This window comes from Patiria miniata, unplaced genomic scaffold, assembly GCF_015706575.1.
Source record: "Patiria miniata isolate m_02_andy unplaced genomic scaffold, ASM1570657v1 HiC_scaffold_1, whole genome shotgun sequence".
Lineage (NCBI taxonomy): Eukaryota > Metazoa > Echinodermata > Asteroidea > Valvatida > Asterinidae > Patiria > Patiria miniata.
This window is the reverse complement of record NW_024037047.1, coordinates 35,797,991-35,853,391: the sequence shown is the minus strand read 5'-3', so window position 1 is coordinate 35,853,391 and position 55,401 is coordinate 35,797,991. Positions and strand designations below refer to the sequence as shown.

At 41.9% G+C, this 55,401-nt stretch overlaps 2 protein-coding genes and 2 long non-coding RNA genes across 4 annotated transcripts; 2 read left to right on the top strand and 2 right to left on the bottom strand.

Annotated features, from left to right (window-relative positions):
* Nucleotides 1-8,082: 8,082 nt before the first annotated feature.
* On the top strand, nt 8,083-10,175 carry LOC119729292. Its single transcript, XM_038201908.1, has 2 exons — nt 8,083-8,136; nt 8,426-10,175. Exon 2 carries the CDS (start codon nt 8,991-8,993, stop codon nt 10,113-10,115), a length of 1,125 nt encoding a protein of 374 aa, XP_038057836.1. The 5' UTR covers nt 8,083-8,136; nt 8,426-8,990; the 3' UTR covers nt 10,116-10,175.
* Nucleotides 10,176-15,819: 5,644 nt separating this feature from the next.
* Nucleotides 15,820-16,363, top strand: LOC119729299. Its single transcript, XR_005271214.1, has 2 exons — nt 15,820-15,996; nt 16,286-16,363. It is a non-coding gene; the product is annotated as an uncharacterized LOC119729299 (long non-coding RNA).
* Nucleotides 16,364-22,984: 6,621 nt separating this feature from the next.
* LOC119733220 lies at nt 22,985-54,165 on the bottom strand. The gene is made up of 21 exons (XM_038206809.1): nt 54,126-54,165; nt 52,815-52,919; nt 49,781-49,918; nt 48,724-48,828; nt 46,701-46,958; nt 44,730-44,886; nt 43,050-43,263; nt 40,727-40,907; nt 39,646-39,939; nt 38,960-39,326; nt 38,470-38,593; nt 38,159-38,329; nt 37,862-38,068; nt 37,403-37,677; nt 36,997-37,141; nt 35,800-36,021; nt 35,300-35,450; nt 24,692-24,975; nt 23,929-24,129; nt 23,604-23,742; nt 22,985-23,079 (listed from the first exon to the last, which is right to left on the bottom strand). Exons 1-21 carry the CDS (start codon nt 54,163-54,165, stop codon nt 22,985-22,987), a joined length of 3,873 nt encoding a protein of 1,290 aa, XP_038062737.1.
* LOC119729285 lies at nt 27,377-30,492 on the bottom strand. Its single transcript, XR_005271213.1, has 3 exons — nt 30,131-30,492; nt 29,012-29,125; nt 27,377-28,251 (listed from the first exon to the last, which is right to left on the bottom strand). It is a non-coding gene; the product is annotated as an uncharacterized LOC119729285 (long non-coding RNA).
* Nucleotides 54,166-55,401: the final 1,236 nt, after the last annotated feature.

The following is a 55,401-nucleotide window of genomic DNA, read 5'->3' as shown; positions in this document are numbered from 1 at the left end:
AGATTTAGCGTGTCAAGATGAAATAATATCGTGTAAACGATTATGTTGCGCATGCAAATGGCGTGTGTAATATTACTGTGCATATCGGCGGCTGAAAATGTGATCGGCAATTTGTTTTCTGTGTACGGTGAGTCATTATACTGACACTGTGACAGCTTGGTTACTTCTCCCACGCGGTCTGGGTAAATTTCCCGTGTCGAAAGTCCAAGTGCGGACAGTGGTCACATTTGACCATTTCTCATTTTACCTTCGTCTCGGTAAAACCTTCCCAAAAAAAAGTCCAGTACGGACACGGCTTAAGGAATGTCCACAGTAGATATGTAAGGTAAGGCTTGGGGGGTGTGTGTACGTGAGAGAATGAGTTGTTCACGGTCACAGTTGACTCCCTGCAATACAGGCAACAGGTGGCAAAGTCGAGACAAATCTCGTCAATCTTAATTTGACAAATATTCTTTGAAACTTACCAGTGTCCAATCCCACATGCTGCTCAGTCACAACATTGCTACACCCTGGACACATCCCAGCTCTCCAGGAATAACCAACAATAGCGCTGTGCGGGTCATGAATCCCTTCCCAGAATGCCCTGATCACTCTGCGATCCTCCTGGAAGTCTCGGTCTCTGTGATTGGCCGGGGCATCCGCTGGGTTCCCATCAAAGACATGGCCAGCCAATGGCGGGCTTGCATCCACTGTAAATGCTCCATAACTCTTCAGTGTGATCAGGTCTGCAGTATTGATGGCCTAAAAAAAAAGAACAATCACATAAACCACGGACTTCGAAAAACCACTTTAGTTGTGATCATGAATATACATTGCAAATCTAGATCTGTTATCACCCTTGTATTAGACCAACACAAACAATAAAATCTCTGACAGTTTACCTTCACAGAAATGAAGTATGAGTGACCTTCATGAAGGTGCAAAGGTCGTGAAGGGTCACTGACTCCTATCTCTGTATTCTCTCTAGTAAATGGCATGACGTCTGCATGACCTGGATGTGAACCCACAGCCCACTCATAATATGCTACACCACTCTCCTTGTCTGAGAAGACATTCTTCCAACTGAAAGAAATAAAAGAAGTAAACTGGTGTGAAAATTCAACTTATGTGAAGAAATAATTTAATAAATAAACATCGGTGGATTTTCTTCATTGAACATATCATTCAAAAGTAACAGATACTAGAAAATTGTAATCGAACAAACAAATCTATTTTTCGAGGTGAAACTCGAAACGAGCACACAGGGAATGCATCCTTTACTACTTCATTTTGGCTTAGTGCCACTGGGTTTATGATAATTGCTAGGGTCACAAAGGGTATACCTCTCAGCGAATCATGTGATGGGTTTTCACTGCCTTATTATTATTCTAAGATTTTAGGCTTTGCACGGTGGAGTATCGATATTGCTTCGGTAACACCATGTAGTTGTGTGTACATTCGCTCAGTAGAATAGTTCCGATAAGAATTGTCCTGCTAGTTGCCTAGTTCAAAAGGAACTTGTCCTGCTTATTTGTCACCGTCACCACGGAGTGACTTTAACCCCGCAAAGTGGAAAATGTGTGTTTTGAGATACAAGTGACTTAAGTTGATTATGTTTTGAAATGGTGCTCTGAATATCGCTTAAGCCTGAAAATTAATATTTTCTATTAGTGTATTAGCTATGGGCTTAGTGTTACTTTGTGAAAATTCCAGAAGTGGGTCGCACATATCACATGACATTTGTGTTACTTCGTAAAAACGCAAAATCCGTTTTGGACGCGCAGTGCGCAGGCTGCTTACAGGCGAAAGAATGGTATAGTGCACGTCTTGAAAACGCATTTTCCGGTTTCGACCCATTAAGTTACAAATGTTAATTAATGTTAATTAATATTTTGACAAAACTAATTTACTCTGTGAATAGTAGCTTCTTGAGGTGACAGATTATGTGTAAATAATCACCAATTAGGAAACAAAAAATTGAAATCGCAAAATATAGATTTTCGATGTTAGTTTCACTTCGTTGTGACGGTGACGAATTATCTACTTTCGCTAAGAGCAGGCCGGTTGAAACGTTGAGACCAAACTTATCTCACTCAGACTCAGTGATTTTGCGAGAAGTCCCACCACCTTCCAATGTACTTAGCGAAAGTAGATAATAAGCAGGACAAGTTCCTTTTGAACTAGCACGACAATTCTTATCGGAACTTTTCTTCTCAGTGAAACTATACACACAACTACATGGTGTTACCGCAAACTGAAGCTATATCCCTTATTATTGTAATGTACTTTTCACATTTTTAAACTAAGAAGAACTTGTCCTGCAATATTCTTCAATTTTTTTTCTCCATAATTGACATGCCTGTCTCTTAAGAAGGGTGACGGAATGAAAATGTGTTACTCTACCTTGCTGAGATGGAAGTTGTAGACCGGATGAAGCTGCCTCCAATGTCCAGTGAGTAATCAGCACTGAAGACAGGAGGTGACATATCAATGGTGATTGAGTCTGACATGGCGTGTGATGACAGACCAACAAAATCAGTCGCTGATTGGAAAATTAAACATCAGTCAAAAGAAACGAATAAAGGAAAGAACAATTGGTCAAAAGGAATAATGTATGTGACATGTCAGTGTACAAAAACGTATTTGTTACAAAAGTGCAAAACCTTACCAGATAGATTTAATTTTTGTTTGGTTGTGACCATGATCATGTTACCACAGATATATAACACTTCACCAGAAAGATTTAGATCTTATGATGCCTGACCTGAAAGATCTGAAATTGACTTGAACCTCACACAACATAAACAAAACATTAAAATCAAAGCACCTATGCCCATCTTTCCTCCTTTGGAGAAGACGTGTATTGAATGTTTACCTCTAACAGTGGCATAGTATGTGTGTCCATTCTGCAATCTCAAGTTGTGTACGATAACGCTGTTAGTGATTCCAACACGAGTGAATTCTACCACATCACTGCCACCTCGCATCGAACCTGCAACATATAACAATTGTATAAGTTAGGCCAAAAAAAAAAAAAATATTCGGTCTCTGGTCAGACCAAAGTTCCGGAATTGACGCGGCCACTCGGCTTTTTTTTTTTTTTTAGCTTTTTTTTTTTTTTCTTCAAGCTTGGATTGTACAGACAAGGTGGGGTACTATTTTGCTTTTTTGGTGTCCTCATGTACATTGGTGTCCTCCATAATTTGCCTTGGTGCTTTCGATCATTTGCCTTGGTGCAATTTCCCATTCCTTGGTGCTTTTTGGTAAAAAAAATTGAGGAGGTGCAGAAATAGAGGGCGCTGTTGGAGCTACCGCGGAACATTTTGGAGAAAAAAAAAGATCGACGCGCATGATTAAAATCGACGCGCGCGCTGACCAGAGACCGACTTATATTTTTTTTGGCCTTACAAAGAAAGAATTAAAAGTAATTTTCACATGGATAAACTAAAATCTAAGATGAAAGTGACTTTTGGAAATAAAAAATAGGACGGAGGGTCCAGAGCTGCCATGAAAATATCACAATTGGCCTAAGAGCATTTATCGCAGTGATATCCCCACTGTCACGTGCAAAGACCACAAAATACAGAAACGAAACGATTGTGGATGTATGCTCCTACCAATGGCATATTCATAGTACTTGACCCCTGAGTGATGACTAGCCAAACCATGTTCCTCAATGTCAGTGAAGGACTCCCATTGTAGGACTAACTCTGAGCTGGAACTCTGTCGAAAATACAAACATGGAAAGGCAAGGTTCAAACTAAAGTTATGACTACCACATCTTCCTGAACAATTTATTTCAAAACAATGGACCCATGCTAAAAAATATCCTGCATTTATACCTAAAACTTTGTCAAATATTTGATGATAATGTCAGTAGCGAGAAAACATTAGTTTTCTAAAAGGTTACCCAGTAAAAAAGTTGGATTTCTCTGACATATACTGGTGGGAAGGTGGATTTCCTGGATTGTGTAAAGAACAAAGAGGAAAAAATGATTACAGAAATTACTTGATAGGTTTGATGCTGGTTCCATCCAATCCATACAGAGCCAGGGGTCGGTGGGGTCGTATCTATGACAACACCATCGCTACAGCTGGACACAGCAGGCAACAGTTCATTCCAAAGCTCATGCTCTAATGTCACTTCATCAGCATGGATGCAAATGCGATAACGCTTGCCATGATGCAGGACTAAACCAGGAACGTTGACAAACTCTTTATCTACAAGATATAAAGGTGTAACAAAACTATCACTTTTCGCATCAACGAAAATTGTCACATTGCACCAAAGATGACTTTTTTATTTGACAATATGTCTTGTGTTTCACTTTTAAAAACAGATGTTTTGTGGTATTTTATTTATTTTTTTCCTGGGGACACTTTTATAAGAATCCACAGCTTCACTGATTTCATTTTCAATCTTTCCTACCTGTATTCCCACAGGTGATGCTCCTCGGGTGATCACAAGGAAACTGCAGACCATCATCCAAGTTTCCAAACGATCCAGTGTCTTCAATGGCTGCCCAGACGTAGTCCCTGTGACGTAATGTGGGCCAGACTGCGGATAATGAGGACGTAGATGAGATGTAGTTCTTGTCTGGTTCCGGCCACATGGCATTCTGCTCCATGCTGACTTCATCTGTTTAAAAGTTACAAAGCAAGAAGTTGTTGTTAGGTAACAAAAGTCTTCAGGTCTTCCTTTTGTTTTGCAATATCCACACTTTGGCCTGGTGTTATTGTTAGGTGCAATCGGTGCTATCACTCTATCACACAGAATTGCATTTGCACAATTGGTCAATCCCGTAGGAAATCGCAGACTTTACTTCTCTTTCTAAAAATAATCCTCCAGAGTCACGAATAAGATACAGTGATCGACCGATGGCACAATATAAATGGCACAGATCCACAGAGTGCCCAAATTGTTATCAAACCTGGATAACTTTTGTGATAAATAACGACAGACAATGCACTGGAAAGAAAAACATATCAATCACATTAAAGCTACAGTCCATCATTAGCACCTATTCAAAAAGTAACGGACGAAATTATTGTTGAAAAGCATACTTAGTTTAAACATAGTTGTGGGACTAAACTCCCTGTGAAATTACTCGTTCTGGCAATCTGTCATTTTGAAGAAAACAATGAAAGAAGGCCAAGACGCATCGTTGGAAATTTCCATAAGTAGTTTGATTTTAATTCAGCGAATTTCCAAGATTGTTTTCAAGTGCACCACATTAGGGAACACTCGGCTCATTTTGCTCCCAATTTCCGGCTCCTAACGTTTTTAATATTTCAGACTTAATTTAAGGACACGAAAATTGTTTACAATGGTTCAACAGCAACTATTATTAGGGTAATAGTACCAGTATTTAACTGAATGAATTTGAAGTTTGTCAACTAAGAGGTTTGGCAACACTGCCTGAGGAAAGTCAAGGGAAACATCAAAGTGCGCCACGTTAATTAGGGGACTCAATTATACTGTGGATTTCATGGATGTTCAAATTTCCTAACCATTTTCAGCAGTAAATTAGTCTACAAATATTGAGTGGCTCAGAGTGGAATGGGAGGAATATTATGGCAAGGTAAAATCTGGACTTTTTTTCACGATGCAAAGTCAAATGAAATGGAAAAGTCCAGATTTTACCCAAGGATAAAACCGGCATGCATTTGCACACAAACACCGCGCCATGGAACAAGGATGATCCTAACTGTTGAATAGTAAATCCCATTTACCATGTGTGAATGGGACTTTTTGAGCCCCAGCGTGAATGGGAGCAGTAATGAATGTCACGTGATGCGAGTTACACCAATCAGAGGACAAGGACCTGTATGTCAGTTATATAATAATATATCAACTGCTGCAATTTATGTACTTTTATAATACTTAAAAAAAACACAATAAAGACAGCTTTGGGTTTTGCCCACCCAATCTCTTCTTTTCAGACCAATAGAAAGCCCTGGGGGAAGTCAACGTGCACTTACGATCAGCATCAATGACAGTATGGGGGACAATCAGCTTCACGTTATCACAGTCCACAATCTCAGTGCTAGCGATGGATGACAGACCAGCCTTATTGTAGCCTCTCACTGATAACTGCAGACAGACATCTAGGTCTAAGGATCCACTGTGAGATGCTGTAAAGCGTGCCTGTTCAGCAAAACATGCAAGACTTAAGGTTGGGCAGTGAAACATGTTGCGATAATGAAGAAAAAAGTTCATTTTATTTTAATAAATACCTAAGACACTTTACCCATTCCTGTTGGTCGAGAACCTGTCACGTGGTCGGTTTTAAATGGTTGATAAAGACATGGCTGGCTGGTCTTAAACACTTTTCTAGTGTCACATGAACTTTTGACTCCTATGAAATCCAGTGCCAGCACGGTTTTATTGGTTTAACCTTCACAATCCTCACGTAGGCATGCGCAATACTACCAGTGAGAGTATTAATAGTCCTAAATTCACACTACACCAGTACATCTGCGTTTTGCACGACATCACACAGTACGCACGACGTACTTGCCAATCTCCATATCAGGATTGTTTACCAGGGGGCTATACCATTGTATAGCTAGAAGGGTGTTTTGTTGAACAAAATCATTGGAAATTTATAATTTTGACCTTTTTTTTTTTTACTCTTGTGGACCGAAAAGTTTTGATTTTTTTTTATCAAAAAGGTTTTTGTGAATGGGAATAAATATGTGCTTGGTCGGTATCAAATGGATGCTGATAATTACCCTTGCTGAACCTGCTGAACCTCCCAATCACACATTAATTCACTTATTAAGCTCATGAACTATTACTTATACTTTGAGTTTAAAGCATTGTCGACCATTGGAAAGTGCTGAACTTGGAACAGACCTTTCAATAATAATTGATTTATAATTCCAGAACAATAATTCCGCGTGAACAAAAATGAACTATCTGGTCATAAAACAGAGGCACTTTAAAGTCACAAAGAACTACACCTAATCACCCATTAACTGGACCCGGCCTTCAGCTGATGAATGTCAACCTAATTCCATTTTGTGACCATGCACCATGCATGGTCTCCTTTAACAGATTCATCTAGGATTGCTGCATCAGTTATAATACAGTATGTCCCAAAAAAGCTGGCTGACCATAATGAAATGCTCAACAAACTCGAACGCTTCAGCAGACGTAACAATGTCAGAGTTATCGGCTTTCCACAAGAAAAAGATGAAGACTGCCTAAGCCTGACCAAGAATCTTCTTCGAGACAAGTTTGATGTGACTGATGCTAAGATCGAACGAGCCCATCGTGATGGCCCCAAGATTCCTGGTAAGCCCCAACATCTTCTCTTCAAATTGAACTGCTACCAGGATAAGCTTGCAATCTTGCGGCACCAGCGACAGGCCCTATCAGAGGAGACCTACTTCTGCGTAGAGGACCTGACTAGACAAGATCTGCAGGAGAAGCGTAGGTGGAAGGCTGAAGTAAGCAAGGCATACCGGGAAGGTAAAAAGTACCGTTTCTATGCTGGTAAATGGCGTGGTCACGGAGGTGCTCCAGCAGTCTTTTCCCGACAATAACTGCCCCTTCTCAGGCCATTGTATGATTAAACACCATGCAATTTTCTCACTGGTCTGCTTTTGAAGATATATACAATGTATGCATGTTACCGCTCCTGTCACACAATGCATGTTTGTATCTTTAATAACACATTTCGCACATAATGTAGTGATTAGAAATTATTTATTTGCTTTGCCCGTTAGGTCAAATGAGGGCGCTGTTTAAGTTAACTGGTCAAACTTCCGCGAATTTGTTGAGGGGTTATGAGGATATAGAAATAGTACGTTCATCAGCCAAGTAAGGGGATATTTTGACGATAATAGATAACTAAGGGGTTCTATCTCTCATGAAGTGCTGTATTCTCAGAAGTAAATTTCTGTTATTGTAAAATATGTGAATGTAGGATAGAGCAGATGATGTTTTTATCGTGTGCGCCTTAATACTAAACAACTGTTTACGTAAGCGGGTTTGGCGGGCACTGTCTCCGAGGTCTGCGTTTCTGACAGCTGCAGAAAGCTTGCTTTAGCAACTATTATCAGACCAATTTAGCCTGACAGCCGATGGCTGGAATGTGTTACTAGACACCAGAGGAAGGAGAGACAGCCCTGGAGCCCGTGCACTGGCTGGTATGGGACAAATTGAATTATTTTCATGTTATTTTGGGGGTTTTACTATCAACGAAAGTGTAACTTCCAAGACGCCGACCGGGTCAGAGGTCACATGTCATACATGTATGTTAATGTGGGAAGGCTGTTGTATTTGCAATGGAGTTCTTTGTATGGGTTGGACTATGTAATTTTCTAGGGTTAATTTATTACTTGTACTCATATGTATTGTGATTAATGGGATACATTCACATGTATGTGAAGTTATGTGAGTTTATATTGATTTATTTTTAATGTATTTGATTACTAGGTTTTTTGTGATGAATGGGAGCAGAAACGACTAATAAATTTGATGTGATTGAATCATCACCCCTGAACCTCGACTCCACACCGAGTTTCACTACAAAATTGGTAACACGGATGGGGTGCTGAGTGCTGACTTAATGACCTGACTGACTGAACGGGTGGACGGTGACCTGAGCCTAGCGTAGGAGAACTGCGGGGAATTACATGCGTTTGCTGGGGAGGCAACGTGGACGGATGCCGTAACAGTACCACTACCAGGGAGTCTGCAAGGGAACTACAGACAGTGGTTGCGGTAGGCAGTTTGGAGTCATACGCATGGACTGTGTCATGTTTACTCGTACAGTTTAAATGTAAATCAGTAGTTACATTGTAGATTAGGTTGCCAGCAGTAAGTGGTCGTGATAACTGAAGAAACAAAAACAAAAGCCAGCCAGTGCATTATCGGTTGAAAATATTGGGTAATCTGCCAGTTAATTGGACCTAGTTAATTTAGCCGTGTTGATTGTAGAAATATTTTAGGCTGACCTTGGATTTTCGCGTGGGGTTTTGTGTACCGCGTTTCTTGTGCTATGGCTGAGGCGGAGGCTGGCCTGGTTGAGCGCCTTGTTGCAGGCCTGACTGAGGCCATCAAGTCAAATCATAAGCCAACCACACAACGAGCGATTAAATTAGCTAGGTTTAATGGCCGTCCAAGTAGGGCAGGGGATCCTACCATTCTTGAGTGGATTGATGAGGTTGATATATATTGTCAACAATGCCATATCCCTGACAAAGAAAAAGCGCAGGTTGTCTATAATCACTTAGGGGGGTTGGCCCGGGATGAGGTTAAGTGTAACCCGTCAGTGAAAGGCGATTATAAGGCCTTGATGAGGCTACTTAACAGACAATTTGGGGCAGATGAAACTGTACAATCGTTGCAAAAGTCACTGTATGAGCGTCATCAACTGGAAGATGAGTCCCTCATGGACTATTCACGGTCTCTTATTAGGCTTTATGATCGTATAATCGAGGCTGGGAGTGAGGGAGAAAAAGAAGGATTGAAGGGACTTAAGGATAAAGTCCTCATTAATCAGTTTGTAGCTGGGGCCAAGAACCAAAGCATGCGCTTAGAGCTACGACGTCTTGAGTTGGCCACACCAGGGCAAAGTTTCAGTGCGCTGCGAGATGCTGCTTTAGACCTATTCAGGGATATCGATAGGCCAAAGGTCAAACGAAGCCAGGTACGCCAAGTGGGCGTGGCACCGTTTGATGATCCTGATGAGGAAAATCAGGGGGGTTTGAATTGTGCTAATGATGTAGTTGAGGTATCAGTGGAGGGCGTGGCCGTTCGTACTCCTAGTGGGGGGCAGTTTCAAAAAGTGATGCAACAGCAAACAGAAATGATGAAGTGCATTAGGGATCAACAGGAACAGATTCTAAAACAACAAGAACAGCTCACAACCTTGATGGAACATGTGATCAAAGGGTCAGATCCAAAACCATTTAATGTTGGTCAAGGGGGACGGCGCGTGGTGTGTTTCAGATGCAAGCGCCCTGGGCATATCAAGGCTAATTGTAGATTCGGTGGTAGTGGCCAAAGTTTGACAGCTAGCAGTAAGTCCTCTGGGGGACAGGGGCAATCGGATGGTGTGGGGTCACCATGTAATAAATCCACGGTTAGTGGTGAGTTAAACACAAGTCCTCCATCACTGTAGGCCAAGTGATGGAGGGAGTCTCTGAAATGGCCTCACCTGGGGACAATGTGCATTGTGAAAGGGGGGTATTGTCTGAGCATTCGGTAAATGAACTTCTTACTCGCCTGGTACATAAAAGCCCTTCAGTTAATGTGACTTTGGCTGGAGTTCCGGTAACTTGTATACTAGATACAGGAGCTGAAACCTCCCTTATGAGCTCATCTTTTTTTAGCAAACATTTGTCGGATAAGATGAGTGGGCCCGAACCAGTGGGCCGGTACCTGCGGGTATATGGGGTAGGTCACTTAGAGCTGCCTGTAGAGGGATATGTGGAGGTCCCAATGGTGGTGCATAACCACACAGTGATGGCACATTTCCTAGTTGTGAGAGACCCATCACAGTGCGGGGTGGGGGGCCGGAAGAGCCTGGTACTAATCGGTTGTAATGTACTAGAACTGTTGAAGGGCATAGCGATTGACTCAAAAGTGCAAGATGCAGAAGCTTTGAGTGTTGCTCTGCAGTGGTACCGTCTCGCAAGAGAACCACATGATCAAGATCGACACAAATTTAATAAGGGATCAAAGAATCCGGTGTCTGTGCGCACTCGTGGGCAACCAATGACTGTCCCTCCCAGGCAGGTGCAAACCATTAAATGCCAGATTAGAGCCCCAGTTGAGGATTTCAGAGACAAAATGATTCTTGTGGATAGTCATTTGACAGAGAGTGGAGAAATAAATGAGGGGAGCGAAGGAACAACAAACGTTTCCCCAACCCTTAGGGTATACAATTCTTGTGGGATTACTGATGGTCGCTTTGTAAATATTCTAGTTGCTAATCTTGGGACCCAGGCATTGGTTATTCCTCCCCACACAAAGTTGGCACAAGCTACTGTGGTATCCTCTGAACAAATTGGGCTGGAGGAAGAGATAAGTGCATTACAGGTATCTGTGCATGAAGTTTTGGTTGAAGACGTAGGTAGTGGCCATGTTGAGGTTGGGCCAACGCCCAAGTCTGATGTGTCAGTGGACACATCAGAACCTTCCTCACAAGAGACTTTTGTGTTTAGGGATGGAACCCAATACCAGTTACCCCCAGGATTAACCTTTGCTTCTTGTAGTTTGGATGAAAATCAGAAAGAGCAGTTGGTGCGGCTAGTGCAGAAACATGACACAAAATTCTCTAAACACCAGTATGATGTAGGCTGTTGTGATACGATACCTCATGTAATTCGTACTGTAGACAACATACCCATTGGCCAGCCTTACCGTAGGATTCCACCCAGGGATTTGCAGGAAGTGAGGGAACTCCTGCAACGACTACTAGATCAGGGCATCATAAAGCGCAGTGCGAGCCCATATGCGAGCCCGATTGTACTTGTTCGAAAAAAAGATGGGAGCCTGCGATTATGCATTGATTACAGGCGCTTAAATGCAAAAACGGTGCGCGATTCGTTCCCCCTCCCCCGCATAGAAGAGTCCCTGGAGGCACTCCAAGGTGCCAAGTATTTCTCCTCCATGGATTTGGCTCATGGCTACCACCAGGTAGTTATGGATTCCAGGTCCGTGGAGAAGACTGCATTCAGGGTGCCTTTCGGACTGTTCGAGTTTACCCGTATGCCATTCGGGCTAGTCAATGCCCCTGGAACGTTCCAACGAGTGATGGAGATGTGTCTTGGGGACATGAACTTGTCAGAGCTCCTCATTTACTTGGATGATATACTTGTGTACTCGTCCACTTTTGAAGAGCACCTTCAAAGGTTGGACAAGGTGTTCACATGCATTGGGGAGTTTGGGTTGAAAATAAAGGGCAAGAAATGTCAGTTTCTCCAGGATCATGTTTCATTTTTGGGCCATGTGGTAAACAGCCAGGGAATATTGGTGGACAATGACAAAATCCAAAAGATTAGGGACTGGCCTGTGCCACAGAATGCAGAGCAGTTGCGATCCTTTTTGGGGCTTGCAGGGTACTATAGGAGATTCGTCCTAAACTTCTCCCGTTTGGCAGCACCGCTACATGCAATAATACCTCCAGTTCAGTGTAAAGGGAAAGTGCGGAAAAGTGTCCGAAAGTTTGAGTGGAGCACTGAAGCACAGGGAGCCTTTGACTCGCTCAAGTTGGCCCTCACTCAGGCCCCAGTGCTTGCATATCCAGATTTCTCACGTGCATTTGTTCTCGAAGTTGATGCTTCTCTACAGGGTTTGGGTGCATGTTTGGCACAAGACGATTTAGAAGGAAAAAGACACCCTGTTGCATATGCCAGCCGTGGTCTGAGGGGGGCGGAGGCTAATTACCCAGACTATAGCTCATTCAAATTAGAATTACTGGCTCTAAAGTGGGCTGTCGTGGATAAGTTTAGGGACCATCTCTTGGGGGTGCCCTTTACCATACTCACAGACAATAATCCACTCGCACATCTGCAAACCGCCAAGTTAGGGGCAAGTGAATTGCGCTGGGTGGCGCAATTAGCTGCATTCAATTTCGATGTGAAGTTTCGCTCGGGTCATAGTAACCGGTGCGCGGACGCGCTTAGTCGCTATCCTAGTCAGAGCACTGCAGAGGTAGAGACAATCATGCAGAGCAAGGTCCACTCTTGTGCAGTTCCAATCCATGTTGCTGCAAATGCAGCCACTGTTACGCAGTCTGGTGGAGACGCTCCTCCAGGAACTGCTGGTCCCCCAGGGTTGTTTCCGTCGTGGTCATCGGAACAAATGGCATCCCTCCAAAGGGATGACCCAGAGCTGGGGTTGGTGTGGGAACTGTGGGACAAAAGGTGGACCCCGGGAGAGGTAATGCCTTGTGAGTTTACTACTTCACCAGAGTTGAAACTGTGGCTTGGACAGTGGCCTAGGTTTGTTGAAAGGAATGGTGTTCTGTGCCGGAGGGTGATGGACCCTGTACTTGGGGAGATTTTCCAAATTCTCCTACCCAAATGTCTGCAGCTTAGGATAATGAAAGGTTGTCATGATGGCTGGGGTCACCAAGGGGTGACCCGTACCTGCTCTTTACTGAGGAGGAGAGTGTACTGGCCTCGAATGACGGCGGATGTCCGTCGTCATGTAAACCGCTGCAAACTGTGTATAATTGCTAAGGCTTCACAGCCACAACCTAGAGTCCCAATGAGGCATCTAATGGCATTCCGACCACTCGAAATATTGGCGGTGGATTTTGTCAAAGTGGACAGGGGCCGTGGGGGTTACGAAGACATCCTCATCATGACGGATGTTTATACCAAGTTTTCACAGGCTGCACCCTGTAGGGACCAGTTGGCTGTTACTGTAGCGAAAGTCCTTAGGGACCAGTGGTTCACCAAATTTGGGATACCCAGTAGACTTCACAGCGATCAGGGACGCAATTTTGAGGGAGAAATCGTGAGGGAATTATGTTCATTGTACGGGATTAGAAAATCCCGTACCACACCCTATCATCCGGAGGGAAACGCGCAAGCAGAGCGTTTTAATCGTACACTGTTCGGATTGATTAAATCCCTCGATGAGCAAGACAGGCACAAATGGCCTGACCTTGTTTCCCATTTAGTTTTTGTATATAATGCTACCCCCCATACAGCAACTGGCATTGAACCGTATACCCTGATGTTCGGAAGAGAACCACTGATCCCTCTGGATCAAATGTTGGGCAGAACTGACTCAGATTGGGGACAAGAATTTGTTAGGGAGCAATCTCAGATGTTGAACCGTGCCTTGGAAATTGTGAGGGATAAAGTTGCTAAGAGGGCAAGTCAAAACAAGGCAGCATACGATGCTAGGGGGCGCACAGCAGTGAAACCAGTTGTACCAGGCTCGCAGGTACTCATGCGCAGATGTGCATTTGGGGGCCGTCACAAAATTCAAAATAAATACGAGAGCGATCCGTATATCGTGGTATGGGTAAATCAGCAAGGGGATGTGTGTTCCATTCGACCGGCTAAGGGAGGCGAACAGAAGACAGTAAATAGGAAATATTTACTACTAGACCCTTTAGCAGAACCGGAGTCTGACAGTGGGGAAGAGTCCGAGGAGGATTCATTATGTGATGTTGTCGTGTCTGACACGGGTTGCTTGCCAGGCCGGCCTCCAGCTAATGGCTCTAGGGAAGTAGGGAGTGGAAAAGTAGGGGAGCCAGCTCAAGTCACTGGCTCAAGCTCTTCTGTTCCACTAAGAAGATCCGAAAGGGTGACAAAGGGGGTACACCGAAACCCATGTCGACTTCCCCGGTCAGCATTGCTTTGAATTTGATAGAATCTTGTGTTTACTGTGAGGTGACGACATCAGTTGGTGGATGGGTGTCGCTGGGGGTCTGGAACGTTTTGGGAGAAGGCTGGGGTATCCGGTTCTCTTAAGACCGACCAGATCCAGCGCTGCTCATTCGTACGATGTCGTCGCAGCTTAATTTTCACAATGTCAGATGACAGAGTCAAGTTAGGTAACTGGTATATTTCCTATATGTAGGGGCCCAGGTTGGCTCTCCTTTTTATTCATGTTGTATTTACTATGAGTTTTGTGCTATTTGGACATAGTTTTGTTAAACGCCTTAATAAAAGGAGAGGATCTTTTTATGTAGCTTTGTCAGGTGGAACGTACGAGATTAAGTGTCTGGGGGAAGGGGGTCTCACTATAGACCGAATAGAGAAAAACCCTCGACGGTATTTGAGACCACTTGGTATGATATCACCAAAGGTGCTGGTCCTCGACTTAGGAACTAATGATCTCTGTACAAGAGAAAATCAACCTGGGATGGTGCATGCCTCCTTATGCAATCTTATTAACGAATTTCCTAGGTGGAATATCAAACCTGAGGCTATTGTATTTTTGCCTGTGCTGGCCCGCACTGGGGCCATGCGAAGCTCACAAGTCTCACTTGATGAATTTAATGCAAGGGTTGAAGCATTTAACAGGTTGTTGGAGGGTTCCACATTTGTAGAAGATAGATGGTGGGTGTGGAAACACCGGGCCTTAAAGAACCCTGAGTACATCCTGGATGGTGTGCATCTGAACCCTGCAGGCATGGCTCACTATGAGAGAACCCTCAGACAGTTGATCAAGTTTTTTGAATTCAGGATTCTGTGATTATAGTAACTTGTTTAACGTTGCTAGGAGTGACGATGTGTTTGTCCTAACTCAAAGTTTGAGTATTGCTATAAAAGTTCAGTTAAGATTTTGGAAAGAAGGGTATATTTATATTGTATATGAGACCCGTCACGACGGAGGGCCGTTTAAGTTATACCCTGCCAAAATTAACATTTTTGTGCTTTAATGAAAGAAAATGTAATGAGCGTTAAAATGATGGGTCAGACAGCTCAACAGATAGTATGGTTTTAGAGTTATAACAATGTATGTAAACAGAGCCAGATTGGTCGCATTATGTTTTCTTGTTAACTGATCCCATTTTATTGCTGTTTTTAAAAAAGTGTTTTCCTAAATTGATCTCCAGGAGTAGATCACCAAAAGAAGGGGAGAGATGTAGTGATTAGAAATTATTTATTTGCTTTGCCCGTTAGGTCAAATGAGGGCGCTGTTTAAGTTAACTGGTCAAACTTCCGCGAATTTGTTGAGGGGTTATGAGGATATAGAAATAGTACGTTCATCAGCCAAGTAAGGGGATATTTTGACGATAATAGATAACTAAGGGGTTCTATCTCTCATGAAGTGCTGTATTCTCAGAAGTAAATTTCTGTTATTGTAAAATATGTGAATGTAGGATAGAGCAGATGATGTTTTTATCGTAAACAACTGTTTACGTAAGCGGGTTTGGCGGGCACTGTCTCCGAGGTCTGCGTTTCTGACAGCTGCAGAAAGCTTGCTTTAGCAACTATTATCAGACCAATTTAGCCTGACAGCCGATGGCTGGAATGTATTACTAGACACCAGAGGAAGGAGAGACAGCCCTGGAGCCCGTGCACTGGCTGGTATGGGACAAATTGAATTATTTTCATGTTATTTTGGGGGTTTTACTATCAACGAAAGTGTAACTTCCAAGACGCCGACCGGGTCAGAGGTCACATGTCATACATGTATGTTAATGTGGGAAGGCTGTTGTATTTGCAATGGAGTTCTTTGTATGGGTTGGACTATGTAATTTTCTAGGGTTAATTTATTACTTGTACTCATATGTATTGTGATTAATGGGATACATTCACATGTATGTGAAGTTATGTGAGTTTATATTGATTTATTTTTAATGTATTTGATTACTAGGTTTTTTGTGATGAATGGGAGCAGAAACGACTAATAAATTTGATGTGATTGAATCATCACCCCTGAACCTCGACTCCACACCGAGTTTCACTACAATAATTTTGGTTATTTGTTTTCCATGCAGAGTATAGTCGCTTACGTTTTCATTGATCTGTCTATATTTTCATCAGTCTTTTTTTTTTTTTAATTATGTCCTTTTTGCTTGTGACTCATCGGTAATTTGATTTGGTGTTTGATTGTTGTTGTTTTTTTTTACCTTGAGGCCTGTGCAGCTGTTTCACACTTACCTGTTCCATTTATCCTGTGGCCTTCGAGTTTACTTTCGTTTACCTTAAGGTTGATTTTAAATATGCTGTTTACTTTTGAGCTTATTGTTTTCGTTGTTTCGTTCATGGCTGGCTTAATTTGTTTCTTTTTCTTTTTGTTCACTTTTACTTAGTTTGGCGCATACTGAGTTTTTTTTTCCAGCTTATGAGCTTGATTCATTTGCCCACGTTTCCTTATACTACAAAGTGCTTTTCTTTTGTGTTTTCTTGCTATTGCAATCCCTTGTACATTAATGTAATTGTTTCTGTTGTCTATGTGATTCGTTTGTGTATTTTGCTTGAATGTTTAACCAAAATAGTGCTGATGATTTGATTAATGTTAATGAAGATGGTATTTTGTCAGATAATGACAATTGCTCGTATTATGATACTCATGGTTTTAATCAGTTAAGAAACACACCGGGTGATTTTTCTATTTTCTACTTAAACACCAGGAGTCTCTGTAAACATTTTTTTGATGTCCAGGATTACCTTTGCTCCCTTACCTCTTCTTTCTCTGTATATGGCTTCACTGAAACATGGTTTAAAGAAACTCCTCCTGCCTATATTCACATGAACAACTTCCATCTTGTTCACTCCTCACGGTGTAACCGAGTAGGGGGAGGAGTTGCCCTTTTTGTCAGTGACTGCCTGAACTTCATCAAAAGAGACGATCTCATGTCCTCTTGTGAGGACTTTGAATGTGTGTTTATTGAGATCCAGCGTGATGGTGCTTGTAATCTTGTCATTGGTAATGTTTACAGAGCTCCTGGCACATCCATAGACAATTTTTTCCATTCATTTGATATTTGCCTCAACAAGATCACGAATGAAAAGAAGCTGTGTTATATAATGGGTGACTTCAATCTTGACTTGACGAATTATTCCACTCATCAGCCTACAGAGGATTTTGTGAATACTCTTTATGCCTACGGTCTTCGTCCATTGATAGATAAACCTACTCGTATCACACCCCACAGCTCCACTCTTATCTACAATTTCCTTACTAACAATAACACCAATATTTCTGCCTCAGGTATACTTTATGCTGATTTCTCTGATCACCTTCCCCTTTTCCAGATTACTGCTGACTGTTTCCAAGGCCATCATCCTTCCCCAAGTACTTACATCGCAAGGGACATCTGTAGCGCTACACTCTCAGCTTTTAAAGCTGACATTGAGCACACAGACTGGAGTGAAGTCTACGATTGCACCAGTGCGGAGACCGCATATGACGCCTTTCTCAATCGATTTACTGTTCTATACAATCACCATTTCCCACTTGTAACAAAAGTTGTTGGTAAAAGCAAGAAGAATCAGCCATGGATGTCCCGGGGAATACTGAAGTCCTGTAAATTTAAACACAAGCTGTATAAACGCTTCTTGCGTAATCCTACAATGGCAAACGAACAGAGATACAAAAGGTTCCGTAATCGTCTCACTCAAGTTATTAGAATGGCAAAGAAAAACCACTACGCCAGCAGGTTCGCCAATGCAAAGAAGGATGTCAAAAGCACATGGCGTGAGATCAATAACATCTTGGGCAAGAAAAAGAAGGATGATCTTCCTGATAATTTCCTCCATGCTAATCAGTCTATTTCTAATCCTTCTACTATTGCTGACACCTTCAATTCTTACTTTTCTTGTATCGGATCAACGCTGGCTAGCAGGATTCCTTCCACCGATGCTCACTTCACAAATTATCTGCAGGATAGAAATACCTCTTCTTTATTTCTTTCTCCCACCGATCCTTCTGAAATTTCACAAGTTGTTCATGAACTTAAAAATGCCAGTTGTGGGTTTGATGATATCCATTCATCAGTAGTTAAATCATGCATTCCCTTCATCTCTCAGCCTCTTGCGCACATTTTCAACCTGTCTATCCTTACTGGTGTCGTTCCTTCTAATCTAAAGATAGCGAAGGTAACTCCTGTTTTTAAAACTGGTGACCGCCGTGACTTTTCCAATTATCGGCCTATCTCCGTCCTTCCATGCTTCTCAAAAATACTTGAAAAGCTGATCTATAAGCGACTTTCGAACTTTCTCTCCAAACACCAGCTTCTTTATGATCATCAATTCGGCTTTCGGAATAAGTATTCCACTGATATGGCGCTTATCCATCTTGTTGATCACCTCTCTAGCTCTCTCTCTGATAAACTACACTCTGTTGGTTTATTAATTGATCTTTCTAAGGCTTTCGATACGATTGACCATTCCATTCTCCTATCAAAGCTTGAGTATTACGGAGTTAGAGGCGTCGCTCTTCAGTGGTTTGTTGATTGCCTATCAAATAGGAGACAGTATACTACAGTAAAAAACTGCGATTCTTCTCCCATGACAATCCACTATGGCGTGCCGCAAGGCTCTATCCTTGGCCCTTTGCTGTTTCTTCTATACGTTAATGATCTTCACTGTAGTTCTCCTCTCTTGTCTTTTATCCTTTTTGCCGATGACACTACTATTCTCTTCTCACATTCAAACCTTGCTTCTCTGATCAACATCTTGAATTTTGAGCTTGTTAAAATTTCATCGTGGTTCCAAGCGAACAAGCTCTCCCTTAATTCCTCTAAGACTAAGTATATGATCTTCAGTAGGTCATCCAACTCCAGTCAACATGAAGCTGTGAAGATAGATGGTACTGCCATCTGTAAAGTTCATTCCACGAAATTCCTTGGTGTCATTATCGATGATAAACTCTCCTGGTCTCATCACATAGCCTCCGTCTCTAATGTAATAAGCCGCAACACAGGTGTACTCTCCAAGCTCCGCTCATTTTTGCCTTCCACCACTTTATTCACGCTATATAACACACTGATCCTTCCCTATCTGAACTACTGTAACATCGTTTGGGCACGCACATCAACAAATAAACTCCATTCCTTAATCAAAGTCCAGAAAAGAGCAATTTGCATATGCACCCTATCTCTCCCCCGTGACCACACCGCACCTTTGTTCGCCAAATTACGCACACTAACACTCATCGATATTAATAAACTTCAAACAGGTATCCTAATGTATAAATTTACCAATAATCTCTTGCCCTTCACATTCTCATCGTACTTTACCTCTGTTAATAATATCCACCAATATCACACCAGATCTCACAATAACCTGTATGTACCATTCACTCGCACTTCCTACTCGATGAATACCCTACGCTTCTATGGACCACGTCTCTGGAATGGACTTGACCCACTTATCAAATCTCAATCCTCTGTAGGCAGATTTAAAAATCATTATAAGACGCATCTGCTCGCCCATTATATTACATAGCTTCTCCGCTTCTTTGTTTCTCTCAGTTTAATTTGCCTGCTTTTTACCTCTTGCTTTGCTTTTTATTTATCTTGTCATCTCTGCCGCTGCTCCTCTATTGTTCTATACGCTTCCGTTATTATTATTGCACTTTTGTAATGTTTGTCACATTTGTTTGTCCTTTTTTCTAATTGTTTGTTTGTGCTTCTTTTTTTTATTCTAAACGTTCGTCTATCGTGTGAGTTGTTATGTATGTGTACAGGCATGTTATATGTTATAAGCTTCGGCTTTTTTTAGCATGCCTCCATCAGTATAATTTTTCATTATTTTGTATTATAATCAAATGTTGTGAAAAGATGGAAATAAATGTTCTTGAAATTGAAATTCTTGAAATTGAAAAGGTGTCCGTCTGACTATTTTTGAAAAAAAACCTACAAAACCATGAGGTCAATTTTGAATTGTTTTGGTTGTACAGATACTTGGCCTCAACCCCTATGAGTTTCATTTATTTTCAGTCATGCATCACTGCACAATTGTCAAGTGATCACAACAACATTTTGGGACACTGTGACCAGGTTTCTTTCCTTATTCAATTTCAGTAGTGTGTTTAGTAAACTGTGTAAAATCCTTCATGCTGTGAGAAGGGCTGCAGTGCAGTTGGGATTGGAATAATTTGCCTGGCTACCAGTCATGACGGCAAGACCTCAGTTTAATGCTCAAGGGCAAATGATTCCAATCCCATACCACACCAGCCTATTCTTCTCAACATGCAGGATTTTACACAGCTTACATAAAACAGCACTGTAATTGACTAAGATATGGAACTTAGTCACAGTGAGCATAAATGTTGTTTTGCTCAATGGACAATTGTGCAGTGATGCCTGACTGAAATTAAATGAAACTCATAGGGGTTGAGGCCAAGTCTTAGGAGTATTTGCACAGCCAAACATTTTCAAAATTGACCTCATGGTTTTGTAGTTATTTTAAAAACAGTCAGACGGACACTTTTTAGGGGACATACTGTAGATATTTCCTTCTGCATGTTCAGTAAATCTCTGCCACTCCCTTCTGCTACAAGAACTTACCACATCCCCAGTAACCACCAAATCTTGGATTCTTGTCCACTGACTCAGCAAGGCTCCATCGCTACCATCCTCAGCAATGCTCCACTCATAGAAATCCATCAGTTCCCGCGGGTCGTCGTGACGGACGTAACCGTGGGCAAAAGGCTGGAAGACCACACGGATCTCCGTCCCGCCTGGCGTAGCTTCAACGTTGCTGACTGTGACCTGACCGACCTCAGGAGGTTGGGATAATACCCAGAATCCATCAGTGACGACGGGTTTGAAGCAAACGTTAACGTGGCAAAACTGAACCTGCCAAATAAATTACCAGAATAAAACCAAATGTATTACAATATTTATATTTTTTTCCAACTAAATTTCACACTTCACCTAAATAAAGTTTGTCTTGCCCAACCATATTGTGAAATTTTAAACAACCCTACATATTGCAATGATGTTGCACCAAGGGGGCGTAATATCCCCTATTTTTTTGCAAAGGGGGTGGTGGGCCATTGGATCATCGCCCCATATCTTAGTGGTGAAACCGGCACCCCCTAGTGTCATGTGGTGTCTAGCGCCACCCCCCCCCCTTCTTCAAATTTCCACGGCTGGGCAATTGCAGATTTATACTCATCGTATACTCATCTCCCGTCCCCCTATCACCGACACGGATTCAAGCCAGTGTGTTTCATCATGACAATTTTTAATTCTTACCTTTGATCTGTAATGACCTCCACCATGCAACCCAACCCCAGCTCCAACATGTTGGAATGACATGCCAAGATCTTGATCGTCAATCACTGGGATCCATTCCATCATAGTGTTCTCATCATCTGTGGGAAATGAAATATACTTCATTCTGAAAAGGTAACATAACTTACAAAATCAGTGACTATACGTGAAGACACCAAGTAAAAACAGTAGCTTGTAGTGGTTCCTTTGCCCAAATAATAACTAGATAAAAATTCTCGATTTTTTTTTACAATTTGATTCTTTTAAAACATTACAAACTAAATTACCAATACTATCAATTCAAGCAGTAAGGATTACACGTCTGTAGTAAAACTCAGAGGCATATGATTTCAGGTTTACCAAGGTATATTTCGATTTCTTGTTCAACTGCCCAGAAGACACCAGTCACAAAGGGTTGCAGCACCTCAGGGATTGTCCAACGAGCTGAGATGTCTGAGGTAGAAGACTGGTAGGTGATGTCATCCTCACAGGGTTGATGAGCAGCAGATGAGTGATGGGATAATCCTGGTGGCGTAGACGCTGCAAGGGACGTTGAGGGATGGTCTGCGCTCAGATAAGTAGGGTAAAACTGGTAATTAAGTGATGTCATCCTGACAGGGTGATCAGCAACAGATGAGTAATGAAATATGCTGACGGCACAGACACTACAAGAAGGAGGCAAGAAACTGTGAGTAAAGAGGGATGTTGGAGGATGGTATAATGAGCTGAGATGAGTGAGGTAAGACTGGCAAGTGACGTCATCCTGACAGGATGGCTCAGCAACAGATAAGTAATGAGGTAATCCTGATGGCACAGACACTGCAAGAAGGAGGCCAGAAACTGTGAGTAAAGAGGGATGTGGAGGGATGGTCTAATCCCCCGAGATAAATGGGGTAAGACTGGTAGGTAATGTCATCCTGACAGGATTGATGAGCAACAGATAATGGGATAATCCTGATGGCACAGACACTGCAAGAAGGAGGCCAAAAAACTGTGAGTAAAGAGGGATGTTGAGGGATGATCTAACGAGCTGTGATAAGTGACGTAGAAGACTAGTGGGTGATGTCATTGTCATCCTGACAGAATGGATCAGCAACAGATGAGTGATGGGATTATCGTGGTTGCACAGACACTTCAAGAAGGAGGCAAGAAACCGTGAGTAAAGAGAGATGTTGAGGTATGGTATAATGAGCTGAGATGAGTGAGGTAAGAATGGCAAGTGACGTCATCCTGACAGGATGGCTCAGCAACAGATGAGTGATGGGACAATCCTGATGGCACAGACACTGCAAGAAGGAGGCAAGAATCTGTGAGTAAAAAGGGATGTTGAGGGATGCATGGTCAGCTCAGATGAGTGACGTAGAAGATTTGTAGGTGCTGTCATTCTGACAGAATGGATCAGCAACTGATGAGTGATGGCATAATCCTGGTGGCACAGACACTGCAAGAAAGAGGCAAGAATCTGTGAAAGAGGGATGTTGAGTGATAATCTAACGAGCTGAGATAAGTGACATAGAAGACTAGTAGGCCTAGGTGATGTTATCGTCATCCTGACAGAATCAATCAGCAACAGATGAGTGATGGGATAATCTTGGTGGCACATACACTGCAAGGAGGCAAGAAACCGTGAGTAAAGAGAGATGTTGAGAAATGGTCTAATGAGCTGAGATGTCTGAGGAAGAAAACTGGTAGGTGATGTCATCCTGACAGGGTTGAACAGCAACAGATGAGTGATAGATAATCCTTGAGGCAAAGACACTGGAAGAAGGAGGCAAGACACTGTCTACAGAGGGATTTATCACATTTAGATGGTTAATTAACATCAGGGACGTTTAGCAATGGGAAAGGATCAGAGAAAGATGTCCTATCAAGATAAAAGGCCTGAGTAAATATTAGCCAATGCAAGATACTTGATTCCCTTCAGCGAGAATGTCACACCACAGAAATATAAGCCATGGGTCTTACTTTCATCTTGATCGCAGCCCAGTCCATCTTTGATCCCAGCTTCCTCCAGAACCTGACCCTCCTGAATGACTTTGACACCGTCTGAGGTAACATTGACACTACCAGCTTCAGAGTTAGCACGGATGGTCACATAATAGGTCTAGCAGTAATACAAAACAAATTTCCTCAATTAATACGGAAAACAGAAACAAACACAAAAGGCATAAGGAGATGTCAGTGGCTCTTGCGAAGGTAAATAAACAGAGAGCCCGAAATTTCAAGCTCCATTGTTTCATGAAAATACAATTTAACATTTTCCACTATTTTGAATTCATGTCCCAATTACCATAAGTGGAATGAGATCTAGTCCATCCAGTTGATAGAAGGTTGCATTGCCAACATCAATGAAACCAACGCTGACATCAGAAGCACCTCCTTCTGATCCGATGGCAATCTCATAGTTGATATCAAGATGAGGATGCTCAAAACCAAACCAACGAGCTGAGATGCTTGCGGTGCTCATCTGAACATCAATGTCTTTGGGCACCTGTTAGGGAGACATTTGTGTAACTGAGACAATAGGCTGGCAGTCAGTAACAGGAAATTAATTTAAAATTCTTAACTTTTTTTCTTTTCAGGTTGCTATTCATCAATGTGAAATCATTTCACTTGATGCTTTAACTCCATTAATTGGTTTTCAACAACTATTCATTGGAAATTAATTTTAAATTCCTAACATTTTTCTTCTCAGTTTGCTATTCATCAATACGAAATCATTTCATTTGATGCCTTAACTCCACTAACTGGTTTTCAGCAATTATTACAAAAACACACCAGACATATTTTTCAATGGACCCCACCATTTTTCTTACAAAAACCATTTTGGCTTATTTGTTGTTGCTCAACTAATGCTTAATAATTTTCAAAGTACGGAGGAACATATACTTTTTATATCCATTCTTTGAAGATATGATCCAATTACTCAACATAAAATTATTGAAGTGGCTGTAAGCATTCTTTCAGCATTTACTAATGGCAGTTACAAAAGATTTCAAACTAATGGAACAAAAAAGTGAAAACAATATTTACTGTGAATTTGTCATAATTACCCCCAAATCCACATGCACCTTTTCGCCAGGGGGTGCAACATCCAATACAACACCCAGAGATGGTAACTGCACGATGTGTCTATAAACGGATGAGGTCCCCACTGTAGCGAACCCAGCACCATTCTGAGCTCTGACTGACACGTAGTAGTCACGATCTCCATGGAGATGCCAGTCTAGGTCAGCCAATGAGAATGCAGCACATGATGTTTGGGACAAACAAGGACCAATTCTGTAGGCTTTCTCCTTCTGGAAATCAAGAGTTTTAGTGCCACCTGGGCTACCCCCTAGAAGAAAAAACAAAACAAAAAGAATTTATCAAAGAATGTTTTTGAAAAATTCTGAACACAATTCTTTTTTTAATGAAAATGAATAAAACTGCAGTAAACTGCTTAACATGCTTAATGAAAGGCAAAATTACAGTACAGAAAAACCTTCCGTTAATAGGCAATATTCTGTTAAGGTGGTGACCACTGGTCGGCAAGCATAATAGTGTAATGCCATAGAGTGTGCAATGTTCAGGTGTCATCAGCAATGCGTTCGAATGTCCCTTCCAATGATCTCCCACATGTCAATTTTGTTAACCTATACACAAAATATAACCTGGGTACCAGACAAAACCGACCAATACGGGCGATTCCCAATAGTACGCCTCCAAGAGTTTGCAACGCGTTGGCCAATCACAATGCGCAAAATCTGTCGACCCAACGCCCGTTTGGAAAAGGTCGACTGATTTCGCGCATTGTGATTGGCCAACGCGCTGCAAACTCTTGGAGGCGCACTATATGGAATCGCCCGTATTGACAAATAGTCGCTGCCCGGAGGTGGCGTTTTGGTTTAGCCTGGCAACTTGGAGGTCAACGATTGGAGGTCAACTATTCCATCTTACACAAATCAGATGACACGACGAAAAAGATTTTGTGCACTCAAGGAGTTGCACTATAAAAAAGAAACGTTTTTGGGTTCAGCTTGATCAAATTGTCATTTTGAGAGGATCTTTTGTTCCATAAAGGACTATAGGCTGTGATAGGTGAGTTGTTGCTTGTAATTTTAACGGAAATGGAAAATATCAGCACAAAAAAACATGACAATAATCACATAATCTGCATTCTAACTCATGTAAGTATGGTTATTATTTCCAACTTTCCTGGCAAATCTTCCCATACGTCATGAGCCTAGAAAGCTGGAAATTTCAAGGTAGGGCTGAGTCAATTCCAATCACCGGCGGCGGAACCGGGGGGCAGAGGGGGCAGTTGCCCCCCCCCCCCCCCACTTTTTAATAGGTAGCTATTTTGCCCCCCCACTTTTTACCAAGGAGCGATTTTAAAAAACGAGGTTAATTAAAATGATACAGGAGGTAAAAAAGATTTTTGAACACATCCCTTATGAAAATTCCCCCCAGTCACCACAGTGTGGAACTTCTGTGTGAACACAGTGTGTTCACATAGTGTCCATACGGTGTATACACTGTATGGTCACACTGTGATCACACCGTGTTCTCTGTGTGTGACACTGTGAATTTGGAACAAATTCATAGTGTCATGACTGTGTGAACACAGTGTGTTCACATAGTGTACATATGGTGTATACCACTCAGTGGTCACACTGTGATCACACTGTGTTCTCTGTGTGCGACACTGTGAATTTGGAACAAATTCATAGTGTCATGACAGTGTGAACACAGAGTTTTCACAGTGTGCGCATATAGAGATCACAGTGTTCACAATGTGTGCACACTATGTGAACATATAGAGTTCATAGTGTTCACACTGTGTGCACACTATGTGAACATATAGAGATCACAGTGTCCACACTGTGTGACAATTTAGAGATCACAGTGCCTGCACAGTGTGACCATATAGTGATCACAGCGTCCGCACAGTGTGACCATATAGAGATCATAGTGTACACACAGTGTGACCATATAGTGATCACAGTGTCTGCACAGTGTGACCATATAGTGATCACAGTGTCCACACAGAGTGACCATATAGTGATCACAGTGTCCGCACAGTGTGACCATATAGAGATCACAGTGTCCACACAGAGTGACCATATAGTGATCACAGTGTCTGCACAGTGTGACCATATAGAGATCATAGTGTACACACAGTGTGACCATATAGTGATCACAGTGTCTGCACAGTGTGACCATATAGTGTTCACAGTGTCCACACAGTGTGACCATATAGTGATCACAGTGTCCACACAGTGTGACCATATAGTGATCACAGTGTCCGCACAGTGTGACCATATAGTAATCATAGTGTCCGCACAGGGTGACCATGTAGTGATCACAGTGTCCACACAGTGCGACCATATAGTGATCACAGTGTGCGCACAGTGTGACCATATAGTGATCACAGTGTCCACACAGTGTGACCATATAGTAATAATAGTGTCCGCACAGTGTGACCATATAGAGATCACAGTGTCCACACAGTGTGACCATAGAGTGATCACAGTGTGCGCACAGTGTGACCATATAGTGATCACAGTGTCCACACAGTGTGACCATATAGAGATCACAGTGTCCACACAGTGTGACCACATAGAGATCACAGTGTCCACACAGTGTGACCATATAGTGATCACAGTGTGCGCACAGTGTGACCATATAGTGATCACAGTGTCCGCACAGGGTGACCATAATAGAGATCACAATTAAATACAGTTCACAACAGAAAGTTTCCATTATGCATGTTTCAAAGAAATATTTATTGCGTAAAATTTTGAACTTGGTTTAAATACATGTATAAATAATTGTAACGAACCATAAGGTACAGTGAATACTAACAGCACACGATAGACTATAAACCACAGTTTGTTGTACCCAGCACAAAGACTCTGCAATAAAATGACTGAACCGTGCGAATATCCGAACTGTTTCTGGGTTTTTCCCCCAATTATTTTGGCTTTGTACAATAACTGACCTGAAAATCGCAAATGCAAAACCAACACCGACCCTACTGAAATGAACAACCTGACCCGACCCAAACTTGTTTTGGGGTTGCATTTGCAAAACATTAGTTTCGTTGCCATTAGTCATCAGTTTGGTGGCTGAGCGAGAATTAGGCACTCATGCATTAACAAACTTTGACTAAATCAAGATCAAGAAAATGTGTTCTCCCCTAAATAAAGCATTCACTGAACTAAAACTTTATGAGATTGATTTTCAGTTCCAATCTTTAGATTCGTAAGCACTTCTGTTGCTTCAAATGAAACATTTCAAACATGTAAAGGAAAATGGTCCATTCTACCTTAAAGACAGTAGTTGAGTTTCCATAACTTGAGAACTTTTCCCTGTTGAACACTTATGGAAAAATAACAGTCACCCTAGAAGAGAACATTGATCAATTATTCAGATACGTGTATTAAAATATTTGATACTGTTGTATTTTAAGTAATGACCGTACAATGGTAAGACTTAAGATGAAGGTGAATGGGTCCCAGGCATGTCCCTCCATCACGTCTCCTTTCTGGCGCAAACTTGGCAGGAGATGCAACAATCAGCAACCAGCAACATCCATCACCTTGCCATTCTGAAGTTTCTTGGATACTCGCTATAAAAGACAAATCAAACATACTTATAATTTATTTTGTATTAATTCAAAACAATCCCCAGTCGGGGGCCTGGAAGAAGGTCGTAAGGGCAAGAAATGGGTCAAAGGTCAAATTCAGATGTTTCGGATAATCAATAGAGCTTGGGAATATGTGTCATTTGATATATATATTGTCTTGAGGAGCTACGTCATTTGACGTAATTAACAGTAAACAAAGGATGGAAGGAGGATTTTTAATATTACTGCCTGGCAAAAGGATGTTTATGTAATACTGATGTACGCAAGGCCAATTTTGTTCCCGTCAAAAGGACGTAAGGATTTCACATGCAGCTGAAGCGCACGTTTAAGGAATGGGAAGTTCCCGGTAAAAAGACTTTAGCATTAACTTTGAAATGTCTTTACAAATAAGTAATATTTTGACCTAAAAATGTCCAAAATTATTCTAATTATCGACAAATGTCATCCTTCAAAATTTCAATTACAAGTGATTTTTAATCAAAAAATGGCAGCACAAAACTTTCAACTCGATTGTCTCCAAAAGTGCTTTTAGCGTGCCGTGCCTGGCCTGCTAATGTCCTTTTCCTTTTCACACGAAACATAGGGGCAGATCCTGTGTGTGCCACAGCAACAATTTATTTTACAGGCGAACATTACACCAGTATATTTTTTTTGAGGGGGTTCAGAATTTACATTAAAACCAGAACAATCTGCAAAAATGTTTAAATCTGACAGACTTAAATACATGTACATGTATATGTACCTGTTTTAATTGAAAAGACATATTTGTCCCGTCACCTGCTGTCTTCAGGTTCCACTCTGACTCTGGCCATCATTGATGAACTGTCTTCAATCACTTGGTCATGAGCCCATTGGTCTTGGATGAGAAAAAAAAATCTCTTATTCTCAAGATCAAACATGACAAGAAGGATGTAAACATGGTGGTACAAGTTTAAACAAATCCACAACAGATAAAGATCAAGGCATCAGGAAAAAAAGATAAAGGCAGACTGTAAGCATGGGTAAACCAAACAAAACAAACGTAAACGCAAGTTGTTATAATATTATCAAAGTGGCTATCGTTACGACAGCTGTAACGCCATTTTCAAATACTTCATGTATTATTTGTAATCATTACTACTGTTACGGCCTTGTAAAAAACAATGCAAACGAATATCAGATTTACAGATGCCCAATATTCTTCAAGATCGGACGTTGAATGCTATTATGCAGAGAACCAGTCAGTTCTGTAACGGTAGCACTTAGCAGTCATGCTAGTTGAAAGTCACGTCACAGCTGCCGTAACGATAGCCACAACGTAAATAATTATACTTCTACAGCAGTACTTAGAAATGTCCATACGTTTGGGTCATGTTTGGATGTAGGGCTAGTCAGGATAGTGTCGAGGAAAAGTTAACATGTGCTTGCGTATAGCCCTGCCGCAACTGTTTTGCCACATACTGGACTCTAACATGTCTAAGCTTCCAGAATTAAAAAACAAGAACTTTAGTCTTTACTTACTATTAAACTTTAGGCACAATATAGTGCTACATGCAGTAGGCTACTTGCAGAAAAAATGACGAGAAATACATGTACATGTATGATGTACTATGTCCGCACTGTACCCAGACTCCACAGCATTTCAAATGACGCGAACCCTTTCGAGGCACCCGTCTGTTGTGTATTGTGCATACATGTATAGCCTACTGCGTGCGTGATTCTGTGTGTGTACATGTACAGTACGTGTACATGTGTCAATATTTTGTCTATCGTTTAGCGGAGAAATCGAATGAAATTAATCAGAAAAATGCTGCGAATTAAATCCAGGTTTGTCTAAGACACATCATAACAATAACAACGAAGTTTCATGGCAAAATCTTACCTGATATTTCAGTAAAACGACGGCGATTGCACGTTGCTGGAACACACATGACACATGCAGCAGTACTGTCATGGCGGTTGGCGAAGCAAGGTCAACGGTCGTCAGGCCTGGCGCGCGATTGTAAATTCAAAGAGCGTACTCTGATTGGCCAGCGCGTTACAACCTAGGATGCTGTTGCAAATTACGCGTCATATGATTGGTTGGCGTCACTGTTTTGGCATGCATGCACACAAACTCGCGGCTTTTGATATATGTTTCTGTAAAAAGGCAACAAGTTATTATTTTTCCTGACACGATGTTTGCACTTCGAAATATAACATGTATGTATGTCGATACAACATTCCACAACTGACAAAAATTAACCGTGAGGGTAACGCAATTTCAAGATGCATAAAAAAAAGAATGTTTTTAAATAAATATAAACATTTTTCAAAAAAATATCGAAAGATTCTGGTGGGACAGCAGCAATTCTCAACATAGAATTTTGTTTCAATGTAATTTAAAGTCACGGCGAGTCCACCGTGTGTTCGCACAGTGGCGGTTTACAATGTGAAAATGTCAGTGTTTTCACAGTGTTCTCAGTGGACCAGCACTGTGAAATTATCACGGTGAGTTCACAGTGTTATCACACAGTGACGGTTCACAGTCTGAACCTGTCACAGTGTGTTCACAGTGTGCTCTAAATGTGGACCAACACTGTGACAAAATCACAAAGAGTCCACAGTGTGTTCACACAGTGGCCGTTCACAGTGTGAACCTGTCACAGTGTGTAGACCAATTATGTTCAAATCACACATCATTCACACAGTTTTCATAGTCTGGGAATGGTCACAATGTGAAATGGTCACCATGTGAACACAGTGTGATCTCAGTGTGTTTTCTGTGTGGACCAACTATGTTCAAATCACACACCATTCACACAGTTCTCATAGTCTGGAAATGGTCACAATGTGAAATGGTCACCGTGTGAACACAGTGTGATCTCAGTGTGTTTTCTATGTGGACCAATCACACATCATTCACACAGTTTTCATAGTCTGGGAGATGTCACAATGTGAAATGGTCACCGTGTGAACACAGTGTGATCTCACTGTGTTTTCTGTGTGGTCAAATACTCCACGATTTCGCAGTGTGTTCACAGAGTGGCAATTCACACTGTGGAATGACCACAGTGTGTTCACAGTGTGTTCTCGGTGTGAACAGACACTGTGGACAATCCACGGTGAATTCACAGTGTGTTCACAGAGTGGCAATTCACACTGTGGAATGACCACAGTGTGTTCACAGTGTGTTCTCGGTGTGAACAGACACTGTGGACAATCCACGGTGAATTCACAGTGTGTTCACAGAGTGGCAATTCACACTGTGGAATGACCACAGTGTGTTCACAGTGTGTTCTCGGTGTGAACAGACACTGTGGCCAATCCACGGTGATTTCACAGTGTGTTCACTGTGTGGCAATTCACAGTGTGCAATTTTCACTGTGTGTTCACAGTGTGGTTTCGGTGTGATCATAGTGTGCACACTATGACCACACAGATAACACACTGTGGTGACTAGGGGGAATTTTCATAAGGGATGTCTCATTTATCGGGCCCAATTAATAGTATTATGTACTACAATGTATCTTTTGCTCAAAAAATATTGGTTAAAGTGGTCACTTTTGCCTCAGATCGCACCACAGAGCATCTAGAATCCAATTTTTCTCCGGGGCCCTTAAGCGGGCCCTGAACCCCACGCCTCAAGAGCTTCGCGCTTCATGCTCGCATCAGTTCTGATCAAGGTATGTCCCCCCCCCCCCACTTTTGAAAAGCGATTTACACCCCTGGTTGGTAGTGCAATTTGACAACAGGACTTATACCTAAGTGAGTATGGCGAAACAAAATTAGAAAAATGATACGAAAAATAGGGATATACCGGTAGGAATAGTCCACATGCATAGGTTGGCAGCAAGGGCGGATCCAGGGGGGGGGGGCAAGGTGGCCATGCCCCCCCAAAAAAGAAACCTTTTTTTTTTTTTACGTGACATTCCAATAAAGGCAGGCAATGAGTACATCACCATCTTTTCCTCAAAAAAACATTGATTAAAGTGGTCAGAAATTGCCTCAGATCGCACCACAGAGCATCTAGAATCAAAAAAAAATTCGGGGCCCTTAAGCGGGCCCCGAACCCCACGCCGTAATTTTTTTCCCCACTTTTTTGGGGGACTAACAATTTTTTTGGCCCGCCAAAAAATTGTGTTCTGGATCCGCCCTTGGTTAGCAGATATTACGTAGGTCACACTTCGGACAAACTTCACACTTTTCCCATTTGCTTTGATTTTGCTGTAATCCTGCTCCGGGAACAGTAACTGGACCTTGCCCTCCCACTTTTAAAAGTGTTCCGCCGCCGATGATTCCAATAATTGAATATTCGAATATTCGACCTTGCAATCGATCGAATATTCGAATATTCGGTTATTTGGCCATTCCAAATTCCCTCAAAAGCAAAAATATGCCACACATGTACATTGTACATGTAGTCAACGTACGTGAGCACGTCAGCATGCCATGTATGATTTCTTCACAGGTAGGTCAAGTATTTGACAACAATCAGTTGTTCTTCAGTCGTCAGTAATTTAAAGATTAATAATCACCAGAGAAGCTACAGTGAAGGATTCCTTGTTTGCATGGGGGACGTATTAAGCCGTGAACCCCAAACAAGGCGGGTGGCGTCAGCTATTGTGACTCTCCGACCCTTAACTCGCAAACAGGACCCGGGCATATCTATTACTGGAAGCTTCTTGAAGTCTACAAAACGGTGTACTTCCTAGTCACAGTATTGAAGATAAAAAAATCACTTTTATAGTAATAACTCGCACTTTTGTCACCAAGAATTGAGGAAATGATTTTATATCATTTTAAATAAACTTACTCTCAACAACCAAAAACTCCAAGAAAAAAACCTATGATATGTAATGTCTTTATTCAATGAAATATGGGTCTTTGAATTGTAAATGCATATTTAAGTTAATGCAAATAATGGGCGTGGGCGCGGCATACACACGCCCCAGCTTGACACGTGCAAAGCAGTATTTCCTTGTTTGCCCACAGGGGATGTATTATAAGCCGAGCTCCGGCGGGCGCATTGTTGGCGGGCGCATTGTTGGCGGGCTAATTAGGGCACAGGTGCGCTGACCCGGTTCTTTTGTCTGGCTAAGTGCGTGCTCTGGAGATAACTTTCTAATAGATAGGCCACTAAAAGGTTTGGATATTCCAACTTGCAAAATTTTGATACATTTTGTCTAGCTGTGGTTTTCTATGCTGGGAATCAGGGGTACGGTGCGGTGTGGTGAGTTGACCGCAAAGTCTGTCTGGCGAAATAAATGAGAGCTCTTTTGAGTTTGAAATCCTCTCTGTTGTCTGCCCTTTTTCTTGCGTTTTGCTCGACTTGGAGGACATAAGCCAGAGGTTCTTGCTATTATTACTGAAAGTATAATTGCTGAACTAGTTTTTGAAGTGTTTATGTATGTTTTATTTGTGCAAATATTGGGTGCAATTAGCAGACTAACCCAGCGAACTAAGCTGACGGACAGCGAACGAAAATGTGTTCGATAAAAGGGTGCTCTGATCAGTTGAGAGAACTAGATTATTTTGTACATGTACATGTATCTAATTACGGAGGCATTGAGGCGAACATCTAACAGCCATAATAAATTTACCCCTAAAAGTAAACAAGAAATTCTTTTAGAAAAATCCCAGACTCCGTAACGTAAATGAACCAAGGTTTTTAAAACGTTTTAATGTAATGTTGGGGTTCATGACAAGTTTTCTACAACACCGCCACGTGCTGTGGGCAGCATACTGCGTGCAAGGCGATTCCTTATAACCACGTGCATTCGACACGATTGAACAGGCGATGGAAAACTTTGGGGGGAATTGGCTTCGCTGTATCAGTGTAATGTACCGCTTCTTGTGCGACCCTGTGCGAGCAGTACGTCCTCAAAATAAGTACATGAAAACGGAAAATACAAAGGCCCACACAGAAAAAAGAAATCAAGTTCTTTGCATGAGATTGCAGAGGTCTTCTACATCGATGTTGGCATGCCATTTTCGCGATGTCAATAGCCGACCCAGTAAGCCCCTCCCAGCGCACGTGGGCAAATTAACACGTGCTCCTCTCCAATGCCATGCTGCATTTTCCTATGCTGCACACATGCACATGTAACACCAACGCGCGGGGAAACTTGCCAGGACCGCATCGGGGAAAACAGCGGCGGTTTTCTTTTGAAAATAGGGATTGTAAATAGGACAACAAACAAAAATATGGACAACGGAAATGTTACTACTCATGCTAGAAGTTTGATATGAAAAGGTGTCAGGAAGTGTTTTGTGAAGACATGAAAGACACAATGTCTTGTTTATCTTGTCGGAAGCATCAGCGATTGGTGTTGCAGTCCGGCGTTAAAAAAATGGGTTGGCTTTACTGCAAGCACTCCCAAAGCAGAAGTAATATATGTATGGCATTATTGCTTGGCATATATACAAGCTACTTTTATGGGGGGTTTTGGCATTTTTTCCACCTTTTTATTTCATTGCATATCACCACCGAATATTCTTATTATAAATAAATATTAGAATATTTGATTATCGATCGAATATTTGAATATTCGAATATTCGGCACAGCCCTATTTCAAGGTAGGTCAGAAAATTTGTATATTTGAAGTATATTTGGGAACTTTTGGGATTTTTAGGAACTTTGCGTAAAGTTTTCGAAATTTTTATCCATTCCCTTCAGATTTGGCTGATCGAGATTTCACTGTATATATGAAAGTTGCTCGTGACTCCGACTCCGACTTGACCTTTGTGTCTCATGACTCGGATTCGACCTGCATGACTCTGGACTCGGACTCGGGAGAGGTGACTCGGACTCGGACTCGATGTTTCGTGACTCAAATACAAGTCTGGAAATGCATGGGTGGGGTACTTTGGGCCAATTACCAACACTTTCTTAGGTTTAAGTTACTCACCGATGGTAACTTGGTATCTCAGGCTGGTGTGCTCATCATCAATGAAACCAAGTACATCTTCCCATTCAGCGATAAAATATTCATCTTCCACATGGACAAAGACACACCTAACAAACATGAGTGGGGCACTATGGACACCATCTATGTTTGACTGACTCACCAATGGCAACTTGGTATCTCAGGCTGGTATCCTCATCATCAATGAAGCCATCATCTCCCCATTCAGCAATCAAGTATTCATCCTCCACATGGACAGAGACACGCCCAACAAACATGGGCGGAGTGGTATCCACTACTATTGGACCAACCACCTGCAACAGGCAAAATAACCAAATGTGACAAAGTTTATGTTAATGCATACTTTCAAATGCTTCTTTTAAAACTGTTAAAAACTGTTCCTTGCTGTTTCTTTGGCGAGCCAATATGTTGCTCCTTCCCTCTCAACACTCAATTGGGTTCCGAGTCACACATAGCCATAGTACATTGAACAATTAGGCATTTACAGTGCATGCTGTCCAAGTCTAGAAGCTTTTGGGGTTTTTATTGAGACAAGGATAATTCTTTACACTTCATCTACCTTCCATATGTGTGTACTTGCCATCCACAGCCGAGTAATTCAGCCTATGGCTAATTCTCATCAACAGTCAGTCCATTACATACCTTGAAGGTAGATAGCTGAGCCTTGTTGATGGCCTTCAGAACCAGAAAGAACACAGCTCCCTGGCTGATATGTGGATGGTACATCAAAAAGTGATCATGACCTGATGTTGACATGAAGGTCACCAGGTCAGGGGTCGGGTTTGAGGGGTCACTGCTCAGACCTATCTCATAGTCATAGATGGAGCTCTCTGTATCGATTCCTCCAGTCCATGAGATGGTCAACTGTCATTGACAACATGACATTAATACCATCCACAATTACTACATCTAATAATGGTTTTTGTTTTCAAATCTCTTTCACAGTACTACAGTATACTGCTTTTATGGAGTATATTTACATAAGCCGCATCCTCATGTATGTAAAATGTTACAAGAGAGAGCGTCAACACCACCTTCATTGTGAACTGTCTTCATCCAGATATCTGAGAATTGCTTTCCACCTTGGGACAATGGGTCGAATACATAAAAACTGGCAATGGCTTATGAGAAGAAGTACCGAGCAAAAGCAAAAGCTTATCAGGCAGAAGCAAAAGTAAAAGCAATTGCTTAAAAACATATACATAACCTTTTGCTTTGACTAACAGCTTTTTCTTAAGCTTGCATAGCAAATGCATAAGTTCTGAACAATAGCGCTCTTCGTCCAGATGTGCGCATACGGCGTGAATAATGTAAAAGCTTTTTAGGGACGCATGTTTTGCTTTTTATTCCCACACACCAAGTAGCAAAGAAAAGAAAGTGAGGGCACTTCTTGATGTCAAAGCATCAATTGCTACAAATACTGGAGGAAAACATGGATGAGAAAAAAATATTGAAGAGAAGGTAGCCAACATGAAAACACAGGTCAAAGAAAACAGATGCAAAAAATGATGATAACAGTTGATCTTGTCTGATAAGCAAGAGCAAAACCTACCGTGTGGGAAACTTGAAACACTACAAGCAAATGCTTATTTAATGGCAAAGCAAAAGCTTGTTTTTATGTATCCATTTTAAGCAATTGCTCATCTGGGAAGCATTTGCTTGCAAGAAACAAGTTGTTACTTTTGCTTCACCATAGAAGCATTTACTTGTCAGCAATTGCTTATTTTTATGTATAAAAATGTAAGCAAAAGCCTAGAAAAAGCAATTGCTAGTTTTTATGTATTCGGCCCATTGTCTCTGATTAATTCGGGCCCTGCTGAGCAGATCATATATACGTACATGTTTGTCTATCGGAAGGAAGAACTTCTGCTCAATGGGCGAAATCCAGACACAGTCTAGGTCTCCTTGTAGTATTGCTGAAGAGTCATTGCTACCAGCTATCTCAGGATAAACTGACAAATCATCTACCAGAGCGGCCATGGAACTGTGCGCAAGAAAATCCAAACTCACGTGAATACACAAGGCTTTCAACTGAAGTATACTTATCAAATATATGATTTCATCACCAAACTTTGCATAGGTACAAATCAGAATGTTGGAGAGGGGCGATTGCATTAAAATGTAGTGCTGAAGGACATAAGCATCATTATCTTGAACCCGATTTGGTAGATGACTTAGTAAAGGTCAGTGTCAAGAAGCATGAGTCTTATCAGAATGCTCAACTGCTTCAGTCTCATGTGCATACCTGCAGTCACTGGACGCATTCATCAGCTCCATCTTCCGGCGATGCTCATTGATGAACCACACCCGACCCTCAGCATCCTTGGCCAGACCAGGCCACATCCGAGCATAGCTGATAGCAATCTGGGTCAGCTCTGGAGGGCTGGTATCGATGACAACACCGTCAGAACAGACAGCTGCTGAGGGTTCCAGGGCACGGTTGTAAGCGATGACAGTGATGTAGTACTGGCCAGGCGAGGGGGCTGTCCAACTGGCATGCGTGGCGGTTGTCTTTGTCATCTTAAGAAATGATGGAATTCTAATAATTGGTGTTGCTGAAGTGGAGGACTGACTTGTAAAGTTATGTCAAAGCAGTGTGAAGGATTACAATTTGGAAGTCACAGCAATGTGAATCACAATGGGATATTAAAGATTTGAGTATTGCTTATATCAAGGACAAACCACCAACCCACATGCAACTTACATCATTCATGGCACTGCCGACTGTTGTATAGCCGGTCCTGCAGGAGTCATCAAACAGATACTGATAGAACTTGACCCCACTCTCCTTGTCAAAGAAGCCCTCCCAATGAGCCGAGAGGTCACTGCCCTCCTGATAGTCTATCTCATTGGACCCAGGTATCCCATCATGCACCACACCAGCTTGAGGAGCAGAGGCATCCACCGTTATCTGTGATTCATCAGCAATAAGGATTTGAGTTCAGTTGAATATTTGGACTGCATTACAACATTTATTTGGAATTTCTTTGAATAAACATACCTTGATTGTCTGAGTAGTTGCTAGACTTGCTTGGTTGGTCACCGTCAGGGTGATGTAGTAATCATAGTCATGGGTACCAATGTGCATTGTTGGGTGGAAACCATAGTCTATTGCATAACAATCACCGAGTGGGACACACATACAGCTGACGGGATCACAATCCTCAGTGTCCTGTGTAAAAAAAGCAAACAATAACAGCAAACTTTCCTGTGTCAAGCCATACATTTACAATTGCAAATGGGATGCAAGTCTGACATAAAATACAACACTATAATATTAAACAACTGTAAAGTTTTGCGTTCAGGAATTACCGTGTTGATTTTCATGGCCGCCAAATTCCGGCTGCCATGTATCTCTGTGCCAGTGTGGTTGTCAAAGAGACGCCACTCAATGGTGTGTATACCACTGTGAATGTCATATGTCCTGAATTCAACACTGTGGAAAAATGAAAGAAACATAGCCTTGAGATAAAAAGACACAGAGTTTGTTTATACACGTGCATTCCTATGGAAGCTACGGTAAGTAGGGCCCCTCATATCCACCTCACTCCTATCTCTTCAGAAGGTACACATGTGAAAAAAGGGTCAAATCATTTCGTCTCAGGGGTATTAGAAATTGCATTCCTTAATTTGCATCGGCTCGATCAAGAAATATTTAAACGCTTGTAAATCTAAGCATAGCTGTGTAATTTTTAAAATACATTTTGCAGGTGCAAGATGTATTTTCTATTTGTTAGGTATAGCTTAATCAATCGCAGATCATCTTAGCATCACCTAATGAAAAATAACATAGAATTCCTACCTCATCTTATCCAGATCCTTTGAATTATGAACGGCTAGATTCACCTCCCCGTCCCGTACCAGCCAGAAGTTTTCAATAACAGGCGGGGATGAATCAGCGTGCACCAACACACTGTCTCTCACAAAGTGACCAGCCAAATCCCTGGCCTCCACCCAGAACCGAATGGAATCACCATCAACAAGGGTCAGGTCATAGGTCGCCTGTGTGTTTGTGCCTTCACTACTCCAGTGGTCCGAGTTGTCGTCACTCACGATGACAGTGGTTCTGCCACCGCTGTGGTCGATGTCGTGTACGACGCGGAATTCTGTCACACCGAGGGTGTTAGGGATGGCTGCACGGCCACGTTTCCCAAAGTTCTGGTCATAATCTATAGGAGAAACTCAAACAGGTGTAGTGTTTTAGAAAGCCCCAAAAAGTTGCAAGGCGCGCGTGCTCCATTATACGTTACAAGAGATGAGTAAAATTGACAAGGGCACGATTTATACCTGTAACTTTTGGGAAACCTAAGCATTGCTCTATCAGATGAGCTACTGTTGGCAGTTTCTCAATTTTGCTAACAGTTTCACAATTTTGTTAACATCTGAAGAAGAAATATTTGAAGAAAATCTATTAAATTACCTTGTTGTTTCCCATATAATAGAACTTATGATTACCGCCTCACATCAAAGCAACATTTGCCAACTCACCAGAATCGATGGTACCAGCAACATAGGAGCCAATTGGTTTCAACAATCCTTGGTTGTGATGAGGTGCATTCATAAATCGGTTCGTCCAATCAAGCTGCACGGATGTCATCCCTCCGCTTGAGTCTAGACTGGTCATCCACACGTAGTTGGTTTCTGCAGTCGCGGAGACAACGCGCAGAGAGGAATCATCCTGAAGGGTGACATCGTGTGGATCGTCATCAAAGAACACAAAGCGTCTGCTGAGTCGGACATTGCCTGCATTGTCAACAACACTCAGGACGATGGAGTACACACCTGTACAGATGTAGAGGAAAAGATACAGCTCGTCTTATATTCTTCTTTACAAGGTGTATTGAAAGTGTTGGAAATTGAACAGAACAAATTTATAAATTTGGACTTGTTTTGATTTTTGGATTGAAAAGTTTTTATTTTTTGACCTAAAAGGTATTTATGAATGAATGGTTCGTTACGGGTAATTATCAGCATCCAAACTCCAAGCTATCTTAAACATAGTGTTTTAAACTGGCCAGGCACACAGTATTCTCTTAACACATTTTTTGAAAGAGGCTTAATACAAAATAACCCTTCCAAATGCAATTCGTTGTAAAAAAAAGTACAAGGTACATTTTGAAAGGTACAAGGTACATTCTTGGGGAGTGTGTGGCCTAGTGGTTAGGGTTCGTGACTCATGATCAGAGGGTCAGGGATTCGAATCCAGCTGCTGGCCATATATTGAGTCCTTGGGCAAGGCACTTCACCCCAACTTGCCCCTCTCCACCCAGGAGTATAAATGGGTACCGGCATTAGCTGGGGAGTAACCTGCGATGGACTAGCATCCCATCCAGGGGGAGTAGAAATATTCTCAGTCGTTTCATGCTACTGAAACCGGAGATAAACGCCGGCCTGATGAGCCACATTGGCTCGGGACAGACTTTACTTTACATTTTGAAACATAAAAATTTACAAGATTTGCTCAAATGAACTTGAATTGTATTATTTGTCAAGGATTTTTGAAAATATGGTAACAAGGTATGATATGATAACAAATTTAACGCTCGATTTGCAAAAAGACTTAACGTACCAACATGGGGCAAAGTGATGCTCTGACTAGAGTCGGTCACTCCACTATAAACGGCTGGACTGTCAAAGACTTCCGTCATCTTAATGCCATGACTACCAGATAGCTGGCGTACTTGCAGCTCGTACTCCTTGATGCCAGCGAGACTGTCTGCCCAGCCTTGCCAGGTGACAATTATCTCTGCCTGTGAAGAACATGAAACCAAACATTTATTCATTAATGCCCAAGACAGTTTACCCATTCCCATTGGTCAAGAGCCTGTCACGTGGCCGGTCTTAAAGATAGTTGGGTGGGAAGATGGGGGTATCGTGCACCCTTGGAAATCAACTTCTAATCAACGTCTCTCTAGATCGGAAAAACATTCTTGGTTTTTCCAGCATCTTCAAGCCCAAAACATGAAACAAGTCAGTTTAACAATATCTGCTATAACATTCTAACCCCCAAAATCCACTTACTACTGAAAATTGCAGCAAGAGCAAATGTTGTACATTCCCTTTCAGTGTCTTGCCCAAGGGCATAAACACCATGTTCCTAGCTGGCAGGGTATGAACCCATATACCATTGTACAAAAACACCGTAACCACTGGAACTTAGCATTCTACATTTGAATGGTAACTTACAAAGTAACGTGCTAATAGAGATTATAACACCTCACCCACAGATTCTGTGTCTTGATTGGCCGAGAGCGAGTCACATGATACTTTTTATTTTTGCTATCTTTCTGTGCACGGCCAAAAGTACTATACCCGTAGCAACCAAAGTACTTTACCATTAGCAACCAAAGTACTATTTCCACGGCACGGTATTTGTGTGCAAATACATGCTGGTCTGCGCGTTGCGCGTTTTGTTCCAAAGAGAGCGCGCCAAAGAGTTGGGTTCAAACATTTCGCGAAGGGGAGGTTTGGAAGAGAGAAATACATGTTCCACCTATTTTGTATTGAAGTTTATTTCAACTGTGTTCAGATTTAAATAATTTAAAATATTAAAACCAAGCAGAATCTGTGGGTGAAGTGTTATAAAACAAATATTGAATGCTTTATCGCGTGGTGAAGTAAAACTAGCCTGCCTCGGTGATCCATGGAGCATTCTATTTTCCCTCAGCTTCGCCTCGGGAAAATAGAATGTCCATGGATCACCTCGGGAGGCTAGTTTTACTACACCACTCGAAGCATTCAATATTTGTATACTGGAAAAGAGCACTCTTTGGAAACTAAAGTTATAGAATGACCCATATACATCAATATATATCCAATTGTATTTTCCTATTTTCAAGAGCAATTTTATGTTTACAATAAAAACCATGATCAAAATTCATAAGGCATATGCTCAGTGGATTGTGGGTTTGTGTGATCTAGCGGTGGAGCACAGGATTCATAATCGTGAGGTTGTTGGTTCGAGCCACGCCGTGGCCATGAGTGTTGTGCCCTTGATGAGTATAAGGCGCTTTACCTCAATTACTCCTCTCAACCCAGGTGTTAATTGGTACCGGCATTATTTAATGCTGGGAAGGCAACAAACTCGCTGTGGAGGAGGTGTGGCAATCCCCTCCCCCCCCCACAGCGGCATACGAGTCTGGCCCAATCGCTAACGAAAGAGAGATGGGCACTCCGTTCCTCTTAACACAGGTTCGTCCACTTTACTTTAGTGGATTATGTACTTGAGCGAAGACATTGAAGCTGGATTTGACCCCTGATCTGCTGAACACCATATGTGGCTGGCGCTCGACCAAAATAGGCCTAAGACCTAATGACGTCACGCTTTGTTTACGTCGTGCACTTTCCTATGAGAACGAGGTGGTGACAATTGGCTGGCGTCCCCACCTGGCTCCCATAGAATAGCGCACATGTAAACAAAGCGTGACATCATTAGGTCTCAAGACTATTGAGCTATCAGCCCTAGGTTGGCAGTCTCCCAGTTCAAATCTTTGAGTCTTTGATCAAAGGTGCTAGTTAGATAAGGTGTGGAGCGCTGTGGTTTAATGGTTACGGTGGTCGACTCACGTGCCGTGGTACGTGGGTTCGAACCCTGGCTGGGAACATGGTGCTTGTGTTCTTGGGCAAGACACTTTACTACAATTGCCTCACTCCACCCATGATATTTGTGGTACCTGTAAAGGTAGAGACCAAAATGCGTTGATCTCAAGCTGCTGCACAAAGTGGTCTCATGGCCTGATGAACAGTGGTAATAATTAGTGTGAAGCGCACTTTGAGACCTTTGGTATAAGGCACTATATAAGCACCATATTAGTATTACATTATTATTATGCCATAAACCCATCATGCCATTTATCCATTCAGGATTTAGATTATGTTTGGTCCACACTAACCTGTGATGTAACATCATTCCCTGCATACAGCATAGTGGTTCTACATCCACTGCCAACATCCACACAGTGGTAGGGGTCAACAAAGTCAAAGGTGAAAGTTGAATAGCCGGAGGTTGTCCTGCCATTGTAGTGTCGTGTGATGATGCTGTTTGAATGGTCCCTGTCATAGAGTTTCATGTACCCGCCACTTGTGGAATATACATCATACCTCAGGCTGTAGTATACAAATGAAGAAATATAAACAAACACACATACTTTAGACATGAAAATATAACAATCTGAAGAAAACAGCTGATAGACCTTTATCATGCTGCCACCATTTCAGTCATGTTCCCTGTATCCAATAACAGTACAGAATAATAATGTCTTTGTGGAAAAAGGAACCAGGCTATGTTTCCTTCCAGCCTCGCTTTGGTTACATTGATCTGAATGGGGGAAAAATCAAATGGCTGCAACATGATAATGGTCTATTGAAACTGATTCTATATACCACTGCAATGTTGTCATTTGAACCATGGAGCAAGGAACTGAAGGAGTCAGAACTCCCCTACTTCAAAGTGATTATGATCGTCACTGCGCTCGAAAGCAACAATAGAAAGTACCTGGCGGCCAGCTTATTCAGTTGCTCACTACCCTATTGAGATCCGTGCTCACTAATGCTAGAAGAAAGAGTCTGCATTGCGTTGTGGATAGCACCATGGTATTTTACGCAGGCGCACTTGTCATACATCCAAAATTGAATGATTTTGAAAGTGTTTGTTCAGAGTTGGCTAAAGACTGGCCCACAATGTGGACAACATAACTGAAACAATCATTTCATGACAAACAAAATATGCTCTATATCCCTTCCGTCGGAAACCTTAGGAAATTTCCCAAAATGTCATATTTCATGAATGATGTATTGCCAATAAAAAAATCAAAAAGACATGATAACTTATCGGGAAAAAAATCGATTTATCTTCAAATAACAGGAACAGATAGCGCATTCAAGGGCCAACAACTGCACATCGAGAACTTGATTTCATTACTCACATCTAACAACTGCGCAGTTGTGAAAATCTAAAAACGTGATTATAGGGAGGTTGTTGGTTACTAAATGAAAAGGCGGTGACGATCATCGTGTTCAAAGGCCGCTTGCAGTCTCGCAATGAATGGTCCAGGATTGCGGTCACAGTGCTGTAGCTACGGACATTCCCGAGGGATTGGAATGTTAATGGTCAAAAATGTAAATCGCCGAAGAGTTCTAACTCCTATTCCTTGCTCAATGTTTGAACAGAGTAATTCTTGCATATTCTGAAACAATCTAAACTGTCCTAATCATGTATAATATCTTTCTGAACAAAATTATTTCTACAGGCTGGAGAATTTGATAATAATGCAACTGATAAACCTGTATGAATTAAAGCATTACAAAAATGTGTTTCGAATTTTGCAGCTAACGAAATTTGCTGAGTCCTTACACTCAAATTATCCAAAAAAAATGGATTTTTCAAGATACATTGTATTCTCTTACCCCAACGATCTGTCCTAAACCTCTTTACTTCAAAGGTTATTTTCATGCAACTTTTTATCTAAAACATGTGAATGTTGCTCTAAACATCACAGCACAGGCAAAAAGTTGTTATCATTAAGTAAAATGTTTGGCATTCTGATCACACTACGTGTTTCTAATGGGCTTACACATCTCCTGTAGCTGGTGTCCAGGAGTTGTAGTTCAAGTTGAATGTCACTTGACAGGATACCAGGTATGTTGCCGGATTGTTTTGATTGAAAGAATTACGAGTTGTCGATGTTGTACAAGCCTGCGAGCCCACTGAATATATCATACGGTAACCCCCTAATGCATGAAAAAAACACAAAGGGCAAAAAACTAATATTGATTTACATCACCCTGAAGCAAATTCATCTATGAATAGGTTAACTGTGGCACCCCTGCTAAATGCATCAGATTCAAACCAGCCAACCGATCCCATCAGCTCGGTGGTCGAGTGGTAAGACATCTGCACTACAAAGCAGGAGGTCGTGGGTTCGAGTCCCATCCGAGTGATTTTTTCCAACTTTCACTCGGGAGGTAACACATTTGAATATACAGTGTTTATACATAGGTGAATGGCAAAAACCTAATATTGATTTTTATACAACACCTGAATAAATCCCCGTCATCTGATTGGTGGATCATTGATGACATGTTTTTGAATTATTCGTCCCAACGCACAGCGCGCGCGGCGCGCAGCGCAGCGCACAGTGCAATGGAAGTTTCATTGCATGTTGAATAGAACTTCCATTGCACGGTGTCACCGCTGCTGGCAGTGGCGCTGTTTTAAATCGAGATTACTTGAATATGATGGTTCTCAACCTGTTGAACAGTTTGCATAAATTAAATATGATGAACTTCCTTGTCAAACTTTCAAACAGTTTTTAACCTGAATAAATTGGCTATTAAAAGTCAACCAATCAGATGACAAGGATTTATTCAGGTGTTATATAAAAAAAATAATGAATATTTCACGTTCGTGCAATAGAAAGGATAATTTCATTCGGTGACAGATGAAATGTTCCATTCCACTCGGCTTCGCCTCGTGGAATGGAACATTTCATCTGTCACCTCATGAAATTATTCTTACCATTGCACTCACAAACATTCATTATTTGTATAAAATCACAATATTATTTTCTGGTATTGATTAAAGATAAAATATTAACCTTATCAAAATGTGAAGGTTGTACAAAATATGATTTCCGTGTGGCCTAAACAATAGCTTGTAAATTTATTCATATACATGTAGGAATGTTTGGTTCAAAAACATAACTAAAGAAAGACTGAAGGGAATACGAAGAGTACATGCCTGCCCTGCCCCCCCCCCCCCCCCCCCCCCCCCCCCGATTAAGAGAAGAAAACCTTTATTGTCTATTTGAAGCTGACCATGATCAGTACCCATTCATTCCACCCCCTCCAACAAATACCCTACTGCAAAACTGGACCCTAGATATGCCACTTTGTTGACTCTGCAAATATGGGGAGTAATGAGTCAAAAGAAGGCACATGTACTTAATGGGTGTCTCTGGGTGTGTCGCTTTCGATCTGAATCGGATTTTTAAGCTCTGGCAACAGAGCTTCTACCAGTCACTCGGGTTTCGGTTGGTCGGTCCCCCCAAAAAGTGACCAAAAACGAACCCCCAAACTCACCCACAAACCTGTAAGTACCAAACTGTAACTGTCCAAAACAGCAAACAAAAGACATTAAATACTTGCCGAAACTTTTGGGTAACAATTTGTTACATTATATTGTTTATGAACTTTTCTGATTAGAGGCAAGATACTTGTGGTAATGTTATAGTCACATGGTATTTTTGTGCGCTTCGAACTTCGAAAATTTTAAAGGGGGCTTCTACCTGTGACTATACATCACCCCTGCCTCTGGCCCTGTGTCAGTTTAATGAGTCTCCAGGGGATATAGACCTTTGCATTATGAAGGTTACTATTATTTTGCATTGTGACTTTCAACAAAATGGGAATTAAATCCTCATTTCAAAAAGCGCAATCAGGACCAAGTGAGTAATTGTATCAATTCATGCAAGACTTTCATGCAAGAGGGCCAGAGCTTATTGTGCTGTCGCACTTGTTTGATGGAGAATTGTAACTTGACTTACGATTCACAGCGGCTGTCACTCTAGCACCTACAACACCAAACCGAATGCTTTGGATGTATGGATGTCCACCGCCACTATAGGCTGGTAGTCCTGTAGGCTTGTACGAACTTATCCAGTTGGCTCTGATGCTTGTGAAGTCTCGTACGTTGGTGTAGACAGTGTCTGTACTGCCCTGGACAGAGGGAGATTCCCTAGTTGTTGTCCCCTTGACCAAAGTGGCACGGTGCTCTGATAAGACTGGTGCTTGACTGCTGCCCACTGCAAGACAAGAGTTAGGCTGTGGCTATGGCTATATGTAGCAATAATGCAGGGGTCTAGGGGAAGTGGATTCAGCTGCTTGACATAGGCACCTGTATGATTGATAAGACTGGTGCTTGACTACTGCCCATTGCAGGGAAAGATTAAGGCTGTGGCTATGGCTACATGTAGCAAGAATGCAGGGGTCTTGGGAAGTGATTTCAGCTGCTTGCCATAGGCACCTGTATGATTGATAATAGACTGGTGCTTGACTGCTGCCCACTGCAAGACAAGAGTTAGGCTGTGGCTATGGCTATATGTAGCAATAATTCAAGGGTCTAGGGGAAGTGGATTCAGCTGCTTGCCATAGGCACCTGTATGATTGATAGGTCCGGTGCTTGACTACTGCCCAATGCAAGACAAGAGTTTAATAGGCTGTGGCTATGGCTACATGTAGCAATAATGCAGGGGTCTAGGGGAAGTGGATTCAGCTGCTCGCCATAGGCACCTGAATGATTGATAGGTCTGGTGCTTGACCAGTGCAAGTATTCAACGCAGATGATAATGCAATGGGATCCGTTCACATTGCCCCTCAACCACAAGAATGGGAGAGTGCCAAAACTGGTAGAGAACTCAATGCCGATGATAAACTGATGCTCACACGAAGCCCTGCCTTTGTGTACATTTGGAATACAATCAATCATGCGTGCTTTGCAATATACACACAAACCAGCGTGTTCTATGTGGTGTGTCCACAGACACAAACACATAGCCTGATTGCCAGGTCCTATTCGAAACTACACGCACATACCGTGATCTGTGCAGTGCCAAACTAAAATCCAAACTATGGGCAAATTAATTCACCTCTTGGTATAGGGATCTTACACACAGTTGAACTATTTCAGTAAAAAAAATCCATGAAGTTATTTTTCAATTGTAAAAAAAATCCCTTGTGTACTAAGTATGATTGAGATAGATTAAAATACAATAAGCTGCACAACTTTTTAATGCACACTGTGAGTAAAACAACCTTTTTTTAACTCAACAATTTATTATGTTCCGTATGTAAATGTACATGTATGTATTGTACTAAATGTGTATTAGCATTGAACGTGCGTTGCATCAACAAACGTTTTGCCCATACTTTGTCAAATCACAGTTTTACGCGCACGACTGGCGGTCTTTGCGTTTATATGTCTGTGGGTGTGTCCCATCAAAAGTGGCAACAAAGAATCTTCATGATCTTCTATTTTTGTCCATAAAATAACAGCAAAGTGTTCTTCACTTTCTGCTGCACAGTACATTCTTGGGTCTCTTGTATGACAGTTACATATTTCCTTGGCTCAGATATAAAGAAATGACTTCAAGACTGTCTTTGAAAGGAAATTGAAGGAGATTGAACTTGGGGAGTCAGGTTGTTTCAAGAGTGTTACTTTCCTCACCTTCCACCGCTGTGACCCGGGTTCGAATCCCGCCCGGGCCAATATGTAGATTGGGTTTTCAGTCCTACATGATTCCGTGGGTTTTCCCCAGAATATTCTTCTGGGCTTTTCGTCCTACCTCTAAAACTGTAATTTCTTCTCATTCACTTCTCTCTACAGGTTTCTTCAGGCCTTCGAGCCTACAGTGCCTAGGGCGCTATTTGGGGAATCCTTGGTTTCAGTACCAGAAGTAGTAAATACAAAATAAATCAAACAAATAAATAAAAGTGAGACAGGATTTTATTGCTAGACACGATCTCACCTCCATACCAGTTATTATTAACCTCTACTGATTTCTCACTCACATGTTCTGCAGTCAGTTCCTGAGAAGCCACTGCTGCATCTGCACTGGCCGTTTGTGCAGGATCCTGGGAAGCAGGCATTGCTGTTACTCCTCCATGAACATTGCTCTGACAAATAGTCATTCAGACAAGAGAAATAATTGATATACAGGCTCTAAAAATTATGCACACACCATGTTCTTAATATTGTAACGAAAATAACAGTCATGATTAATTTCCAGTAATCACGCTTTATTCGTCACTCTGATAAAATGCAGGTTCTTTTCTCATACCTTAATTGATAGGACTTGTGTAAGATAAGAAATAAGTTCCCAGTCAACAACTAGTATTTCATTGAGAAGAATTGCCAATACAGTTGGCCACGTATTGATAATAGGGCCTATGATAAACTAATGGTAGAGTAACTGTTAAATGAAATGACTTACCAGTACACAAGTTTAAAAAGCTCTCTAGGTCAAGACGTTAGGGTTATCGTTATTAATGGGTTATGACCAATCAAGCATTGCACTATGTACGCGCCCAAACGCTACAAAAGACGAGCCCAGTCAGGGCTCGGTGTTCACATCGTGACTGGTTCTGGCCCGGTGAGGAACTTCCCCTAGAATAAGGAGCGCGTCTTACTCAACGTTCGATTGCAATGCACACTGGTGCTCTACCTCATCGTTATACAATTGTACGCATCAGGCACAGGGTGTGCTGACAACCATTATTGTTCTTTGAAGAACGGCTCGATCTCTCCATGAAGTCAGAATTCTTGTCTAGTCTCTAGTCATTTACTAGTACTTGAACCAGTAATTTCACGCCCATTACAATATTCAAAAGCTCATTAATTGTTCGTGCAAATCTCATTCAGTGGACCAGCTTTATTCCCGATCAAGCTTTAGTCCCAGTTTCCAACTGGCTAGTACATGTAATGCTTGTCTGGTCTGTTTCAAATATTCTATATTCAACTGAATCCAAGTTCAACTGTATAAAAATGCACAGCCCTTAGAGAAGCAAATAATGTTCCCCATACCCCAATCCTCTCTCTACTGCAGCCACCTATGGTTGACATACATACTTCTGCATTGTCTCATGTCATCACTCTTCTTATAGGCTGATCCACGCGCTGAGCCATAGTCACCATCACATCGGTAACATTTCTGGTTTGAAGATGTGCTGCAGAACACTTCAAGGCAATTTGCGATAGCTGTACATCCTATGAACACCAAAAAAAGAATTGTGTTCCTGAATCATCCAGACATGCACCCAAGTCTGATGCAATGGGTGAGATTTTATTCAAGATGGAGTGATTAAACAGGGTAAGGCCAGCGGCGTAGCCAGAGAGGGAGGGGCATATGGAATGCCCCCCCCCTCCACCAAAACATGTTGCCCCCTCCCAGTCTGCCCACCCACTGGCAACTTGTTAGCCTACATTAGTGACCATGGTTACGGGTTTATTCCGGATGCAGTGACTCAACAGGAAAAGGTCATCAGCATAGCCAAGGGGAAGGGGGCCCGTAGGGGTCATGCAACCCCACCCCCTCGCAGTCCGTGAATTTTCTTTTCCCAAACTACATATCCACAAACATGGTTGTTTAGCGCCCTCTACAATACTTTTATGATACGTACGCAGGTATATAATTTTTTTCCAGGGTTTGGAGAGCAGTGCGATAGGTCATGATGTTGCACCGCGAGATTGTGGGTTTGAGTCGCAGTTTTGAGCCTGAATTTTTCCTTTTCTAATCTGAGGCTTTGGAGGATTTTTTTTTTAAAGGGAAATAAAGTTTGAATCTCGTTAAATTCAAATTTATTTCTTTTTTCTAATTTTATATATTTTCTTCTCATGTTTTTTGAGAAGTAAAGTCCAAAATGCCATAGCGTACACCCCCATATGCGGATGTTGTTTGGGGAAGAAAAATTCACCCCCAGTCCGCCCACCCACTGGAAATTTGTTAGCCTATAAGTTTCAATGGTGGTGGGTGTATTCAAGATGGGTTTATTAAAGATGCACTGATTAAACAGGGGGAAGCAAAGCCAAGGGGGAGTGGCCGTAGGGGACGCCCCCTCCCCCCACCCCATTAACATCAAGGCCCCAATTCACCCCCATTCGCTGTGATCGCGCGCGAAAGGTTTTTGTACTTGATTTCAATTTACTGTCCAGTTAAGAGTGCCTTACCTGAATGGCTACGCCGCTGGGCAAGGCAATCTTTAAAAGTAAAATTTAAAAGCCTATTAAAAGCCTATTTGGCCCATCAGGCAGGCGTTTATCTTCGGTTTCAGTGGCATGAATGTCCGAGAATATTTGTACTCCCCCTGGATGGGATGCTAGTCCATCGCAGGTTACTCCCCAGCTAATGCCGGTACCCATTTATACTCCTGGATGGAGAGAAGCAAATGGGATGAAGTGGCTTACCCAATGACGCAACTAAGGCCGGTAGCTGGACCCGAACCCCTTACCCTCTGATCATGAGTCACGAACCCTAACCGCTAGGCCGCACTTCCCCTCTTTAGGCACTCTTTAAACTTGACAGTAACTTGAAATCGACTTGATTTCAATTTACAATCAAGTACACATTTTTCAGATATTAAAAAAACACACTTTGTTTTCAAATCTTGAATCCATTTATGGCTTATTTGGCTAGAGGAGATTTGTATGCCCTTGAGTTGAGAGACTAAAGCTCAAAACTGGTACTTGTTCTGCCTCAAGGATATCGAATCTTACAGTTACGAGGCTAATTTTCATTGGGTTTGAACAGGGGGGTTCTAATTTAAATGATACTGAAGCTAGATATAAAACCAAACCCTGAGTAGGAGTAAGCTCAGGTTTGTGAAATATTAAGTTATGGTTTTAGTGATCAACACACCACATATTGCGGAGTGCTGTGGCCTCATGGTTATTAAAGGGCATTGGATTTGTGGTCTGCGGGTAAAGCTGCAGGCTGTGGGTTCGAGTCCAGCCTGGGGTCATGGGGCGTGTTCCCTTGAGCAAGGCACTTTGCCACTCATTGCTTCTCTCCACCCAGGAGTAAATGGGTGCCTGTGAGGGCAGAGATGGTTATTGTGATTGAATTAGCTTCCTTGCGCCTAACAGGCTGCATTGAGCTGTATACTCCCCAGGGAGCTGAGATGGTATTTGGAATGTTTCATGGGCCCAATGAGCAGGGGTAATAATGACGTAGCACCTTGAGCACAAGTCCTGGTGGATACGTGCACCTTATATATATATATATATATACCCACTCATTTTATTATTATTAAGGGAATAAATGTGTGCTCCTGAGGTTTTTATCACTCTGTTTAAGACCGCTTAGAGTCTGGGTGCTGATAATTACCCGAGCCGGGTGCTGATAATTACCCGAGCCGGAGGCGAGGGTAATTATCAGCACCCAGACTCTAAGCGGTCTTAAACAGAGTGATAAATACCGACCGAGCACATATTTATTCCCATTCATAAATACCTTTTCGGTAAAAAAATGTCAAATAATTCGTTCAAAAAATCCCAATTTTGTTCAACAAGTTTACTTCATGCTTTTTGAAACGTCCCTCTAGCAAAATAATGGAGTGTTCAGATGGCGAGTAAGATGTAAACAACCCTTTTATGGAGATTGACGCGCGCGTAGCATGTTCTGCCCGATGTTGTACAGAACGCACCTGGGGCGTTGCGTTTTGAATTTAGAACTATAAAATTCTGACTCGCTGGTAGTGTTGCGCATGCCTACGTGAGGATTGTGAACGTTCAACCAATGAAACGGTAAGAGGCACTGGATTTTTAGGAGTCCACATTTTATTGTGACACTGGAAAAGTGTTTAAGACCAGCTGGCCATGTCTTTATCATCCGTTTAAGACCGGCCACGTGACGGGCTCTCGACCAATAGGAATAGCTACACTGTCTGAGGTATTTATGAATACATATTTAAACTGACTTAACCAAAGTGAGATAGTTGGCTGGCTACTTCAATTCCCTGAATGATCATGTTGAATCCTCCCAGCATGGCTGTCAGAGATTTCCTGTTCATTAGGCCTATCCGTTGAGAAAAAGAGTCTGATGTCAGTAGTCTATGATCAAAATATTCAAGTTATATCAAGAAGTCTTTCTGTCATAACAACTTACGATTACATCGTGGAGAGTAGAAGCCTCGATTACAGTCGCTGCAGTAGTCAGGACTTGTGCAATCCCCTCCATTGGGACACGAATCAGTATGACCAAAACAAATGGCTTGGTAAGAAATGAGAAAATAAATCAATGAATGTATGATACTTACAGGCATAATTGATTTGATGAACATTTGTGTGTGAGCTTGGTTGGTTACTTGGAAGGACTTCCACAAGGGAGCATAACTAGGAGGCCAGATACACAAACCCCCTTCTCTTAGCGATAAGTGTTACTGGATTCTTTTACGTGTGTTAGGCTTACAACACACGGGACCTCCGGCTTAACATCCCATCTGAAGGACGAAGCAATAATGGTTAAGTGCCTTGCTTAAGGGCACAAGTGTCCGGGCCCGGGCTCGAACCCGCCTCACTGTTGCCTAGCTGAAACACCAGAACATGAGTCCAGTGCTCTTAACCACTAGGCCATATGACACTCCAGAGCTGTTTAAAGCTAAAGCATATAATATAACACTAGTCCGATAATTTTGGACTCTCAATACTGTGTAATGAGAGTCCCAAAACTTAAGGTATTGAAAACATGCAATACCAGAAAACAGACTGGCACCTGAAACAACCAGACCAACACCGCTTCAGTACTGCATCAATCAACCATGCCAACAGAATTTAAGAAACATTTGGCATGAACCGAGAACAAGTCTCAATTTACTACACATTTCTCCTCAGTCAGCCACCAGACTAATGTCACTGAATGAAGAAGTTGGTCTTTTCAAACAATTGGACCATGGTTGGACCTGTACCAGTCTAGTCTTTAGCCTCATTTTGAAATCACTTGACTTCCCTCTCATGTGCAAAATATTGAAGAAAAATCTCCTTAATTCAAACATTGAATTTAGTCTGCAAACTTGGTTGGTGAAATACTGAGGACCTTTCCTTTGCCCAGTGGAATTTTTTGGAGAAATTTGCTGGCTAATGTGAGTACAGTTGGCCTAATTTAGTTTTGCACATTTCAGAGCACTCCAGAGCCCTGTCTGTAATAACACCTGAGGCAATTAAATTAGAAAAAAACCCAAAATCTTCTAAAAAACTTGGTCAAAACAGTCAACTTACGGGTTGTGCAGCCACTTGATGTACTTCCAGTCCATCCTGTGCAACACCGATAGCAGGTTATATCCCTGTATGATAGGAATAATCCTGAATATGATTTTGACCATTACATGTACTGGGGAAGTGCGGTCCCTAAAATCTTCAAATCAGCCATCGATAAAGTCCGGGAACTGGCTTCAAGCGACACTACACATACCTCACGAACCTCTGCCAGGAGAATAAAGGAACTGACAAAAGCCAACCATGATCTCCACTGGGAAACACACCTACAAGAGCTACAAGTTCATTCAAAGCTATCGGACATTATCCAGTTGGAGAGTGAATCCAAAGCCTGGCAGCGAGTGCGTTATTCTCTCCCCAGTGGCCAGCTAGCATTTCTACTCAGAGCAGGATGCGATACCCTACCCACCCCCATGAACTTGACAAGATGGCGCATCCAAGTTGACCCAAAATGTCACCTGTGTCATAAACCTAGATGCACGCTTGCTCACATACTGAGCGCATGTGAAAAAGCCCTGAATTTGGGTCACTTCACATGGAGACACGACTGCGTCCTCAAATGTCTTTCAAAATACCTGTACGATCATGTGGACCAGGAATCGAACTTGACAGTCGACCTCCCAGGTATGTGTGTGGAATCCAGTACTATTCCAGTCGCAATATGCACAACCAACCTTCGTCCGGACATCTTTCTACATAGCGGGCACACAAGCGCCGTTGTAGGAGAACTGACGATCCCAAACAACTCCACAGTAAACCTGGGGAATGCTAAATACCAAGGACTGGTGGCGGACTTAATAAAGGGATCTCGAATGTGACTGTCATATTGGGTTCTTTTTTCCTTAAATTTAAAGGTGGGCTCATTGGTTTTTTTTGTCAGCAAATTATACTCTCTGATAGAGGCTCCCTAGGTTGGCTCGTAGTTGAGCATCTTCGGGCCCTTGAATACATGGGCAATTTCTCCTTTTCATAAGCTGATTTTGTGGGTTTAAAAAAAAAATTTATTGCTCATCGGGCTACATATCAATGCTTTCAGGAAACCCTTTTCCTCCGATGTTAGGGTTTTCTTTTTTAAGTTTTAAGTTTTTAATTCCAGTCCATGTTAAAAATTTTTGTGGATATGATCTGTGACAGTTTTATCGGTAATTTTTTTTTTTTTTTAATTTTACTTATACATGTAGTTTCTATTGTTGTTTTTTGGAATATAGGGAGTTTGAGTGTGATTAGCCATTTCCACTCCCCTTAAAGTTTAGGCGCTCCATTATAATATTATAGCCTAGTAGCCATCCTTTGCAAATGTAAGTTCTGTGCATAATTCAATTTCTTTATATAAGTTCCCTAGCTTGACTGGAATTTGAGCATCAAATAAGGCCTTTGAATGTGCAATTGTTTTCCCTTTTTTTTCTATCTCCAGACAGTAGGGTTTATGTGTTTATTGCAAGCATTCTGTACATGTTGAATCTCTCCCCCCTTTTTTTTTT

Coding starts and splice junctions, on each gene's coding strand:
- LOC119729292 (XM_038201908.1), top strand. CDS start 8,991: ATGGCTGAGGCGGAGGCTGGCCTGGTTGAGCGCCTTGTTGCAGGCCTG.
- LOC119733220 (XM_038206809.1), bottom strand. CDS start 54,165: ATGGTTGGCTTTTGTCAGTTCCTTTATTCTCCTGGCAGAG. Junction 39,940..40,726: donor CATCACTTTGCCCCATGTTG/GTACGTTAAGTC, acceptor ACATCTGTACAG/GTGTGTACTCCATCGTCCTG. Junction 35,451..35,799: donor CTCAGCTATCTACCTTCAAG/GTATGTAATGGA, acceptor TGCCTGTTGCAG/GTGGTTGGTCCAATAGTAGT.